Source organism: Cnephaeus nilssonii (genome assembly GCF_951640355.1).
Source record: "Cnephaeus nilssonii genome assembly, chromosome: 3".
NCBI lineage: Eukaryota > Metazoa > Chordata > Mammalia > Chiroptera > Vespertilionidae > Cnephaeus > Cnephaeus nilssonii.
Genome location: NC_137074.1, coordinates 102,393,229 through 102,465,317, shown reverse-complemented (window position 1 = coordinate 102,465,317; position 72,089 = coordinate 102,393,229). Strand labels below are relative to the sequence as shown.

The following is a 72,089-nucleotide window of genomic DNA, read 5'->3' as shown; positions in this document are numbered from 1 at the left end:
TTGGGGGTCAGAAAGAACCTGAGAACCATCATTTAAAGTACATGTCCTCAGATTGTTTGGTTGGGAATCTCTGCTCCTTGACTGTACAGTATTAGTTATTTATTGCTGTATAAAAAATTACCCCAGATTTAGCAGCTTAACACAACATATTTACTATTTCACGGTTTCCATGAGTCAGGAGTCTAGGCATGGTTTAGCTGGTCCTTTGCTCAGGGCCTCACAAGGCTTCAATCAAGGTGTTGGCCAGGTCTTGAATTCTTATCTAGGCTCAGGGTCTGCTGGCAAGCTCACATAGCTGTTGGCAGATTTCGTTTTATTTTGAGTACAGAACTTGTTTCTTCAAGATGAGCAGGAAAAAGGGGGTCTCTGATGCTTCAAGTCTGATCTTGGGGGAAGCCCAAGATCTCTTATAAAGAGCTCACTTGCTTAGGTCAGGCCCACCTGGGATAATCTCCCTTTTGATTAACTGAAAGTCAAACTGATTAGGGGTCTTAATTACATCTGCAAAATTCCTTCACTTTTCCATATAACATTTTCATGGGAGTGATGTCCCATCACCTTTGCCTTTTTCTGTTGGCTATATTCAAATGGTCTTTCTTGTGTGTTTTGGTCTTTCAAGGCATTGGTCAATTTCATTCAGATTATCAAATTGTGAGCATAGAGTTATTCATAGTATTTCTTCATTATCCTTTCATTTCTGATATTAGTCATTTGTATCCTCTTTCTGTTTTTTCTTAGTTAGGCTGGCTAGAGGCTTATTGATTTTCTTTATCTTTTCAAAGAACCATCTTTTGGTTTTATTTATTTTCTCTATTGATTTTCTCTTTTTAATTTTATTAATTTCTGCTCTAATTTTTATTACTTATTTCCTTCACCTTACTTGGGTTTAATTTACTCTTATTTTTGTTAGTTGCCTAAGGTGGAAACTTGGATTGTTACTTTTAGATCTTTCTTCTTTATAATATACTAGAGGCCCTGTGCACAAAATTTGTGCTCAGAGGGGGGGTGTCCCTCAGCCCATCCTGTACCCTCTCCAATCTGGGACCCCTCGAGGGATGTCCGACTGCCCGTTTAGGCCCGATTCCACCAGGATCGGGCCTAAACGGGCAGTCAGACATCCTTCTCACAATCCAGGACTGCTGGCTCCCAACGGCTCGCCTGCCTGCCTTCCTGATTGCCCCTAACCGCTTCTGCCTGCCAGCCTGATCACCCCCTAACCACTCCCCTGCCAGCCTGATTGATGCCTAACTGCTCCCCTGCCAGCCTGTTTGCCCCTAACTGCCCTCCCCTGCAGGCCTGGTCACCCCTAACTGCCCTCCCCTGAAGGCCTGGTCCCCTCCAACTGCTCTCCCCTGCAGGCCCAGTCACCCCCAACTTCCCTCCTCTGCCAGCCTGGTCACCCCTAACTCCCTCCCCTGCAGGTTTGATCGCCCCCAACTGCCCTCCCTTGCAGGCCTGGTCCCTCCCAACTGCTCTCCCCTGCTGGCCATCTTGTGGTGGCCATCTTGTGTCCACATGGGGGCAGGATATTTGACCACATGGGGGCAGCCATCTTGTGTGTTGGAGTGATGGTCAATCTGCATATTACTCTTTTATTAGATAGGATTTATTCAATGCTATGAATTTCCCTCTGAGCACTGCTTTTGTTACATTCCACTAATTTTGATAAGTCATGTTTCATTTTCATTTAGTTCAACGTATTTTTAAATTTATCTCAAGGTGTTTTTTTTGGATCCATGTTTTATTTAGAAGTATGTTGTTTAATCTCCACATATTTTGGAATTTCCCCATTATCTTTCTGTTTTTGATTTCTAGTTTAATTTCATTGTAGTCTAAAAGCAGAAGCTGTATGACTTCTATTTTTTTTTAAATTTAAGTTTTGTAACAACTCTAAGAGATCAACCATTTAACCAGATAGGTGTGTTTTATATCCAAAATTGTGGGCCCTAACAGAACATCTTATAGTATGTTAGGTGAGTTTTATGGCCCAGAATGTCTATCTTGGTGAACATCCCATGTGAGCGTGAGAAAAATGTGTATTCTGCTGTTGTTGGATGAAGCAGTCTATAGAGGTCAATTATATTCAGTTCGTTGATGATGTTGTTGAGTTCAACTATGAAGTCTCCAACTAGGATAGTGGATTCATCTATTTTTCCTTGAACTTCTATCAGTTTTTGCCTCCCTTTTTTTTTTTTTTTTTTTTTTTTTAGAGAGAGAGGAAGAAAAAGAGAGAGAGAGATGTGAGAGAGAAACATTGATTGGTTGCCTTCTGTATGTGCCCCTACCAGGGATCGAACCCACAGCTTGGTTATGTGCCATGACTGGGAATCAAACCCGCTACCTCTGGTGTACAGAATGACGTACCAATGAACTGAGCCACATGGCGAGGGCTGCCTCACAAACTTTGATGCTCTGTTGTTAGGTGCATACATATTAAGGATTGTTATGTCTTCTTGGAGAATTGACCCCTTTATCATTAAGGTGATGCCCTTCCTTATCCCATGTTCTGCTGATAAGAAGCAAGTCAAGTACAGGTCCCACCAACATGCTAGGTGAGAGTATTATACCGAAGTGTGATTTGTTGGGAGTCGGGGTCTCCCTAGGTGTGTCCACCACATCTACATAGTGGCAGTGATCTTGGGCCAAACATTTCACCTCTCTGTGCCTCAGTTTCTACTCTTGTCAAATGAGGATAATAATTTTAACTATCTTATTGGGTCACTATGAGGATTCATTAATTAATACCTCTGAAGCTTTTAGAACAATGGCACATAGCTGGTATTTATGACTTTTAGCTGTTTCTCTTCAAAACAGTGATAACAACTCCTGCCTGGTTGCACTTTTATAGTTATTACAAAACCCAGGGGGATGCAAGGTCTCTGTTAATTGAAAAGCACCACACAAATGGAGTGGTTACCATTTTAGAGCTTGTCTTCCTCATTCTTTTAAAAAATGTCACTTTTCAACTACTGTCCTATGATGGTGCAATGACACGTAGTTGTCTGTTTGCATTTGTGGAAGGAAGGAAGAAAGGAAGGAAGGAAGGAAGGAAGGAAGGAAGGAAGGAAGGAAGGAAGGAAGGAAGGAAGGAAGGAAGGGAAGGCTCTGCATCTATTCATCATGTTGCTGCTTTGAGATATTTTCTGCCTCAGTTTAGAGGCTGTTCAGGCAACAGAAAGGTCATGGAGCAGCGATCAATGAACTACAGATTCAGAATCTGCTGTATAATCTTATGGAAGTCATTTATCCTCTCTGAGCCTGCAGAGGTAAAACAAAAGCAGGGGGCGGGGGAGTTGATTGGATCACGTTAAATACACTTCAGATAACCCCTTCAGTGTCCACCTTCTCTGATTTTGGCCTCATTTGTCAACTCTACCTAACTCCACATGAAATCTCTGACTTGGGCCCATGAACCCTTGTCTACTTATGGGCTGTTTGTGGTATGTGTAATGCTTTGTGCTCTCTCCATAGACCTCAGATCATCAATTTTCTATGGACCCAAGGAAGCCCTTTAGAGACAGCAGAGTTCATCCTCAGGAACATAATTCTAGGAACCAGAAGCAAAATAATGCTAAGTCAAAAGCAGGCAAATTAACAAAAGCTCCCAGTAATGAACAAGGTTCAGAAAGGTTTGCCTAATGACCACCTCCGTAGAGTCTGAATAGGAATGCTTCCCTTCCCTTCCTGTTTTTGCATATTCTCCTCTTTGGCCTGTCTTCCTCACACCATCTGTTATTTATGGCACACAGTCAGTAACTGCTATATGTGACCCTTGTTGTTGGTGTCAGGGACAACACTGTTCATTGCAGCTTTCTTTGCTTTCTTCCATCTCCTGGCAGCTGTGGCTATAAGGTTGTGTCTATCCTAAGATGGTAGATCGGGATTTCTCAGGCTCTTGTAACTAAATATAAACAAATCACTCACCCTCCCTATTGGGAAGTAAGTTATAAATAAGAAGTTGGAGCAATCTTTCATCAGAGATGCTGTGGTTACTAGGCGACAGGCACTGCAGTTGAGCTCTCTGTTGTCATTGTGTATCCTCGTGGCATTGAGTATAAGCTGTGGTTTTCTGTCTTTGGCCTTTCAAATAGTTCTTGCGTTTCCTGTTTTTGCATATTCTCCTCTTTGGCCTGTGTCATCTACTTGCTGTGTAACTTTGGGTGAATTAATTCACCTCTCTGGTTTTCAGTTTAATTCTCAGTAAGAGAAATGAGAAGATTGGTCTAGATCAGGGATTGGCAAATTTTGGCCCACAGGCTAACAAATCTGGTGCCATCTGTTTATGTAGGGCCCGAAAGCTAAAAATGGTTTTTACGTTTTTAAATGGTCTAAAACAAATTAAAGAAAAATAATATTTTATGACACTAAATACCATACTATTTCATAGTATAACAATGTATAATTATAAGATATAATTGATACTAATATACTGTATATTATATTTCATGAAAACTCTATTAAATTCAATTTATATCCATAAATAAAGTTTTATTGGAACACACTCTTTTGTTTACATACTCTCTATGATTGCTTTTGTAGTCAACAGCAGAATTGAATAGTTGCAACAGAGACCATATGACCACATGAAACTAAAGTAATTATTATCTGGCCCCTTACAGAAAAAGTTTGCTGACAGCTGTCCTAGTTTGGGTCTGTAAAACACCATTTTACAAATTCACTAAATCTCATCATGCTCCTTCTCAACATGGGAAAGAAATTTCAGGCTTTAGGTGAACCAGGCCTGAGCTACTCTGAGGGGAAATCTGGTACTTTCAGTGAGTCCTGTTTGCTGTCCTGGCTAATAGATGGCCTTAAACAGACTGAAAATGTCTTGGCCCAAGACTGAATTGGGCTCTGAACATTAGCCCTGCCCTTGCTCTAGGTCCGTGGTCGGCAAACTGTGGCTCGCGAGCCACATGCGGCTCTTTGGCCCCTTGAGTGTGGCTCTTCCACAAAATACCATGGCCTGAGCGAGTCTATTTTGAAGAGTGGCGTTAGAAGAAGTTTAAGTTTAAAAAATTTGGCTCTCAAAAGAAATTTCCATCGTTGTCCTGTTGATATTTGGCTCCGTTGACTAATGAGTTTGCCGACCACTGCTCTAGGTGGCCCAGGCCTCTAATGAGCCATAGACTTGTCCTGAAAGCTGGGGCCTGCAGTGGTTCTGGGCTGAGGCACCTGCAGTCTAGTGGAGAGGCGAGGTGTTAGGATGTCACGACACTCCAAGCAACAGTGGTTTAAGCAAGCTAGCAGCTCATTGGTCTTTCTTGTAAAAGTCCAGGTAACCCATACATTAAAAGAGACATATTACATAATTGCAATCTATGGAATTTATTTGGATCCCGCAAAAATAAAACAAACAAACAAACAAACAAACAAAAAACCCCCAAAAGGATGAGAAAACTGAGGACATTTAAACACTGTATGTCTGATAATAATAAAAAACTATTGATTTTTAGGTGTGATAATGATGGGGAAAATGAGACATTTTGGGGGGGCTAGCAATCTGAACCTGTGCCAGTAACCTAATGCACATTCTTGTTAGCCTATAGTCTAGTCACTGCCCCTTCTTTAATTATCTGGTCTTGCAAGACCTGTTTACCTAAGTACTACTCCCATTTTAGAGAGGCCATAAACCATGAACAATACACAACCCCCAGACGAACTTATCAGTGCTAGTGCCAGGCCAGGCCTTTAGGTGTGGTCTCATGGCCCCCTCCCCAACACATGGGGCTTTTTGCAAAGCTTGCCAAAGGTCCGGACATCCCATCTCATATTTAGGGGACAAAGAAACTAAAGGGTATAAAGGGAAAGCTTCCTCCATATTGGGGGGCTCAGGATTTGGGAGAAACAGTCTCCCCTGAGTCACTGTACCGGTACATGTGAAACATATGAAAATAAATGGTTATTTCCTGTGTCTCCAAGTACTCCTGTGTGTTCTTCGGTCACCTGGTAAATTCTGTAACAATAATAATATTACAATAATGTTTTTAAGAGTCCTTACCTGAGATGTGTACAGAATATTTACAGATGAAATGATGTGAGGTCTGAGATATGCCTCAAAATAATTCACTTGGGGAGGAGTGGAAGTGGATAAGGCCATATAGGTAAAGCAAAATTGGTAAAGATGTAATATGTAGGTGTTCATTATATTATTTTCTCTCATCATGTGTATGTTTGAAAATTTTCATAATAAAAAGTTTAAAATATTTAATGTTCACAAGCAGTGATTAAAAATTTGTATTTAAAAAAATTAGGTCTATAAAAAAATCTCACGCAAGAGCCAAAAGTATATAATTACAGTCATTGTAGCTAGGTTTATAATAGAAATATCTGGAGAAAGATTCCCTATGAGAAAAAGAAAACTCCTTAAAGAGGAAAATTTGTGTTAAAATTCTAAGCATTTAGCAATTTCAGTAGATGACATATACTTTATTTTTTTACATATTTTAGTTTTTGGAAGAACTTACCCTGCAATTTTTTTTATTATACTGTTACTTTTTGGATAGCTTTACAACTGTATCCTTTTTGAAAATTGAATTTATTGGGGTGACATCCTATCTAATAAAGAGGGAATATGCTAATTGATTGCCACACCCTCAAAGATGGTGGCACCCACAGCCACAAGATGGCGGTGCCCAGTCCCCTCAGCCCCGCTGGGGCGGCAGGCGTGACACAGCCAGGCCCGCCCCCAGGCGGGTCCGGCGTTCAGCGCACTTGCCTCCGGAGTCCCCCAGTCCCCTTACCCCCAGCCGCCCAGGGCCTCCCGAGGTGTAGGCAAGCCTCAGATGTGGGCTGCCCAGCCGCCTAGGGCCGCCCTAGGAGCAGGTAACCAGGGCCAGCCGAGGCTTGTGCTGCTGGCAGTGGCAGCAGCAGAGGTGTGATGGGGGTGTCACCTTCCCCTGATCGCCGGGTCGCCTCCTGCCCCTGAGAGCTCCCCGACTGTGAGAGAGGGCAGGCTGGGCTGAGGGACCCCCTGTCCAGTGTATGAATTTTCATGCACTGGGCCTCTAGTAGGTTAATAAAATTATATAGGTTTCAGGTATACAATTCTATAATACATCATCTGTATATTGTATGTTCACCACTCCAAGTTAAGTTGTCTTCCATCTCCATTTATTCTGCCCTTCACCCTCTTATACCTCTCCCCACCCCCCTATCCCTCTGGTAATCACCATAGTGTTGTCTGTGTCTATGAATTTTTGTGTGTGTGTTTTTGCCTAATCCCTTCACCTTTTCCACCCAGCCCATCAATCCCCTCCCCTCTGATGGCTGTCAGTCTGTTCGTTGTATCTATGAGTATGTTCCTATTTTGTTTATTAGATTCCACATATAAGTGAAATAATATGGTACTTTTCTTTCTCTGTTTGGCTTATTTCACTAGGCATGATACTCTCCAGGTCCATCCTCGCTGTTGCAAAAGATAAGGTTTCCTTTTTTTTATGGTGCAGTAGCATTCCATGTGTAAATGTATCACAACTTTTTGATCCACTTATCTGCTGATGGGTACTTGGGCTGTTTCCAGATCTTGGCTATTGTAAATAATTCTGCTATGAATGTAGGGAGGCATATATTCTTTCTAATTAGTGTTTTGGGATTCTTTGGATATATTTCCAGAGGTAGAATCACTGGGTCATGGACAGTTCTATTTTTAATTTTTTGAGGTAATTCCATGCTATTTTCAACAGTGGTTGTGCCAGTCTGCATCCCCACCAACATTGCATGAGGGTTCCATTTCCTCCATATCCTCAACAACACTTATTGTTTGTTGATTTATTGATGGTAGCCATTCTGGCAGGTGTGAGATGATATCTCATTGTAGTGTTAATTTGCATTTCTCTGATGATTAGTGACATTGAGCATCTTTTCATATGTCTATTGGCCATCTGTATGTATTTTTTGGAGAAGTGTCTATTCAGGCCCTTTGCCCATTTTTTAATTGGATTGTTTGTTGTTGTTTTTTTGTGTAGAGTTGTATAAGTTCTTTATAAATTTTGGATATTAGCCCCTTATCACATTTATCATTGGCAAATATGTTCTTGCATTGAAAGGGTTGTCTTTTCATTTTGTTGATGGTTTCCTTTACTGTGCAAAAACTTTTTATTTTGATGTAGTCCCATTTGTTTATTTTTTCTTTTTCCCCTGGCCCGAGGAGACATATCAGTAAAATATTTCTACGAGAATGTCTGAGATTTTACTGCCTATGTTTTCTTCTAGGATTTTTATGGTTTTGAGTCTAACATCGAAGTCTTTAATCCATTTTGAGTTTATTCCTATGTATGGTGTAAAAAGGTGGTCTAGTTTTATTTGTTTTGCACTATCAATTGTCTCAACACCATTTATTGAATAAACTATCTTTACCCCATTGTATGTTCTTGTCTCCTTTGTCAAATATTAATTGACCACAAAGGTGTCAGTTTATTTCTGTGCTCTCTATTCTGTTCCATTGGTCTATATGTTTGTTTTTCTGCCAGTACCATGCTGTTTTTGTTACTATAGCCCTGTAATATATTTTGACATCAGGTAGCATGATTCCTTTAACTTCATTCTTCTTTCTCAAGATTGCTATGGTTATTCAAGGTCTCTTGTGGTTCCATATAAAATCTTTGAATATTAGTTCTAGTTCTGTGCAATATTTCATCTTGTTAGTGAAGCAGAATAGTAAGAAGCTATGAAAATTCCTTGGCTAGTGGAATGGTGAAACTGCAACAGATAATTAAACAAGGCCAAACAATTTGAACAACTTATAGCCAGCTAGTGAATCACAAGACTTTATCTTCCCTAACTGAGAACACTTAAGAGTAAATGGTTTGTACCTCACCTCCCTAACAAGAGAATAAATAGCTTAAATCATTCTGGTCAGGGAGATTGGTAACAAAGACCCATATAGTGCCATTTGTGCCAGCCAAACCCAAGGACAGATGAAGTCAGGGGAACTAATAACAAAAATTCTATTAGAGCCAGATAGACCAAAGATAAAAGTAAAGCAGTAAAGCTGACCAGAGAATTATCTCAAAGTCCCCTTTATGCTCCTTTTAATGCATCAACACATTAAAGAGCACACCTGGAAGCTGATGACTGTTCTGTTGAAACCCTTCCCTAAAATCTCCCTTAATATTCCTGCTGCAGAAGAGAGATAAAAACCCTCAAGACAAAGGATGCCAGCATGGACTCTCTCTGGAGCACATCCACACATTTCTTCCTTCTCAGATGTATATCTTTACTTTTATATTCTAACTTCTAAGGGTCTCCATGAGACTTGCAACCATGGAAGCAGCAGGCAACTGCAGCTTATCCAGAGCTGACCCCTTGAACCTGTCTCCAAGGCCCCTTTTCTCTGACTTTCCAATGAGCTATCAGCAGCCCCACCTTTGCTCACCCCTTTCCTATAACGTTTCTTGGGAACCAAAGCAGAACCCTGCCTAGGCTTTCTCCAGTTGCTTCTTCTGCCTTAAGCCCTGTCTTAGTTTCACTGTTCCCAGCTTTAATAAATGTACTCTCATAATCACCTGGACTGGTATTTGAAATCGTTCCTGCATGCAGTCAAGAACTCACACACTACCAGCCAGTGGAGGCAGCCCTGATCCTGGTCCCCTTCCGGTGACAATAGGAATTGTGATAAATTTATTGATTGTTTTGGGTAATATGGACATTTTTTTTTCCAATTGGTTTAATTTTATTTCAAAATTGTGCAAAAGACCATAAGTGATTATAAAAAAGCTTTGTCTTCAGACACATGTAAATTCATGAAAAACAACAACAGCAAAACAGATATTATTCACAGTGTAATGGGAAAGCTTTCTCTGAGGCAGAGTCTGAACATTTTAATGATGTTAATTCTTCCTATCCATGATCATGATATATGCTTCCACTTATTTGTATCTTATTCAATTTCTTTCTTCAGTGTCTTACAATTTTCTAATTGATCTATTCAGATTTTCTTATTTTTCCTGATTCCATTTTAGAAGATTGGATGTTTCTAGGGATTTAATTCTCCTGTTTCATTTCTGATTTTATTTATTTGGATCCTTGCTCTTTTTTTCTTGATGAGTCTGGTTCAAGGTTTGTCAATCTCGTTATTGTTTCAAAGAGCCAGCTCTTAGCTTCATTGATTGTGTGTATTGTTTTTTAGACTATATTTTGTTTATTTCTGCTCTGATTTTTAATATTGCCTTTCTTCTACTCACTTTGGACTTCGTTATTCTTTTTCTAGTTCCTTTAACTGTAAAGTTAGATTGTTTATTTGAGATTTTTCTTGTTTCTTGAAGTAGGCCTGCTTTCACTGTGTCCCATATATTTTGAGTTGTTGTGTTCTCATTTTCATTTGCTTCTAGGAGTCTTGATTTCTTCCTTGTTCTCATTGTGAACCCATTCATTTTTTAGTAACATGTTATTTAGCCACCATGTGTTTGTGTGTTTTTCAGTATTTTTCTTGGAATTTATTTCTAGTTTTATGCTGGAGAAGATGCTTGATATGACTTCAATCTTCTTAAATTCATTGAGACTTGTTTTATGTTCTAGCATGTAGCTTATCCTAGAAAATGTTCCATGTGAACTTGAAAGGAATGTATATTCTGTTGCTTTGGGGTAAAATGCTCTGAAGATACCAATCAACCCATCTGATCTAGTGGGTCATTTAAAGGTGCTGTTTCCTTGTTGATTTTTCTGTCTGAAAGGTCTATCTATTGATGTCAATGGGGTGTTAAAATCCCCTACAATGACTGTAGTACTGTTGATCTCTCCCTTTATGTCCATCATGATTTGCTTTATATATTTAGGTGTTCTTATGTTCCCATGTTGAATGCATACATGTTTACAAGGGATATATTCTCTTTTTAAAAATATTATTTATTTAAATTCTTTATTATTTAAAGTATTACATATGTCTCCTTTTTTCCACCATTGACCTCTCCCTAGCTGATCCCACCCCTCAGCACATGCCCTCACCCCCCTATGCATATGGTTATGCTCAAATGCATGCATACAAGTTCTTTGGTTGATCTCTTAACCACCCCCCCCCCCCCAACACACACCCCTCACCTGCCTCCCTCTGAGGTTGGAGTCTGTTTGATGCTTCTGTCTCTGGATCTATTTTTGTTCATCAGTTTATGTTGTTCATTATATTCCACAAATGAGTGAGATCATGTGATATTTTTATTTCTCCAGCTGGCTTATTTCGCTTAGCATAATGCTGACCAGGTCCATCCATGCTGTTACAAATGGTAGGAGTTCCTTCTTTTTTACAGCAGTGTACTATTCCATTGTGTAGATGTACCACAGTTTTCTAATCCACTCATCTGCTGATGGGCACTTAGGCTGTTTCCAAATCTTAGCTATTCTAAATTGTGCTGCTATGAACATAGGGGTGCACATATCCTTTCTGATTGGTGTTTCTGTTTTCCTGGGATATATTCCTAGAAGCAGTATTACTGGGTCAAATGGGAGTTCTATTTTTAATTTTTTGAGGAAACTCCATACTGTTTTCCACAGTGGCTGCACCAGGCTGCACCAGTCTGAATTTCCACCACCAGTGCACAAGGGTTCCTTTTTCTCCACATCTTCACCAGCACTTGCCATTTGTTGATTTGTTGATGATAGCCATTCTGACAGGTGTGAGATGGTACCTGATTGTCGCTTTGATTTGCATCTCTTGGATGATTAGTGACTTTGAGCATGTTTTCATATGTCTTTTGACCTTCTGTATGTCCTCTTTTGAAAATTGTCTATTTAGGTCCTTTGCCCTTTTTTTAATTGGATTTTTTATCTTCCTTTTGTTAAGTTGTATGAGTTCCCTGTAAATTTTGGAGATTAAACTGTTATTGGATATAACATTGGCAAATATGTTCTCCTATGCAGTGTGGGCTCTCTTGTTGTTTTATTGATGGTTTCCTTGGCTGTGTAGAAGCTTTTTATTTTGATGAAGTCCCATTTGTTTATTTTCTCCTTAGTTTCCATTGTCCTAGGAGTTGTATTGGTAAAGATATTGCTATGGCATATGTCTGATATTTTGCTGCCTATGTCTTCTAAGATTTTTCTGGTTTCCCATCTTACATTTAAGTCCTTTATCCATTTTGAGTTTATTTTTGTGTAAGTTGGTGATCTAGTTTCATTTTTTTTGCATGTATCTGTCCAATTTTCCCAACACCATTTATTGAAGAGACTGTCTCAACTCCATTGTATGCTCTTGCCTCCTTTGTCAAATATTAATTGAGCATAATGGCTTGGGCTGATTTCTGGGTTCTCTGTTCTGTTCCATTGGTCTATATGTCTGTTCTTGTGCCAGTACCAGGCAGTTTTGAGAATAGTGGCTTTGTAATATAGCTTAATATCTGGTATTGTGGTCTCTCCTTCTTTGTTTTCTTTCTCAGGATTGTTGTGGAATAAATTTAAAAATTAAAATAAAGAAAAAAATTCATTCTAATCAAGATGTTCTATACAGCCTTCAGGGTAGGTGTGGGGCAGCAAGCAGCTCACCTGACAAGCAGCTCACCTGACAAAGGTAGTGCCAGGAGTCTGGGAAGATGAATGTTTGCTGCTCTGCTTGGGTATGTTTTTTCCTACCTTTTCTAATTTGCTCATGCAGTCCTCAGCTTCTTCTAGTATACTGTTGAAACTTTCCATTGTGTACTTTATTACATCCATGTCATTATTCATTCACTCTTGATTCTTCTTCATTTCCTCTTGATTCTTACACATGTTTTGAATTTGTCTTCCATCCTTTTCAGGGTTCTTATAACCATTGCTATGAATTCTTTCTCTGACAAATTGCTTGCCTCCATTTCTTTTATTTCCTTTTCTAGTGATTCCTCCTTTTCTTTTGTATGGGGGTTGTTTCTTTGTCTCCCCATTTTTGCTGTTCCTTTGTGATTGTTTCTAGGTATTAGATCAAACTGCTTGCCACACAGGTTTTTTGAGCTTATCTTATATAGATGTTTCGTGGGACCCAGTTGTGCAATCTCTCAGGTCTTCTGGGCTCGGTATTCTAGGGATGCCCCTTACTTGGGATATTTGGGTTCTCTTGGTGTAGTTGGGTCTTGAGTGTTATTGTCCCATTCGTGGTTGGAGTCTCCTCTCAGGGTGTCTGGTTATGTGACTTGCTATCTATCGTGTTGACCAAACAGCACAAAATACAACTCAACAAGACACAACAAAAAGGGAACAAAACACAAATGTACTCACGACACCGATAACCCCAATAAAAGTGACCACCACAGATAAGAGAATTAGGAGAAAAGAGAGCAAAAATGATATTGAGAAAAGAAAAAAAAGATAAGAGAGAAAAGAAAAAGAAGAAAAAAAATAGATGGGGAGAAAACACCACACAACAATCAAATAAACCAAATAATGCAAACAACAAACATCCAGAAAAAGGGAGGGACAGAGTCTGTAGAGGCAGACCTTATATACAGAAAGTAAGGTTAAGGAATTTAAAAGAATAGGGGAAAGACCATGGTTCAGTATAGAGGATGTAGAAAGAGAATGAGTGGATAAAAAGAAAAGGAAATAAATAAATAAAACAAAAACAATTTTTAAAAAATATATCTATTTATTTATTCATTTATTTTTGGAAAAGAAAAATAGAGGAGAGAGCAGATAAGCTTGAGTTTAGTGAGTTAAATTAATTAAACAATTAGAAGAAGAGAGCAAAAGAGGAGAGGAAAAACAAAAGCACAAAAAATTGACTAGCAAAGAAAAAGAAAAAAGAAGGGTGAATAGACTTCAAGCAGGGGAGAGGAAATTAGATATATGAATAAGCCAACAGAGACTACAATAATAATAACACATCAATAAAGCAGATAAAGAAGATCCATTTTTAACAAGAGGTAAAAAGAAAGGAGAGAAAAAAGTAAAGCGGGGACAGGAGAAGAGAAGGCAGGATGAAAAAAGGAGAAGTGAGGAAGAAAAGGGTGGGAAAAAATAAGATAAAATAAAATAACAAATAAAAAAATAAAAATAGAATGAAGAAAAAATAATACAAAAATAATAGATAAAAAAACACATTTTTAAAAGATAAAAAAATAAAAATGTGGTGTTGTTCACTTCAGCTGAGTTTTAATGCCTCATGGGGGCTGTTTTAAGACCCCACTCTTCTGTTTTGTGTGCCACTTCTCAGTTTCCTGTTAGGTAGTCAGCTCCATGTTGAAGTTCCAAACAATCCACCGCTCCTCTGTGTCTGTCTCCACAGCCTTGGCTGCAAGCAGGTGGGACCAATCTGCCTGCTTTGCTTTTTTGCCTGCTGTCAATCTTAATTGCTCAAGCGTCTGTCTCTGACAGGGCTTTATGTGGGGGTGGTATTGCTTTTTTTGGGACTAAACAGGCCCTTCTTCAACCCAATCCCTGAGGACTCTTTGGGGCTATTCAGAGTCTGTTTCCTTTGTAAATCTCAAGGTGTAGGCTGGGTGTGGCTGTATTAGCTGCCTTGAGGCTGCTGGGTGTGGCTGGCTCTCAAAAGAAAAATGGTTGCTTAGGTTTGAAGGATCTCGAATGTCTCAGTGCCAGATTCCTGTTCACCTCTCTCTGTCCTGCTCTCCTCCACAGCCTCTCCCCAGGCTCCACAAATCTGCACCTCTACCTGCACCGAAGCCTCGGGTGAGTGTTTGTAATTAAAAGGTCCTATAAACTGGGTTTAGCAAATAAAAGCGAAGACAAAACAGAGGCAATACAACCATGCAACTGTGAGTTTCTCCCCCCCGCAGCACTGTGTAGCTCGGGCAGCTCTTCTTGGCCACCTTTCTGGGTGTAGCTTCTCACGGCTGTGGACCTAGATCTAGATTCCCCAGCTGCCAGCAGCCCTGTGGACTTCCTTCCCACAGTCGGATGTTTCACCTGTCCCCAAGGGATGCGGACTAGGTGTTGTGCAGTTTCCATCTGACCCTCTTGACCCAGTGGTCACACATCTCTCTCCAGCCCAGATCCCTGATCCTACCATTCTCCAGGCGTCCTATGCCCTTCCCAGCTGCGAATTATCTCACCAGCTGTGTCTAATTCACCTGGAATTCCAGGTGGATGTTATTCCATTTAGTTGCTCCTTCTATCTGCTCTGGGACAAGGCGCAGGACACGTCTGCCTATTCAGCTGCCATTTCCCACCCCCCCCCACCCCCCACCCCCAAGGGATATATTTTCTTGTTGGATGATCCCTTTATCATTATGTGTGTCCTTCTTTGTCCCTAATTATAGCATTTCCTTTAAAGTCTATTTTGGTTGATATAAGTATTGTTACTCCAGCTTTTTGTTGTTGTTGTTAATCCTTACCCAAGGATATTTTCCCATTGATTTTTGGAGAGAGCAGAAGGTAGGAGGAGAGACACAGAGAGAGAAATATCAATGTGAGAGACATACATCGATTGGCTGTCTCCTGCACAAGCCTCGGCCAGGGCCGGGAATTGAGCCTGCCACCGAGGTACATGCCCTTGACTGGAATCAAACCAGGTCCCTTCCATCTATGGGTTGATGCTCTATCCACTGAACTAAACCAGCTAGGGCTACCACAGCTTTTAAAAAATATCCATTTGCATGAAAAATTTTCACATCCCTTTACTCTTAGTCTGTGTGTCTTTCATTCTGAGGTGAGTCTCTTGTAGACAGCATAATATATATATATATATATGGCTCTTGTTTTCTTATCCATTCAGCTACCCTGTGCCTTTTTATTATAGCATTTAAACCATTTACATTTAAAGTGATTATTGATAGGTATGCATTCATTGCCATTTTATTCTTTTAACTATGTTCCTCTGTTTTTGTTGTTGTTGTTGTTGTTTGTTTGTTTTTGTTTTAATGAAGACCCTTTAACATTTCTTATAATACTGGTTTGGTTTAAAGATCTCATTTATTTTTTTTCTTTTCTGAAAAGTTCTTTATTTCTCCTTCAATTTTAAAAGATAGTTAGCTGAGTAAAATAGTCTTAGTTGTAGGTCCTTGCTTTTCATCACTTTGAATATTTCATGCCAATACCTTCTGGCCTGAAATGTTTCTGTTGAGAAATCATCTGACAGTCTTATGGGAGCTCCCTTATAGGTAATTATCTGTCTTCCTTTTGCTGCTTTTAAGATTATCTCTTTGTCTATAATATTTTCCATTTAAATTATAATATGTCTTGGTTTGGGCTTCTTTGGGTTCAACTTGTTTGGGGCTGTCTTGCTTCCTGGAATTTTGTGTCTTTTTCTTTCACCAGGTTAGGGCAGTTTTCAGTCATTATTTCTTCAAATAAGTATTCAACCATTTGCTCTCTCCTCATTGTTACCCTTATGAGGCAGATGCTCCTACACTTCATATTGTCCCAAATGTCCCTTCAACTGTCCTCATACTTTTAAACTCTTTTTTTTTCCCTAACTGGTTTGGCTCAGTGGATAGAGCATTGGCCTGCGGACTGAAGGGTCCCAGGTTCAATTCTGGTCAAGGGCATGTACCTTGGTTGCGGGCACATCCCCAGTGGGGGGTGTGCAGGAGGCAGCTGATCGATGTTTCTCTCTCATTGATGTTTCTAACTCTTTATCCCTCTCCCTTCCTCTCTGTAAAAAAATCAATAAAATATATTATTAATAAATAAATAAATAAATTCTTTTTTCTTTTTGTTGCTCTCATTGGGTGTTTCCTGCTATCTTGTGTTTCAAATGGCTGATTTGATCCTCCTCTTTATCCAACCTACTGTTTAATCCTTCTAGTGTATTCTTCATTTCAGATATTGTATTCTTCATTTCTGACTGGTTCTTTTTTATGGTTTCTATGTTCTTTTTCATGCTGTTGTATTTCTCAGTAACTTCTTTAAGAATCCTTATAACTATATTTTGAACTCTATATCTGGTAAATTGCTTGCCTCCATTTCATTTAGCTTTTTTTCTGAAGATTTCTCCTGTTCTTTCATTTGGGGCATGTTTCTTTGTTTTTCTATTTTGGCTGCCTCTTTGTGTTTGGTTTTATGTATTAGGTAGATCTGCTCTGTCTACCAGTCTTGGTTGGGTGGCCTTATATAGTAGGTGTTTTGTGGGACCCAGTGGCACAGTCTCATTGATCGTCTGAGCTGGGTGCTCCAGGTATGTCCTTGTGAGGGTTATGTGAGTCCTCCTGTTGTAAATGAGCCTTGATTGCTATTGGCCTGTTCATGCACAGGGTTGACCCTAAGGCTGGCTGACTGTGATGATCAACCGTGACCACCGTGTACAGGCTGCTGTGCAGATGCTGACCACATGAAGCAGAATTTGACTCAGCAGGATCTGGTGCCTGCTGAGATCTCCCTTTGGATATGCCTTTTGTGAAGCTATTTGGATGCTTCTCTGATATTGTCTAAAGCTGGCCACTTAGCATGATGGAAGGGACTCCTGTGAGGGTTAATTTGAGATACTGTCTGTGATTAGCCCTGGACAACATTTTAGGAGCTACAAAGTGATCCACAGTTTCTGACTGCCTCTGCTGGACCCAGGTAAGCATGGGAAGGACCAAGGCTGGCTTTTACCAGCACCAGGCCTGGGAACAAGTCAACAAAAGTTTCAAGGCACCCCAAAATCTACCTCTGCCTGCCAGCTGCCTGAAAGACACTGAAAGATTTTCTCACAGTACTCTGGTTACATGAGATAGGTTCTCATTGAGTCATCAGGTAGGGGCAAGTAGTGTTTACCAGATTGATATAGGTTCAAATTCAGTTGCAGTGCTGTGTCTGAGGCTACTCAGCAAATTTCCTAGTGTATACCATGTCTAGCTGCTAGCTGCTGTATGCTTTTCACACTCTTATTGTGGGGTCGAGTCTCATGGAGTCATTAGGGTGAGGCCAGCAGAGTTTATCAGGCTTAAAGAGACCAAGATTTATCTATGTGAAGGGAGAGCTCTCACTGGTTGGCATACCAGGGATAAAGTACCCCTATCCTAGAGCCATACAACTCAGCCTTTCACAGATTCTGTCAGTAGAACAATCTCAGCAGGGTGGGGTCATGGGGAGTTGGGATGATGGGGCTAGTGGATCTTTCTTGAGGAGGAGGTACCAGTCAGACTTGGGAGAAGGTGGGAGAAGTGGTCCCCTCCCCAGAGCCACACAAATCAGCCTGTCCCATATTCTGCCTAGACCTTGGCAGGGTAAACCACCAGGAGTTGGGAGGGTGGGGCTGCTGGTAGCCTGGAGAGTGCAGCTAGGGAATCTCCCTCCTGTGAGGGGGAGGTACCAGTCAGGTTCACAGGAATTTAGATGTAGTGGCATCCACACAAAAGCCACACAACTCAGTTGTTGACACCCCCTGAGTCTGCACAGATCTCTTCATCCTAGCCCAGGCAGCTGACTCCTCAATAGGGTGTAAGCTCCATAGGGTGGAGCAAGAGGGAGTCCATGGGGTAGGGTTATTGCATTCCTCCAGGCTGATGTAGTAAGAAAGGGAGTGCCCCATCCAAGGAAGATAGCATCTGCAGTGTGGAAGAGGAGCTCAGTGCAGGGATCCTGGCAGCTGTCCCTTCAACTCTCTCCCCAGACACAATCCTCAGTCTCTCCTCACATGAATCTAGTCCACTCTGCCCTCCCTCCACTCAAGCCCAGGGTGAGTGGCTGCAAACAAGATTTTGTGCTTTGGCCCTTTAAGAAGGCACCTGTGTCTCTAGAAGACTCCCTGGCAGACAGAGTCCTCGCTGATTTTCACAGCCAAATGTTATATGGGTGCCTTTTTGTGGCTCTGGTGCTCAGGGCTGGGGAGCCTGGCTTGGGGTTGAGACCGCACTCTCCTCAGAGGGAACCTTTGCAGCTGCGATAACCCTCCAGAATCTCTGCCTCTACCATGGGAACAAGGCTAACCCTTTTCATGTCTCTGCCCTTCCTAACTGTTTCTATGTGGCTTCTGTAAATCCTTGGTTATAATAGTCTTCAGTAGGTTATTTAGGTTGATTGCTCTATATTTTAGTTTTAATTACAGTTTTGTCTTAGGAGTAATTGAGTGTAACTTCCACCTACTCCACCACTATCGTCTATCCCTGATAACATATACTTTAGTAATAATTTTACTATTGGTATATAATCATTTAAAATTTTAAAGTAAATAAATAACTAAGACATATAAATTAATACTAACTCCCTAGCCAAATACACCAATTTTTTTTTTGGTATTTTTTAGCCTGTACATTAATTATGGAAACATTTAGCATTTACCAGTGCCTACTAGAATACTGTGCACGATGCATCACATTTTATTATTTCTTCAATATGACTTATAAGATTATTTCTTGGACTTGAAATAAGTCTGTGTTGGCAGTGATTGATTGGTAGCCTCTCAATTATCAGTAACTGATGCTTCTTCCATTTTGTGGCTCTGCCATTCTCATACTTGGTTTGCTTCTCATGGTCCAATATGGCTGGTTCACCTCCTGCCATTAGCTCTGCATTCCAGAGTGTTGGAAGGGGAAAAGGGTAAAGGACATGCCATTTAAGAGTGTGACATGGATTTTGCACATGTCACTTCTAATTACATTCAATAGGCCAGAATCATGTGGCCACTAGTGGAAAGGGTGGTTGGAAATGGAGCCCTTAGCTGGGCAGCCATTCATTTTTTTCAGAATGTTTTTACTATATTGTAAGGGGAGAATAGCTACTGGGGGGCAATGAATAGCTTCTATCAGGGATGCCATATAGATATGTTTATGTGTAGATTTCAGGAGTCTCCCTCTTGATCATAATAAAACATTTTTTATAATAAAATGATTTTATTAGTCTATTTCTTGCTTTTCTCTCTCTCCATCTATATTCTGGTCCCTCTTCCCCCTTTCTCTGTTTTCTTATAAATAGCTCAGCTGAGGAACATAAATGGACATATTTTCTTCAGTTCTACTGGTTCTGATCCAAACACCCACTAACCTATTTTCTATAAATCCCTACTCATCATCTCTCACACCTACACTCACATATTTGATTTTGTAGCTCAGGAGACATGGATTTAAGTCCCATTTTCTGTACCTAGTCTATCTGTGATCTTGGGTAAGTCAACTAAGCTTTGTAAGCCTCATCTTCCTCACCTAAAAGAAGGCATCATTGCATCATAGGAAGTTCCTACCTCGCTTACTTTATGTGATAACGGAGGATGGGAAGAGTTATGAGAAAGTGGTTGGGCTTTATAAAGGGTAAAGCCACTGGCTGGGCAGTCATGTATGAAGGGAACCCAGGTGTACTGCACTTCCCTCAAACCCTACACATTGTCCCTCTCACAGAGGGCACATATGTCTACAACATGACCCCACCCCAGTCACACCTGGTTGATTCAGGCATAGAATCTTGTCCCAAACAGGCTTGATTGTTTATTTTGGGAATGCGTATTTGGACTTGAGGGTCATATGATGATAACAGAATCCTTTATTGGTTGATGTCAGTAGGTACCATCTTCACACTGAGGTCCTAGAGTCTTTTCTGAGTCCAGGAGGTCAATCAGCCCTTGTATTCTGTGAGATACATTAGTCCTTCAATAAATTCCATTTCTTTTCTCCAATCTGTTAGCTTCTCATCCTTACAAGAATCTCAATTAAGTAATTCTATTATTGGCAAATTTGGCAAAGTTTAACATTTGGTGCCTTTGTGTTATAAATATGTGCCTTTTCATCCTATCAAAGTGAAAAGTAAATTGTGGTTTCTTCCTGTTTTGTTTTGTTTTTCAATCAAATTTAGCCATTAGAAAAGGCTCCAAATGGCAATCATTGACACTGTAAAAAATGTGAATTTATAGGTGTATACCTCTCTCAAGGTAACCATGTAAGCCTTACTTCTTAATTACATAATAAAACATTTTTCATAATAAAATGATTTTATGTAGCAGGAAAGGAATGGGGAGGTTTCTGGACAAAGGGAAGAACTTTTAACTCTCTCCAGTTCTACTTAACACTCTACTGTGAAGGTGGCTACCTAGCTTTCATGTGTGGATTTCCACATTTGCACACCACACTGTGCAATCACAGGTGAGCTTAGCAGTTCTGGATTTGGAGACAGAAGACCTGACTTCTCATATTTACCTGTCCCTTTCTCCTTGCTCCTTGAGATACCTCCTAAGCATTTAGACCTTCTGCCCTGTGTCTTGCCTCTGAGGCTCTAGTCCAGGCGTCCTCAAACTACGGCCCGCGGGCCACATGCGGGTGTTTTTGCCGTTTTGTTTTTTTACTTCAAAATAAGATATGTGTAGTGTGCATTGGAATTTGTTCATAGTTTTTTTTTAAACTATAGTCCGGCCCTCCAACGGTCTGAAGGACAGTGAACTGGCCCCCTGTTTAAAAAGTTTGAGGACCCCTGCCTACATTCTTTCTTCTCACTTCACAGCATGTCGGTGGCTTGTCTGTAGTGTGAGAGAAAAAATTCATACCAGACACTTGTTAAAAATGGCAAGAAAGATTTTATTGAAACAATTTCAGTAGGGGAGAGACATCAGTATGGAACTGAACTTAACGCTGAATACAGCAAAGATAGCCATTCCTCACTTTTACACATTTGATCAATGACCAAATCCTGACTACTTTCCCTCACGAACATTTCTGCATCCCTCCATTGCCTGAGTCAGACTCATCATCTCGTGGGTGAGTTTCTGTAAAATGTGCATGTTGGTGGACTGGTCTTTGTTCCTATTCCTCCTCAACAGGTCCCAGCCTGGTGCTCTTCTGTTGTGTGAATCTAGCTTTGCCATTTCTCCTCTATGATCTGCTGGAGAAATGCCCAATACACAGGCCCCTCCCCAGGATCTGTGCTTGCTTCCTCCATGCAGCCTCCAGAGTTGGCCTCCCCAGGACACTGTGCACCTCTCCCTGGCCAGCCTCCCAGGTAAATCTAAACCAGCCTTGCATTTGCCTCTCTCTGGTTCTGTCAGCTTGCTAAGCCAACAGTGCCCTCCCTACCTTTAACAGTTGCAGGATGATACCTCAGCTGCAGGCAGTGATTAATTGGACTTGGTCTCTGGAGCATTTGTAACTCACAAGGTGCTGGAGATGGAGCTTTGAACTTTCTGAGCATGGAGCATATTTGGAAAGCCCCAAAGGTTTCCTACACAGAAACGTTCAATTCCAAAGTGAGCCATTAAAAAAATATGAAAGCAGTACTAATATAAGGGAAAATGCAAAAAATGGGAAAAAGAAACCTCAAATATTAGATGAGTATGGAATACCAAGGACCTAAAATACTGACTGTCTACCTTCTTGTCTCCTTGGTCTGCATGGCAGGCCCTGCATGGAACAGACTCTCAAACATGCATGGTATGGGGCCGCCAGGTTAGGGCAGGCCCAGGTAGCCTCTGCTCACCCTGTGTGGCCAGAGTCCATACCCGCAATGGCGTTCTGCACTGCCTGGTAGATCTGTGCTCTGGAGGAAGCACTGGATTCCTTTGCTCATAGGCTGTTTCAGCCACAACGGATTGTAGAGATCTTTTGGGTGGATAATTTTTCATGTAGTGGATAATCCAGCTGTGGATTAGATCCCAACTCTACAAAACATGGGCTGGGACCTTTCTAGATGCATTGATAAGATAATGACAAGCAGAGATGTGTGAGGCTTCTCCTTTTGGGTTGGAGAAGGAAATTTTATAGCTGGGTACTTGTAGGGAGCAGTTATAGGGTTAATCCTCGGACTGACCTGTTGGCAAAGCCACAAGCAAGTCCCAGCTTAGAGGGCACAGCCCTCTTAGAATAATTAAGCTTGATCTTGTGACTGCTCCCTAGATCTTTCCTGGGTAGTTAATGGGCTGTGAGAGGTGCAGCAAGTGCTGCCAAAACACGTAAAACCTACAAGAACATTGTAAATTACCTTGTTTACCTCTGACTATAAAATAAAGGCTCAGCTTGCAGTCTGGATCTTTTCTGTGGTCTCAGCCAGGCACAGAAGATCCACCTAGACCAAGCTTATTCTCTATGTCTGTCTTTTCTTCATCCTTTGCCGGCCCCCATCAGGCTTGCCGAACCCTTGGCTGTGCTGACACGGCACAGGTACCTGGAGAAGAGAGGAGGGACTTGTGACAGAAGAGAATGCAAGCACATGACATTTGTGTCATGCTCAGCCTGTGGGTCTATTGTGGAGTTTTCTTGGAAGATGTGACAAGCCAGACACAAACAAGGGTAGTTGAAGGCACAGATGACTGAGTATGCAACAGAGTTGGGAAGGGGCTCTTCTCCATCCCGCCCCACTCTATCATAGACCTCAATGCATTCTGGAACTAGTCTTAGGGTTGCAAGACATCCCTCAGGGAGCAACTCTTTTGCCTTGGGAAAGCAGTCCCATTACAGAAGCCTCTGAGCCAGGTAAGCTGTGAGTTGCCTTGGTGTGGACAAACTTGTTCCTGAGGAAACAGGACTTAGGAACTCCTAAAATGAAGGGGGTGGTAGTTGGGGAGAGGTCAGGAATGGAAGCAATGTCTTTTCTTCTTCTTCTTTTTTAAATTTAAATTCTTTATTGTTTACTAGTAAAGTATTACATAAGTCTCCCTTTTTCCCTCATTGATCACTCCCCGGCAGCCTCCACCAAAGGTCGTCCCCACCTCCCCCACCCCATTTGTGTCCATTGGTTATGCCCATTTGCATGCATACAAGTCCTTTGGTTGATCTCATACCCCTTCACCCCCTGCCTTTCCTTATTTCCTTATAGGTTGGACAGTCTATTCGATGCTTCTATGACTCTGGTTCTATTTTGTTCATCAGCTTATGCTGTTCATTATATTCCACAAATGAGTGAGATCATGTGATATTTATCTTTCTCTGACTGGCTTATTTTGCTTATCATAATGCTCTCCAGTTCCATCCATGCTGTTGCAAATGATAAGAATTCCTTCTTTTTTACCGCAGCATAGTATTCCATTGTGTAGATGTACCACATTTTTCTAATCTACTCATCTGCTGATGGGCACGTAAGCTGTTTCCAAATTTTAGCTATTGTAAATTGTGCTGCTATGAACATAGGGATGCACATATCCTTTCTGATTGGTGTTTCTGTTTTCTTGTGCTATATTCCTAGAAGTGGGATTACTGGGTTAAATGGAAGTTCCATTTTTAATATTTTGAGGAAATGCCATACATTTTCCACAGTGGCTGCACCAGTCTGCATTCCTACTAGTAGTGCATGAGGGTTCCTTTTTCTCCACATCCTCACCAGCACTTGTCATTTGTTGATTTGTTGATGATAGCCATTCTGACAGGTGTGAGATGGTACCTCATTGTTGTTTTGATTTGCATCTCTCAGATGATTAGTGACTTTGAGCATGTTTTCATATGTCTCTCGGACTTCTGTATGTCTTTTTCAAAAAAGTATCTATTGCCCTTTTTAAAAAATTATTATTGGATGGTTTATCTTCCTTTTGTTAAGTTGTATGAGTTCCCTATAAATTTTGGAGATTAAACTGTGATTGGAGATAACATTGGCAAATATGTTCTCCTATGCAGTGGGCTTTCTTGTTTTGTTGATGGTTTCTTTCGCTGTGTAGAAACTTTTTATTTTGATGAAGTCCCATTTGTTTATTTTCTCCTTAGTTTCCATTGCCCTAGGAGCTGTATCGGTAAAGATATTGCTACGACATATGTCTGCTATTTTGTTGGTTATGGCTTCTTCTAAGATTTTTATGGTTTCCCATCTTACATTGAAGTCCTTTATCCGTTTTGAGTTTATTTTTGTATATGGTGTAAGTTGGTGATCTAGTTTCATTTTTTTTCATGTATCTGACCAATTTTCCCAGCACCATTTATTGAAGAGACTGTCTTTTTTTTTTTTTTTAAATGCATTTTATTGATTCTTTACAGAGAGGAAGGGAGAGGGAGAGAGAGTTAGAAACATCGATGAGAGAGAAACATCCACCAGCTGCCTCCTGCACGCCCCCCACTGGGGATGTGCCCACAACCCAGGTACATGCCCTTGACCGGAATCGAACCCGGGACCCTTCAGTCCGCAGGCTGACGCTCTATCCACTGAGCCACACCGGTTTGGGCTGAAGAGACTGTCTTGACTCTATTATATGCTCTTGCCTCCTTTGTCAAATATTAATTGAATATAATGGCTTGGGCCGATTTCTGGGTTCTCTGTTCTGTTCCATTGGTCTATATATCTGTTCTTGTGCCAGTACCAGGCAGTTTTGAGAACAGTGGCTTTGTAGTATAGCTTGATATCTGGTATTGTGATCCCTCCAACTTTGTTCTTCTTTCTCAAGATTGCAGCAGTTATTCAGGGTCTTTTTTTTTATTCTAGATGAATTTTTGGAGAATGTGTTCCAGGTTTTTGAAGTATGCCGTTGGTATTTTAATGGGGATTGTGTTGAATCTATAGATTGCTTTGGGTAGTATGGACATTTTAATGATGTTGATTCTACCAATCCATGAACATGGGATGTTCTTCCATTTGTTTATGTCTTCCTCTATCTCTTTTTTCAGTGTCCTGTAATTTTCTGAATACAGGTCCTTTACCTCCTTGGTTAAATTTATTCCTAGGTATCTTAATTTTTTTTTTTATTGCAATGGTAAATGACATTGTTTTTTAAATTTCTCTTTCTGTGAGTTCATTATTGATGTAGAAAAAGCCATAGTCATTCAGCAAATATTTATTGCATGCTTAGCACATATCAGGCATTGTTCTAGGCACTGGGGATTCAACAATAGACAAAACAGAATTGATTTAAAGTGAAAGCACTTTGAGGATCAGGTTATATTTTATTTATACCTCTTATGCTCTTGTGAATGAAAAAAGGAGTTCTATGGAAAGTAACCTTGCAGGGTGATCTGATCATAAATTCCTAACTGGACACATCATGGTGGATAGTCACATCCCAGGCCTATAACTTTTTTAGTGAAAAGATTTCTTTGTTTTTAATTTATCTTTATTATTGAAAGTATTACAGATGTCCCCCCTTTTTTCCCCCATTGACCCCTCCACTCCATAGTTTTAAGCAAGCCCTGTCTGTCCACTCTTCTTGTGCATCTAGGTTAACACACTTTTGGAATTAACCCTCAAGAGAGCACATAATCTTGTTAACTATCCAGTAGTCCAATACCTTGCCTTGCTTTCTCCATTCTTCCTTACGTCCCCTCCTTGACTTTAAATACATTAAAAAAAAAAAACTAAAAATCTATTATTCTCTGGATCTTTTGAGATCTTGCTCCCTGGCATATGTCATCAGTTTGGCTCAAATAAAGTCTTATAAAAATTCTCTGTAGGTTTGGACATTACTTACATTGACACCTTTAGAGTCCTAGTGTGATGGGAAGACTTAGATTTATAAAATTTATATCCCACTTTGTTCTAACAAATGTAAAGCAACTATAAAGTAGTATACAATTCACTTAAATATTATAAAATAGAAGTAGAAGAGATAGGTAAATAAGTTTTAAAAAAATTGGAAAGCATTGGAACCCAAAACCAAGTCAGGAATAAAGTTATTTACTAGGATTCAACATGCACTTTGAAAATCCTAGACATCTCAACAAGTGAGCAATAGATGTGGCTTTAGGCTTTTAGTGACTAAAGTACAGTGGGTGACGGTACAATCCATTGAATCAAACAAAAAACAACAGATCTTTGGAAGAAGAACAACACATTCTAATACTCAGACCAGAAAAATATTTCTCTAAGAAGCCTCCAAAAATAAGACTTTGTGGATGTGCAATAGGACTACATCACAAGCCAAACAGCCCTCAGATGGGTCTGGGGTAGCTGTCACCTTGAATCCCATGGCTGAGACTTTGTGAGTTAATATTCCATCTACAGGCAGTAGGTAGGGGCAAGGATGTTCATGGTAAGTCAGTCCCTGGAGCTGAATTCAGCAAAGACACGAAACACGATAAAGACTGATCTTGTGTGTGTCTCCTGAGATAAAGAACTTAATGTGCCTGATAGCAGCAAATGAAAGGGAATACACCAGCTTCTCCCGGCCTGGGATGTGGGACAGACACTCTTCTTCCCTAAGTTAAGACACACTCTTCGTTATACTTGGCTAAATGGAAGGATGGAAATTTAAGTGAAAATCTGTGAGCTGTGGCTTCCTGGAATTCATACCTCCAAGTTAGCTATGACACACTTTTTTTGCCGATGTTAAGGCCATGGCAAATAGGAAGTTGAGGAAACTGCCAGGACAGGGCGAGCGGCTTGTGTGTACGGAGATGGCATGCTTCTGGTAGGGCATGGGCTTAAATCACTTGAGGGCCCAGGCCACCCGCTCCAGGTGCCCCTTACCAACCAGCCTGGAGGAGAGAGGAAGGAAGGCTTTCAGGAGCACCTGAGTCTCTCATCTTCCTCCTGAATTAGCCGTGGTCCAAAGGGACAGGGGTGAGGGACACAACTGCCTCGCTGCTCCTTCTGTTCCTGTTGGGTGGGTCAACATCCTTCAGACCAAGATTCTAGCAAAGAAGCAATCTTTCAGACACTTGCCTTTAATTATTGGGTGGCTTGTCTGTCACCCTCCCCCATTCTCTACCTCTCTGCCCCACCCCCCAGGTCTGATACTTTAGGCCCCCACAGGGGACATTCTATGGAGATGGGAGATTTTGGACTTAAATCATCCAGTCAGCCTCGGGCTCCTTTGGATTTTCCAAATAGCCCAGTGAGCGGCGGGTTGTGACAGCCCAGGTATATCTGTGGATGGGGGCAGTGGGAGTCACAAAGTCTCTAAATCAAAGTACAAGTTTATCAAGTTTACATTAGCATTTTGATAAGCAAGAGGGCTTTCCCCAAGGAGGAATTTCATCCCAGAATCCAGGGCCCCAGGCCTGCCTGGCCTTCTCTCTGCCTGCTAGCTTCAAGGAGCAGGTCCCTTTTCTCTAAACCAATCAGCATGGCTCTGTCCCTTGTCTCTTGGAGGAGGGGGCTTATCTGCCCTGAGCCACTGTGAAGGTGGTTGAGAAAGGAAGACTGACCGGATCAAACCTGAGCACCCAAGTAGCACAGGATCCAAATAGAATATCTAAACAGAAGTGATTAGGGCCAGCCTGGCAGCTAGAAAACCAGGGCGAGTGGCCTGAGCCTGGGCTTGAAGCAGCATTTCTATAACAATGACACGTTTTTTTTACCTATACTGGATCTTACTGGAAGGGGAGGGGTTGAGGAAGATTGAGAGAGAGGGTAAATCTCCCTGTGGTCCGCAGCTCCTTCCCAGCCTCCCCCTTGGTTCTTGTTTGGGTTTGATGGGTAAATGGTTGGGACCAATATCCATTCTAATCACAAGCTAGAAGCTGGGGCACACTAATGCGGACAGTGGGAACCCCTCCTCCCTCTACCTGCTGCCCTAGGGTTGTGTAATGTGTGAGCCACCAGCGAACTCATCCACACTGAAAGCTTGTGAACTGACTGAGAGGGGCTGCTCTGGAGGGGCATAGGGGACCGCCAGAGCACAGGAGTTTCGCAACCTGCAAAGCGCCCTCCTCCTCCTCCGCACTGTGGCCTGCCCTGTCCCACAGGTTAGCTCAGGAGCCCCCTCCCATTCTGGTGAATGTGTCTTGCCAAGTTCACTGCACGGTCTTCACAGGAGAGCTTCAGATGACTTTCACAGCTTCTTGCCATTCTTTCTCACCGCATAATAAGCGCTAATATTCTCGGTGCTGAGGGTGTCTGCTGATACCTGGAACTGAGCACCCAACCTTGGCCTTGTGTTTGTGGCCCCAGAGCCAGCAGGGGGCCTTGTGTCCTCGTGAGAATGTGCGAATGCTGGCTGCCACATGGGTGGGAGGTCGGACAGGCCTTTGATCCCCACAGAGAGAGCCACAAAAAGACATCCTGGCCAGAGCCCTCTTCTGAGGGCTACTCTTAGAACACTGGTGACCACACATTTCATCCGAGAGAAGAGAGAGACAACTTAATAGCACTCTGAGGATCAGGTTGCATTTATTTTTGTGAGAGACACAATTTGCAGGGACCACGGCCCAGCCTCTACTTCCCACTGAGGGGATAGTGTTAGTTTGCCTGGTAGGTTCTCATTGGATTTTTAGCTGCTGCTCCAAGTTTTTTCTTTTTACAGAACGGAGAACAACCAGGGACTTGTTTTTTTGAAGAAGAAAAGCTTGGTGTTAGAAGTTTTTTCAAACCTCTAAGGAGGGAAGCAGGGAGGGAGGGAGGGAGATAGAGAAAGAGAGAGAGAAAGAGATTGGTCCAATGAGAGCATGGGGAACCTGGCCTTCGGGGATCTCAGGCCACTAACCCACAGGGTGATTGCCTCTGCACTTCCTGCCTGCTCCTGGCTACAATGCCTGTGTGTCTAACCCACTGGGCTGAAGACTCCCATAAGTGGGCTCTAGCTCATTACCAAACCACATGTTCCCTCTAGCACTAGACTGAGTTGTGATCTAGAAATTCTCTAGGTGCGTTTCCTGAATGGAGGAAGAGGGACCACATCTGGAAGGTGTGGTCTAATGTCAGCCTGTGGCTGTAAACTACCAGCAGAGCAAGTTAATTCTCAGGAATACAGTCATTTGCTTCTTGTAGGCTTTTCCAAAAGGGAATAAAGCATTTTTGTAAAAAATAAGCACTTTCAAAACCCTTGAATGGGAGCTAAGTACCGAGCAGTCCTGGCGGGTGGCCTGGTGACGGGTCCTCTGTCATTCTCTGCCTCTTCCTGTGTGAGCTCTTGAGGACAGCAGGTGGAGGAGAGAGGGGTTAGCTCCAGGCTCAGCTGTGGCCTCTGGTCATCTGCACATCAATTTCATGGGTCATTCAGTGGGGGAAGTTGACCGGGGTCATGCTTTGTGACAGCCAGACCAAAAGCCACAATGACACTGCGTTACCATCATAATCCCAGAATGTGGCATAATTTCATAATTGGAAATTAGCGTTTAAGACACTGAGGTGAGAAACAACAGCCCCAATGAGTCATTTTGTATGAAGTTTACCAGGAAAATAATTTTTCATGATTCTTCAGAGGCCCTGGCAGTTGTCTCCCTTGTAAATACTGTGTGAATGTAGTGGGGTCCTAAGCATGAGAGAAATACCCTTAGCTCTGGTTTTTCTTCTTGGTTATTTTTTTAAGTTTGCAAATTTAAATCAACAGGCGTGACAGTAAGACTGTACTTTAAATGAACTTTTTACAAAGCTCACTTAATGCATTATCATTGTAAGAAGTTATTCCTGCTCTGTTTTCTGGTGTCTGTGGCAACAAATGTATGGTTACGTCCGAAATAGTATGTTTCTATTAATATAGACCCCCCATGCCTTCTGATGCCCCATGATGGAGCAGGCATTTTGCACGTCGCTGTGTAGGAGGTTTGTCCATTCCAGTTGACGGCCTTGGCAGCCTGGTGAAGCGATGTCCCCCAGGCAGCACACCTTCCGAAGCTTGCCTTCTGCTCCCCTCCTTCCGGCCGGTGCCTCTGGTGCGCCGTTTGTAAACATCATCAAGGTTGGGTGGTCTGACTGAGGCATCTGGAAGGATGCACAAAATTAACCATATCCAAGCTCACTGCCTTGGAAAACCACAGACATGTTTGCCGCTCAGTACATTAGATCCACAGCTACATTCGTCGTCTCTGTGTCTTTAGATTTTGCAAAGGGAAACTGAAATCCAGCAAGTCGTATTAGGAGCCCATTCAAAAAATGAACAAAAAAGCAAATGAAAACGACCCAGAATGAGGTGGTGTATTTTTCACTTTGCGTTTTGTAGGCATAAATCCCTTCTTTATAATTTGCAATTTTTTCTGAGAGGTGGTGAATTTTCACTTCAGAGGCAAACAAAATCATGACAAGACAACCGCAGGACCCTGCAACAGAAGCAACAAACACCATGTTGGAACAAATATTTCCTGATGGAGAGGGACAGGGAAGAGGGTGGAGGTGCAAACTAAAGAAAGCCTTTTACAGGTATCCTCATTTGCATTTTTCTGTAAAAAATGTATTATTTCAAATTAGTAATCATGAGCCTGATTCCCCACACAGTGGGTGCTAGTGCCTGGGTGATGGCTTTGAGTGAGAGGACTTGTGGAAGTCGGGTCAAGCTGTGTGGTGAAAAGGCTTGGCTGTTGGGCACCTTAAAAGCACAGTGATGAAATCAGGCACAGAGCAGCCACTGCTATGATGTGGCTTCAAGAGAACAAAATTCTCTCAACAAATTTCTCAAAATACTTCACAGGCCATGCAAGAGAAATGCCATTCAGACAGCTCTGTGGAAAAGCTGGGCTTCCTTCAGAGGGTTATGTGCCTCCTCCTCCTCCAGCTCCCACCTTGCTGCAGCTGCCCAGAGGAGTCCCTGAGCAAAGGGAGCCATGGATGAGGTGTTGAGGCAGAGAGTACCTGTTCTCCTTGTTAACAACTCAGGATTTTCACCTGGGTTTATTATATGCCACGCATGTGGCTGCCTTGAATAAAGACTACATTGATTGGCTGAGAGTGGCTGAGATGTAGGGGCAGCAAAGTCTCCTTGAATTATGCATGTATTAGGGTCTTCCACTATCATTATTTTTCTCCGATTTATACTCATTGGTAGCCTAATCTCATCTTAACTGGTGCAGCCGCCATCCGGAAGAGACCTCTGCAGGACAGGGGCATCCACACTGACCGGTGCCTAAAAACTCTGACAGGACCTCCCCTCTTGGAGATGGGGAACCCCGGGTGGGTGGATAGCACAGGCGCAGAACAGGTGGCAGGAGGGCAGGGTGAGGAGCACAGTGGGTGGCTGGGACTCCCAGGGCTTCCACAGCCTGTGTTGGATTCCAGGCCACCACAAAGGGGTGCCAGTTAATAGGAGACTTGCTGAGATGGTTTTCTGACTTAAGTCAAACCAATTTGGGTTCCCAACCTGTGAAATTAAGCAGTTTTAATCACCAAATCTCAATTTCCTTATCTATAAAATGTGGATAATAGAGATGACACATGATTAGCATTTGGCATTAGAACTGATACGTATAAATGCTTATTAGTTGGTAGCTATTCTTATGGTTCTCACGTATTACTTTCTTCTCAAAAGTTTTCACCTTAATTCTTTCCCCCACCACGCATCAGGTAGGTAACCCAAAAGAATGTATTACAGTGCCTTGCTCCTCCAAATACTCGCCCGTTAGGCTTGTGACTCCTTTAGGAGGGGTGATGCTTTTGGTTCTTCCATTACAGTTCATCAAGTACTCTGGGAGCAGCAACAAGTGGCCTAAGTTCCCATCCATTAATTCACTCCTTCATTTATTCAACTAGATTTATTATATGCCACGCATGGGGATAGTGGTGGAGATTTAAACATTAAAACAAGCACATGTTTTCTGCTCTAACAGAGTGTGTCATCAGGCAGGGAACGTAGATACAACAATGATGAAATCAAGCACAGTGATGTAATAGTAAGGGAGGTACAGGTGGCCATCACTGAGAGGGTGGGCAACAGCATGGAAGGTTCCTTAGAAGTAGCTATAGGAGAAGTTAGCCCAGCAAAGGGACGCTGGCCTGTGTGGGGAGAGCATCCCAGATGTGGGGAGCTGCAAGGCAAGCGACGGCCCCCATTACTTCTAGAGGCCAGGTTTGGGTTGGGGTGGAGGTACAGACTGGACCATGAGGGGTGAGGAATGGGGGGAGCAGGAGAAGGGAAATCACATCTCTTTATTAGAATTTAGCTTAGGACTGGCCCTATCAGCTTGACAATCACTACAATACACCCCCACATGATCAAATGATATAATTTTCTTGAAACTTCGCTTCCCACTAGCCTCAGAGCAGTAGTTGAAAATATCCCCATGTCAAATTTTGTCAGCCTAGTTTTCCCCTGGCAAAACGGTATTACTCCTTCATTGTTCGATCCAACAAGAAGGCTGCAATGCTGTTTTCTCTTTATTTGCAAATGGAGGAGAAAATGCCATTTCTTTTACAAGCGTCTTCTTTGTCTGAGAAGATGGTGAATTTCAGACAGAAGAGAAACACTGTATTACCTTAGTGCTTGAAGGGAAAATTCAAGCACGGTTTCCTTTTCAAGTTGCTAAATATTTTAAAGGTATTACTTTGTTAAGGAGACAGCATCCTAGTGAGACTGCATTTCAAATTCCTAAAGTAAAAGTTGCTTGAGGTGTCTTAAACTCACAGCTTTCCCCCACCCCCTTTATTTTATTTTATTTATTTATTTTTCCATCCCCATTTATTCCCTGCCCCCATACTCTCTTCCACCTTCACCTACCCCAGCAATCACCAGACTGTTATCGGTGTCCACGAGTTCTTTCTTTTTAAAAATTTTTTTTGCTCAATCCCTCCATCCCAGCCAACACCCCCACCCCCACCAGAGCTGTCAGCCTGCTCTCTATCTATGAGTCTGTCTCTATTTTACTTGGTAGTTCAGTTTGTTCATTAAATTCCACATATGAATGAAATCATATGGTCCTTGTCTTTCTCTGACTGGCTTATTTCACTTAGCATAATGCTCTCCAGGTCCATCCATGATGTCGCAAAGGGTGAAATTTTCTTCCTTTTTACGGCTGTAAACTCAGCCTTTTGCCATAGCTAATACTTTAAGCGCACAAGCTCACGAATCAGAACATGTTGTCCAGTAGTTGAGAGGATGGACAGCCTGAGGTTCTGCTCTGGATTCTGGGCTTGGCCATCTGGTCAACTTTGCCATTTCAGAGTCAGAGCATAGAACCCAGCCCGAGCCTCAGCCAGCACTGCTAAGAGATGTGAAAGGAAACAACTCAGTGTGGACTGAGAATATTTTTGCTTTTCTCTGTCGAGGGCTCTAAACGATACACGAGAGCAAGTGTAACTGTTTATGACTTAAGGACCAAAAGGTATATGGAACGGTTCTGTTGGTGGTCTGACTGCCAGGGACACGGAGGAGGCGTGTAAGGGATGTGAATGATGGTGAGAACAGGGCTTAGCACCTTTCCAGTGTGACTCTCAGGCTCCAGCAAGGGGGTCCCACACCCAGAGGTCCTGCTGCCTCTCTCTCTGGAGAGCCCTCCTCCGTGGGGCAAGGGATCTTTGAGGTCAATGGGCCAAGCCCAGCTGGAGTCCCTGACTCGCCTTCTAGATACAGTGCTGGGACCTGGGAATTCCTTCCCCAAACACCTGACGCTTTCCAGGGCTACGTGGGTATCTCCCCTGGGCCATCCTCCCAAGGGCAGACTCTGCGTCTGGTACACAGCCCTGAAGCCGGGAGGTGTCCAAGGCACAGCTGCTTTGGGCGTGGTCAGAGCCCCTGGAGGTCCTTTACAGTGTGGATGGAACCAGGCACAGAAGGACAGAGGACAGACAACAGCCAGCTCTCTTCCCATCGCCACATTCAAGTGTAGAATTGCCAGGGCTCAAGGAATCTGGCCTCCCAGGTCCTACGGAGAGATGTTTGTTCAGGCAGGAGCCGAGAACACGCCTCAGTGAATAGTTTATTAATGTTTAACTTTTAAATGTCTAGACACGGGGTATGTGAGCTGTCATTCATACTCTTGCCCAAGGACTTACAAATGTTAGGATCAGGTCTGCTTGCTTCTCTCCTCCTTTTCCCAGTTTTCCATGTACACCAAGAGCCCAAATTCAGCAGGGCCATTGGGCCAGATTCCCCACATCTGTCCATCTGACCAGCACTGCTCCAGCTCATAGGAAAGGTTAGAGCACACTAGACTTCAGAAACCTGCCACACCTTGCTCAAGCTAGAATTTGAAGTATAACCAGGCATAGGGCCCAGGTTTTACTGCCCAGGGTCTTACTCAAAGACCAGCCATTTTTCCTTCATGTGTTTGATTACCCCACCATCTGGCTGATTCTTTAGTGTTTTTTTTTTTTTCCTTTAATGACTTTGATTACTGAGTTAATTTCTGACTGAATAGGATTGCTGAGTTACAAGGCTGTCACACCACGAATTATCAGTCAATTATCAAGCGATTGTAATGTTCTAGACACTGCACACTCAGGACTCTCTCTGGCAGCTGTTGAGAATTGGGCACCTCTCTCCTCCTGGCCTTACAATAAGGGGACAAAGGTCACAGCAAGGAGAAAACTGCTTCTTCATTGCTGGCTGACCCCTGAGAGGGAACATCCTGCCAGGATCTAGGTGAGTCCAGGGCAGCAGGAGTTTTGGTAGAGAAGTGTCCTCCAAGGTGAAAATCTATGAAACTTTCTCTCATTATCACCGGGATTGTATTTTGGGAAATAATAAATTAGAATTTCAGTTCCATCTAAAGTAATGGCCGAAATTTCCAGAAAGCTAACACATCATCTTTAAACCCTCTTATAGATGACAAATGTCAGAGGCACTCCATTTTCCCTACAGAATGATAAATCAATAATTTCCTTCTTTAAGGAGTCTTGAGAAATGATAAGTGGGGGTAGGAGAGCCACAGCTTTGCAGGTGCAGGTGCTAATTTTCTGTGAAGTTGTGCCATCTCACCAGGAAGCAGGTATTGGAGGTGAGCTTCCCAGCAGCCATTTCTTCTCCGAAGGAAGTGGTTCTGGCTTCCATGGCTTTTAGAGACCAATGGCTACCATCTAGACAATGGGCAGAGGGTCAAGTAAAGCAAACTAATATCTAAGGGTAGATTCTGAGGGCATAATGAAGAGCAAGTTGGTCATGTGATTCCCAAGAGCAGCTGTGGATGAAGGATTAACAGCAAAGAGTTGAAGAGGCCATGTCTAACTGGAGCTTCACAAACGTCATGCTAGTGAGAAGGGTGATTTGTGCCAAGATAAAACGGTCTAAAAGCACAGTCTTTTTCCAATTTGAGTTGATTTTCAGAAAGGGGAGAATGTCATTTTTTTACCAGGAAATATGCAGGACTGCTCCTATTTTACTCATTTACTCAACAAGTATTTATTGGGTGCTTATGCACTGTCTGGGCACCAGGGACACAGCAGCGAACAAAGCAGACAGAATTCCCTATCTTCATGCAGCTCTTGGTGGTGGAGACAGTGCAGAGAGAGGAAATAACAAGATAGATTTAGTTTATTGGAGTGTGATACGCACCAAGGAGAATAAAATAAAGCAGGGAAGGGGGATCCCTTGGGAGGGCCTCAGAGAGAAGATTACATTTTAGTGTCTCTTAAAGGATGTCAGGGAGTAAAAAAGTGGATTTTTGAGGAGAAGAGTATTTCATACGCAGGGGAAGGAGGGGAGCCAGGATGACAGTGAGTGAAAAGGAACCAGGTGGTGAAAGCCGAGAAAGGAAGGCAGAGGTGAAGGAGGTGAGCCGTGTGTGTGTGTGTGTGTGTGTGTGTGTGTGTGTGTGTGTGTGTGTGTGTCGGGTGCTTTGGAGGTCATAGCAAGGACCTGGGCTGTGATCCCAAGTGAAGCAGCTGGGAAGACATACATGCACATTCTGAGTAGGAAGGAGTCTCCTTGCAATTGTGATAGAACAAGATAGAGCATCTCCTTCACAGGTCATTGCTGGGCCCTTTGCAGAGTGAGTTAGATCGTCCTTGTCCTGCATCCTTGACAGGAGTGACCCAGAGTGCAATCCTCTCACAAAAGTTTTGCCCCTTCAGCTGCTGCCTGCATATCAAAGCAGTTCTATGCTCGTTGCCACCATGAGCTGGCGAACTTCTCTTTTTCCTTCTGCAGCCTCCTTTCTAAAGGCGATGCTGAGAAACTGATAGAATATTTCTATTGCTGACTTTTCTCCCCAGTCCTTAACCTTCCTCAGGACCCGTGGCTTTGGTGCTGGGATCTCCTGTTTCTCTTTCTCGGACTCTGAACAGCAGCTCCTCCAGAAGGACCGGAGTGAAACGAGGTGCAGGTAGTTGCAGAATAATGAGTCCTATACATAGTAAAGAGGCCAGGACGTTATTGACACTAAAACTGATACGCAATGAAAGCATTCTTCTATTTTTGTCCTGCTCTTTATTTTCTGGTCTTCATGTTTCACATATGACTTGTGCTTATTTATGTGCCCTGCCACTGTTGTGATTATCATAATTAATTAAACCCATATTAGTAGCATCCCCCTTTTAAAGAAAGGCAGTCATTTTATTTGGTTGCCTTGCTTGGTATAACTCATTACATGATGCTCTACATAAAAGAAGACATAATAAATGTAATTTGCAGTAAGCCCCACATTTCGGAGGCTTGCTTGAGCTAATACATATCGTATTATCCTCAGAGACTGTTCCCTGAACTATTTAGGACATTCCAAAGTTGATTCACAGCAAGTCTTCCACCCAGCCTGCTCTCTTTTACATGCAGTTGATTCTGCGATCAACTAGGAAACTTCTAGCATGGAACATATAAAAGCATACGCTTACATATCAATGCTCCAGTGTGAAACTGTGGGTCCATTTGCTTCTATATTCAGTTCTCTCTCTCTCTCTCTCTCTCTCTCTCTCTCTCTCTCTCTCTCTCCTCTCTCTCTCTCTCCCCCCCCCTCTCTCTCTCTCCCCATCTCCCTCTCCCTTTCCCTCTCTCTAATTTAATTGGAATCTCTGGAGGTTGAGCCTGAGCAGTGGTATTTTTTAAAGCTTTCGTAGGTAATTCTTTTGTGTGATGAGTGTTGATACAGGCACAATGATACAGGTGCACATGTTTCATTTACTCAACAAACCCTGAGTGAGGGCTCACTAAGTGCCAGCTGTTATAACGGGCACTGTGATACCACAATGAATCAGGTGCACAGTTCTGCCTTCATGGAGCCTACAATATAGTGCAAGAGTCACACAAAAGTGGACACAAATAATTAAAGATCACAACAATTATAATTGGGGTGTTATGATAGAAAATGGAGGCGGAGAGGAGATGGGGCTTCAATGTGGTGGTCAGCAAAGGCTATGCCCAATAGCTGAGTTCTAAAGACATAAAGGGGCTGAGGACCCTCAGACAACTTCTGGAGGAGAGGAGGAAGCACATGTGAGGATTCTAGGGGAAGAGGTCTCCTTGCTGAAGGAACTGAAAGTAGGCCCTGTGGTCAGGGGGCAGGCAGGGAGTGGGAAATGGAAAAGAAACCAGATTGGCGAGATCAGTTAATGCTAGTTAATGTCGGATATCCAAAGCCATGGAAAGTCTTTTGGGATTGATTCTAATTACAATAAGAAGTTTGTGCAAGACTTTAAGATATTGAATAGCTGATTTACTTTCTAAGAAATTTCTGGTGAAAGACTAGGCTGCTGCATTGGAGATGGAGAGAGATGAATGGATTCTAAAGACATTTCAAAAGTAGATCCAAAACATTTTGGAGGTAGCTTAAGTAGACAGTGGTGGCATTAACCAAGATAAATAAAATAGGAGAGGAAAAGGCTTAGAGTTTAGGGCAATAAAGAAGCAGGGAGAGGATCTCAGCACTAAAAATCAGGTGTTCTACTTGGGGCATGTCAAGTTTAAGATGCTGTGAGATGTGCAAGGGGAAATGTCAACTAGATAGTTGGATATGTGAGTCTAGAACTCAGAGAAGAGGTCTAGATGAACAATATAAATTTAGGAGTTGTCAGGATATAGATATTATTTAAAGCAATGACAATGGCGAAGATCATCTAGGGAGAGGATGTAGTAAGACAAGAGTTGCCCTGGGACCAGTCCCTGAGAATACCACCAGTTATTTTGGGTGGTGGAGGAGGAACCAGCAGAGGACACTGACTAGGTGTGTTCCAAGTTGGAGGAAGGAGACCAGGAGACCTCCGTGTCCCAGAGGCTGTAGGAGGGAAGTTTCAAGAGTACTGGTCACCACTGAGCTTTGTGAAAGAGTCAAAAGGAGAGTAAATGGGAGGGGAGGGAAGGTGGCAGGGAGAGGCAGAATGATGGAAAAGGGTGGAAAACACTTCCATTGAGGTTTAGAATACAGAAGGGAAAGAGAGAGATGTACACAAATTAAGGAGGTGAAGAGAGGGAGCCAGAGAAAGAGAGAGAGAGGAAGAGAGAGAGACCTGGGGCCCTGGTGTTAGTGTTTTTGAAAGCTCTTCCGTGATTCTAATGTACAGTCCAGGAAGAGATTCACCGCCCACAATGAACTGTGGGGGACCATTAAGATATGGCTAACATCCTAACTAGGGGAACGATTTCTCAGACCTGGTTTTAATTGACAGGAGGAGAGAGAGCAAGCTGACTTGCATGGGTTTCATGGAACAATAAGAGTGGTCAGAAATGTTGCACAAAGAAGGCTGAGGAATATGATGAGCTGAACTGGAAGCCGTGAGGAGTGGAAGGAATGTCTGGTCCAGAAGGGCCACAGTGTGAGCCAGCTGTGGGGACTGAAACCAGTGGTGGCCTATCCAAACTGCTGTTCCCTTTCTCTTCTGCATCCAGGGCCAGGCCTGTACCGCACGAGGAAACATACGGAGCGGCTTGTAGCACTGTTCCCTGGGCGGTGCGGAAGGTCCTGCCTAGACAGTAGGAGGACTCCCTTCCCCTCCCTTCTCCCGTCTTCATGCTTCGGGACCAGGCAGCTAAAGAAATAACTCTGCAATGACATCAGCACAAGGAAAGGGAGAACCTGGGGGAAAGTAGGAGAAGAAGGGAAGATTGAGAAGTTTTCTCTGCTGACTGTGAGGGAGGCCACCTGGGCAGAAGGTGGAAGAGAGATGCTCCCTGGAGGGTCTCTGATGAAATGTGACTCACACTGGAACTAAAGGATCTCCCAGTCCAGGCTCTGGCCTCGGAGCGTGTCATTTATTGGCTTGCAAGGGTTTCATGGAGCAATTCAGCATTTGAGATAAGGGCTGTGAAACTCCCATCCTCCACATTCAGAGTTTATACTGGGGTCTCCACGAATATTACAGCTTCAGATAAATCTTCCCACACTCCCGGGTCCTCTGGGGACTGTCTGTAGATGGACAGGGAGTCTGTGATTTACAACTAACTCTTTTATCACCAAAGATCAGCTGGGAGTCCATCTGACCCTCACACATGTTTTCAAAACTTATTGGAAATTTTGGTATTTAAAAATAAGGATTTGGGGCTTAAAAGAACATAGATGATCTGGACACACTAAGCCTTTCTCCTCTGCAAGACACAGATCTGGAACTGGCTCCTTCTTTCCTTTCTCCCACTGTTTCCCTCCCCTCACCCACAAACCTTTATTGAGCACCTTGCTTTTGCCACAAGTTCAAAGCTAAGGTATAGTGGAAGCACATGGCCCGTGTGCTCCCACGTATATTCTGTGCTCACGTTTTCTTTGCATTAGACTTGGCCAAAGGCCACGATAAGATCTGGGACTTGGATTAAATTCTGCATTCTCTGAGTCATGTTTTTCAAATACTGTTAGTTTGGTTGCCCATTAGTACTGTCCAATAATTTGTCTTCCAAATGGGCTGTCCTGGATTTTATTCAGAAGCTATTGTGAGATGGCTATGCCAGTTAATAAACTGCCGTGTCTCGGCTTCAAACCAGCTCTTTTTTCTCTGCTTTGTGATGCTGGGTCAAGACTCTAGTTCTGCCTGTCGGCTGCTTCCCACACGGAGAGCACGGCAGGGCGGGGAGGGCGGGGAGCAGAGGGGTCTGCTCCTTCTGCAGCTGGGAGTCCCCAGAGGTTGCACACGCCCGCAGCTGCGCTTGGTGTCCCGTGGCAGTGCCGTCTCTGCAGGTGCAGTGCCTTCTTCCCAGCGGTCTGAGACCTGCACCCGGGCCTTTCCTTAAGTCTCTGGGTTCTCCCCTTGGTTCTCAGAGCCCTAGGGATGGTAGCTGCTTTCTGCAGCTACGGTTTCTGAGTTACGTCGGGTCTCCTTTGTGTTTTTCCAGTTCTTCCAACTCCTGTTTAATTAATTCCCTGTTACCCTGGTTCCCAAGCTTGAGCTTGCTTCAGAACCCCCTGAAAGAAGGGCTTGTTGAAGCTCAGCATGTCGGGCCCCACCCCCGGAGTTTCTGATTCAGCAGGTCTGGGGTGGGGCCTAGAATCTGCTTTTCGGTCAACTTCCCAGTGAGGCAGATGCTGCTGAGCAGTCACTCCCTCTGTTAGAATAGCACGTATTCTGTTTTCTCGCTGACCCGACTGATTCGGTGGCCTTCGCTGAGACAGCACGCCACCCGTTTGGTTTGGTATGCTGGGTGGGGGAGGTAGTGGCAACACCCACTTCTGACCTAGGCCTTCCCGTGAGATCCAATCTCTATATAGGTCTGTCCATCCACACTCTGTACCCGTGCTCTTGCTCCTCTGCCCTGATTGCAAACCCCTTGGCTTTCCTTTATCATCTTCCATTCCATCTCTCCCGGGCTCATGTCCCATCTTCTCTATGGGCCTGCTCTGCTAATTCCAAACCACGTGAATTCTGATTTCCCCACTCTGTACTGCACTAAGTGACCAAGTTAACATGTTCTTTGGGGCTTGCTTTTTCAAGTCCGCAATGCACTGAATTGTTTACTGTGTGCGGAGCCTCACACTGGATGCTCTTGCTAGAGATAAAAGATGAGACTTAGACTCAGCCCTCACGGGGGAATCAACGCTGCACAATTGAAAAGTGGTATTATTTGCTTGTGAAAGATCTGGAAAAAATATCAGTAGAACCCCCACTAGAGAGAGAACTACTTTGGTAGCTTGTATCATTTGATTATCAAGGTGAGGGTGGGATAAGACCAGAAGATGTGAACTCAAGCAATAATGGCTAGAGGCTTGAATGCCTGCTGACAAGCAGGCTTCGTTTCACTGAGTGGGGACTATGGCAAGTGTGTGGCTGGAGTGGAATTATGTGGAGGGAAGGGAGTGATGACAAGAGAAAGAAGAAGCCTGGGGCCTGATGACAGTCACAGGACAAATCAGAGAATGAAATGGGAGAGAATGGGGATTTTCAATACTCTACTTGCTGATGTGTTGTAATCTTGCACATCTCTCCATGAAACCATTAGAAAAGCTACTTGCTTACTGGGACTACGACAAAGTATTGAGTCTTTTTGCAACTTTGGTGTGGGACGAAATCAGAGACATCCTATAAGAAAATGGCTACATAGGAGTTATATATTTTATTTTCTTGTTGTTTTTTTTCTTTCTTGTAAATATACGCTAAGCACCCTGTGGCCCTGAGTGGATTTCGTATTCTTTTCCATCAGTCCTGGTTACGAGTAGCACATGTTTAGTGATGAATTAATTTCCAGGTTTAGAATTTATCCTTGCCCAGACACACCTACCATTAGGCCACAGAAAGTGCCCACAGGCCTGAATACAACAACTCATATGTGGGTGAAACACTCGTCCTTTGCTTTTTTGATGATTTTTATTTATTTTTCTGATTATATGTAAATAAATGCACATTATTGAACATTTGTAAATAATAAAAAGTGTGAGAGAAAATGAAAATCACCTATATTTCAATGTTCAAAAGTAACTACTACCAACAGAATGGTCTCTCTATATATCTTTATCTATATATGTATTTATGTAATGGAGGCTATATTTAGAGAGTATATATGCAATATATGTATATATATTCTCTCTATATATATAAAACAAATTAGTTCCATATTTATAAAATTTTATATACTGTTTTTTAAACTTAACTTTCTATTATAAGCATTTATCCTTTTGATTATGTTTTATTCAAAAATATAACTTAATGTCAGCATCATAGTTATTCACATAGACTACCATAATATATTTATTGAAATCCCAATGTTGGATAATTATATTTTTCTCCACTTTTTGCTATCATATGTAATGCTACTGTGAACATTTATGTATATATACAGCGACACTGTATTTGAGTAGACCTATCTTTTGAGATTGAAAAGCACATTTGTCTTCAGGGGTAGAATTTTGTTCTTACCTGAAATGAAGCTCAGAAGATACAAACCTAGAGGGCCGTGCAGAGTTTCAAAGGGCTTGCCAAAAGCGTTGTACATGAAGAAGGCTGTCCCCACCATGGTTAAGACAATCAGGATCATGGAGAAGAGAATGACATTGACGTGGATGCTCACTGGGATTGCTTTGAGCAAATCTGGGAAAACTGAAGGTAAAACAAAGATTAGAAGGAATTTAATTAGCAGTTTTCTGCAAGTTTAATTTAAAAAATTAAATCCCGATATTTTTAACTTCAAAAATTACTAAAATCCTTCAGATGAATACATTCTCACTAATTTACAATGGACTTATAAAAATATTTAAACATGGGATTATTTTATAGAACTCACCAGTAAAAACTAGCAAAAGAGAGGTTTGAGGGAATTTATTTTCTGCTTTGGTCATATGTTATTACTTCAGTAAACAAGTGCTGGCTTTTTTTTTAATTGATTAAGGTATTACATATGTGTCCTTATCCTCCCATTGACCCCCTCCCCGGCTCATACCCTCACCCCTCTGGTGTCTGTGTCCATTGGTTATGCTTATATGCAACAAGTGCTGGCTTTATAACCAAAAACTGTACATAAGTTTGATGCACAAAGTTTTTTTAAATTGATTTTTAGAGAGAAGAAGGAAGAGAGAGAGAGAGATCGATCAGTTGCCTCCCACACATGCCCCCACTAAGGATCAAACTCACAAACTTTTGATGTACAGTATGACGCTCCAACCAACTGAGCCACATTGGCCAGGGTGATGACCAAAACTTTTAATGACATTTCTCAGTCATCATCTATATTTTTAAAATCTATCTTAATTTATAATGACATTTTCAATTTGGGAATCTCTGGGAGAGTTCAAATAGCAGGAGGTTTTTATATTTCCTTTACCAACTTTAAAGAATAGGATATTTGTAGTCAACTTCAATATTTTGATGTAGCACAAGCTGTGGGAAAATAATTTTTGGTGGTACAAGAAATATTTTCCATTTGAAAAACAGGCCAAGTCTATTTCTAGATTTTGTGTTCAGGGTAAGTTTTTCTTGTTTTCAAAAGAAATGAAATGCTTTATAAATGTACAAGAAATATTTCTCTTATCTGGTGAGACATCAGCATGCTTTAACATCAGCAAACCTGACAAAACCAATCTGGGGAAGTCTATTTCAGTCTATGTTAGTTTCCTGAACATTTATCAAGTGTTTAATTTATTTACTGAGCTACTACTATGTGCCAGGCATTCTTCTAGGTGCTGGAAATATAACCATCAAACAAGACAGACAAAGTGACTGTTGTGGAACTTATGGCCTAACTAGAGGCCTGATGCATGAAATTCGTGCAAGAGTAGGCCTTCCTTTTCCCAGCTGCTGGCACCGGCTTCCCTCTGGCACCCAGGACCCGGGCTTCCCTCACAGCCCCAGCTTCCTCTGGAAGGACGTTCAGTCTAATTAGCATATTACGCTTTTATTGTTATAGATGGCAGTGGATAGACAATTAACAAGTAAACAAATATGATACCTTATTGCCAAAGATGGCCACCATCAATTCCCTTCCTTCTTTTACACACACGTAACTTCCCCTTCAAGAGGTAGAATTTATTCCTCAATTCCCTTGAACCTGGGCTGGCCTGTGACTGAGCACCTGAATATGACAGCAGGGCACCTCTGACAGTTGCCCACCTAGCCTATGAGAGGACCAGCAGTTCCCACTGCTTGCCTTTTGGAGGCTTGCGCTGCCCACCATGCGGGAGGTCCAGGCTACTTTGCTGGAGAGAGAGGCCACTGGAGGAGCAGCAGGCATAGGAGGAAAGAGTGTTGGACATCCACCCCAGCAAAGTCTCCAGATGACGTCAACCCCAGCTGCTATTTAACTGCAACAGTAGGAGAGACTCAATCAAGAACTGTCCAACTGAACTAACAAACTTGTTTTAAGCCCCTGATCTTAAATGATAGGATGATATACATTTTTTCCAAATAGTGCTAGGGGATTATTTTGCAGTGATAACAATAAGACACTTTCCATTGGTGATAATGTTATGGGGGAAAATAACAGGGTAATGGGATTGGCAGTGATTGAGTGAGTGATGAGGGTGGTCAGGAAAGTAACACCTGAGCTGACACCGGAGTGTTGAAAGGAAGTGGCTATGCAGAGATCTGGGAAAGAGCATTCCAGAGAAAAGGAACACAGGGGTGACATTATAAGAAACTGCCTCCCTGGCCGGTTAGTTTGGCTCAGTGGATAGAGTGTCAGCCTGCAGACCAAAGGGTCCCAGGTTTGATTCCTGTCAAGGGCGCGTACCTAAGTTGCAGGCTCCTCCCCTGGCAGCCCATCAATGCGTTTCTCTCACATTGATATTTCTCTCTGTCTTTCCCTCTCTCTAAAAATCAATGGAAAAATATCCTTGGGTGAGAATTAAAAAAAAAAACAACACCTATCCAGTAAAGTCACCCTTCGGAAAAAAAAAATAACTGCCTAGTGTTTTCTAAAGTGGCTGAACCACTTCACCTTCCCACCAACAATGGAAGAGTCCCCGGTTGTTCCTCATTCTTAATGGCACTTTTTCAAAAATTGTAGCCATTTAATAGATGTGTAGTCTGTCACATTGTAGTTTATTTGCATTTGCCTAATGGCTAATGTTGAGCATCTTTTTTTGTGAGTTTCTTTGCCTTCTATATACCTTTCTTTGGTGAAGTGTCTGTTCATGTCTTTTGTGCATTTTTATTGGACTGTATTACTATTATTATTGAGTTTTGAGCATTCTTTATGCATTCTGGGCCCTTTATCAGATAAGGAACTCACAATATTTTCTCCAAGTCTTGGCTGGTCTGTTCATTCTCTTATCAGTGTCTTTTGAAGAACAGTTCTTATTTTTATGAATTCCAATTTATCAATTTTTTTCTTTTATGTGTCATGTTTTTCATGTCAAATATCAGTAGTCTTTGCCTAATGCAAGGCCACAAATATTTTCTCCTCTGTATTTTTCTAGAAGTTTTTTAGTTTTAGGTTTACATTTAAGTCTATGATCCATTTGAGTAAGTTTTTAAAATTGTTTTAGTACTTAGCTGAATATAGACTTAACATAAGACCCACAATGCCATTTCTAGGTATTTCCTAAAGGAATTAAGAACACATACCTACACAAAACTTTGTATGCAGATGATTAAAGTGGCTTTATTCATACTCACCAAAACCTGGAAACAACCTGAGCTGTGACCCATCCATATAGTAAAATACCACTCAGTAATAAAAAGGACCAGACTGTTGGTGACAGAACAACATGGAGGGCTCGGAACTGCGTTTTGTGGGGTGAAAGAAACTCAAAAGGCTGCATATTGTATGATGCTATATATGTGACATTCTGGAAGAAGCAAATGGTAAGGACAGAAGGTGAGGAAAAGAAATGACCACGAGGCCAAGAGCCAAACACCCAGTGTTCTAGTCTACTGTGGGACCTTCAGTAGGTTGATGGGTCTATTTTCCGCCCTGTAAAGTGAGAGGGTCCAGGGGATGAACTGGGAAAGTACCAAGTATTTGAAATCTGAGGAGTTTCATATTATGTTTCTCTTCTTACTCCATGAATTCCCTAAACCTTGATTTGAAACCTTATCTGAAAAAAAGACTAATTCTACCTTTCTCTCAGATTTGTGAGGATTCAGTGACATTAACGTAGGAAGTTCCTAGCACATAGTAAGTGCCCAGCCGAGGTTCAGTATGGCCCATTCCACTACTGCTGATGATCTCACCTCCTCCAAGACACTGCTGAGGAATGCCCTCCTCTCCTCAGCATCGTCAGTTTTCCCCTCCCTACTGGATCCATCCCATCAGCACGTTATTTTCTCATCTTAAAAATACATCTCACTTAAGTCCTCCTCCAGCTTTTGAACCCACCACACTGATCTGACATTTCCCAGGCAATAGTGAGCTTCCAGCTGCCCGGCCCAAAGGTCCGTTCTTCACCCTCATCTCGCCTGGTCTACGTTTGACACAGCAGCTCACTCCTTCCTCCTGGAACCGCTTTCTTCCCCTGGTTCCAGACACTGCACTCGCCCGGTTTTGCTGCCACCTCATCAGCTGCTGTCTCGATCTACTTGTTGGTTCGTCTTCATCTGAGTCATTTAGGGGCTGACGCAGTTGTCATATGCTTTCTCTTCTGCCTCTTCACTCGCTCACTTGGTGCTTTATCCAGTATGATAGCTTTTCCTAGAAGCACTCTCAAATGGATTATTTCCAGACCAGACTTTCCCCTGAATCCCACATCTGCGTGTTGTCCAATTCCTTATGGAACATCTTGACTGGCATATTGACTAGGCATCTCAGTGTGTCCCACATTGAACCCATGTTCTTCCTCTGGCTTTCTCTACCTCAGTTGCTGACAGTTCCATTCTTCCTGGCATCATCCTTGATTCTTCTCTTCCTCTCACATTTCATGTGCAGCCCATCCGGGAAGCCTGTTGGCGCTGCATTCAGAGTTTGGTCACCTCTCACCATCCCACTGTTCCACCCTGGTCTGAGCCACCATCATGTCTCACTTGGGTGACTGCAAGAGGTCCTAACTGATCTCCCTGATTCTACCCCTCCTACCTACAACTTGCGGTCAACCCAGCAGCGAGAGGGATTTTTAAAAAATGTATTGGTTTCGTTGTGGCCAGTGTTCTCAGTGGTTAGCACATGCACTGAGAGGTCACAGGTTTGATTCTCAGTCAAGGCCATGTACTTGGTTTGCAGGTTTAATCCCTGGCCCTGGTCGAGGCCCATGCGGGAGGCAACCAGACAATGTCTCACATTTGTATTTCTCTCCCTCCTCCCTTCCATTCTCTCTAAAAAGCAATGGAGTGTTCATGCTGTTTCATCTGTGAGCACTTGTTGTGTTGCCCGGCACTTGTAGTCAGAGTCCACGACCAACACGGTTTTCAGCTGCCCCTACCCAAATCAGAGACACTTCAGGGTCTAAAGACCTGATATTGGACTCAGACCTACGAGTGAGTCCCAGTGGAGGAAACGTAGAGAAAACAAAAGCAAAGCCCAGTCAGCATAGCTCAGTGGTTGAGCATCAACCTATGAACCAGGAGGTCACGGATCGATTCTCGGTCAGGGTTGCAGCTGGAACCCCAGTAGGGGGCATGCAGGAGGCAGCCAATCAATCATTCTCTATCATCATTGATGTTTCTATCTCTCCCACTCCCTTCCTCTCTGAAATAAATAAAAATGTTTAAAAATAATAATAAAATAAATAAAAAGCAATGGAGCCCTAGACAGTTTGGCTCAGTCAAAGGGTCCCGGGTTTGATTCCAGGTCAAGGGCATGTACCTCATTCAGTTGCAGGCTCCTCTCCTGCCTGGGCCCTGGTGCAGGAGGCAACCAATCTATGTGTTTCTTTCACATCGATATTTCTCTGTGACTTTCTCTCTCTCTCTTCTACTCTCCCTAAAAATCAATGGAAAAATAACCTCAGGTGAGGATTAAAAAATAATAAAAAGCAATGAAAAAATATCCTTGGGTGAGGATTAACAACAACAAAAGACTTGGTTTATATCAATCCCCTGCAATGGACTCTAATCTCACCCAGAGGATAAGTGAAATGATTACAATGGCTGAGAAAGGATACATGATTGGAATCCTTGCAGACCCTAACTTCCTCTGCTACTCGCTTCCTTGCTCAGTGTGCTCCAACCACTGTTGTCCTGACTGTACTTAAGACATGCCAGGAATACCCCCGCCTTAGGGCCTCTGCACTTCCTGTGCCTGGATATTGCCCTAGATATCCTCCTGGCTTGCTGTCACCTCCATGTCTTTATTTAAATGTCACTTCCTCAGGGAAACCTTCTTTAACCACCTTATGTAAAGTTGTAACCCCCCTCCCCACCACGTCCAGTTACCTCCCCACTCCCAAACCCCTTTCCTCACTTTTATTTTTCTACACAACAACTATTACCACTAACAAATTCTATATTTTTATTTATTTGTTTATTTTTGTTCCCCCTGGTATGAGGCAATTGTGTTGGCTGTTTTATTCACTGTTGTATTCCTAGTACCTAGGGATGCTGGCACAGTGAGATCCATATTTCTCAACATTGTTTTTATTGTTGCTCCCCACCCTGGGAGTCTTTTAGACACTTCTCCTAATTACTCTCCCCCATGACATTTTTAACACCACAGATATATTGCGTATTCGTTTCTGTATTGTATTTATATCTGTTTTAAATACATATACAATTTTTAAAGGGTCAGGTGTGTGTTTTCCTACAAGAACCAATTTTCACCCCTGTAGGGGATACTTGCTGCTGTTAAGAATGCATGACAACCCTGGCTGGTGTGGCTCAATGATTAGAGCATTGGCCGGTGCATCAAAGGATCAGGGGTTCAAATCCCAATCAAGGGCACGTACCTGGGTTGCATGTTAGATCCCAGCCTGGTTGGGGTGTGTGTGGGAGGCAACTGATCTATATGTCTCTCTCACATTAATGTTTCTGTCCCTCTCTCTCCCCTCCTTTCCTCCCTTTTATTCTCTCTAAAAAATAAAATAAAATAAAAAATCGATGAAAAAAAAATCCTTGGGTGAGGATTTTTTTTAAAAAGCATGGAGTAGCTGTTGGACACTCATATGTGGGATGGGTCATTTTGCTTGGAGTTGGATGCAGGAATGGAGTCTGAGGTGGTTAGCAGGTCTCGGTTTCTTGATGGGAGCCACTGGTTCAGACTGAAGGAAGTTAGTGTCACACTGGAGAGGAGGGAAGGAAGAAGAGGAGCCAATAGTCTAGTTAGCGACGTGGGCCAGAGGAGAGGTAGAGGGGATTGGCAGTGTTAAGTGTGATGGGAAGTTCTGGTTAAGAAACAGAATTTGTCCACTGAGTCAGGCAGTCACTGATGGCCCTCATGTAAGCTGTTTCTGGGGGCTGGTGGTAACAGCTGGATTGCACAAGTTTTCAGAAAGGATCTGGGGCAATGGAGGTAAAATAAAGTAGTTGCCAGAGGAGGTGATAGAACCCAGAAGGATTTTTTGTTTGTTTGTTTTCTTTTGTTTTTAGCAGTTGAAAGACAACTGGAATGGAATTTCAAATCTCTTTATTTAAATAAAAACTTTAATCCAACATACTTGGGTGATTGTTAACATGTTCTATGGAAACGGACTGCTGTTTAATAGCAGGTTTAAAGTTTGGGATTTGGGGAAATAATTCATCTCAAATCTGAACATGACCAGGCTCTTTTGTTAGCAGGGCCGGAAGGGATTTGCTCCTCACCTTGTTTCCATTAGTTTGTCCAAAGCTCAAACTGTTTACAGAGAAACTTTCCTTTTTAATGCACAACAGTATAACAATGAAATGGATATTAAGACAGAAATTTCACCCACAATCCTACCAACATAAAAGTAAGATTTTCCTTTATTTTTGTTCCTTTCATATCTTTGTCCACCTTAATATTTATATCCTATTTACTATAATCAAAATGCAGTTTTGGGGTCACATTCTGTTATTTTTACTAAGAATATAAGCATTCGCCACATTATAAATATTGTCTTCAAAACTGTCATTAAGTAACTCTATGAACCTTCCATCAAACTGGTATTAGACAAACTGTTGTCCTCTACAGTTTCAGAATTATAGCTAATGCTTCCATGACACCTTCAAGCACATACCTTTTTATTTTTTATTGTAGGGGTGGATGATGAATGGGGATAAAAATTTCCAGGAAAGGAATTACTTGGGTCAGAGTGCTTTCTAAAATTATATGTATACTAGAAGCCTGGTGCATGAAATTCATGCACGGCGGGGGGTTGTCCCTCAGCCCAGCCTGTACCCTCTCCAATCTGGGACTCCTGGAGGGATGTCCGACTGCCCGTTTAGGCCCGATCCTGGTGGGATCGGGCCTAAACGGGCAGTCGGACATCCCTCTCACAATCCAGGACTGCTGGCTCCCAACTGCTTGCCTGCCTGCCTTCCTGATTGCCCCTAACCGCTTCTGCCTGCCAGCCTGATTACCCCCTAACCACTCCGCTGCCAGCCTGGTTGATGCTTAACTGTTCCCCTGCCAGCCTGTTTGCCCCCAACTTCCCTCCTCTGCCAGCCTGGTCACCCCTAACTGCCCTCTCCTGCAGGGTTGATCACCTCCAACTGCCCTCCCTTGCAAACCTGGTCCCTCTTAACTGCCCTCCCTTGCAGGCCGGGTGCCTCCCAACTGCCCTCTCCTGCTGGCCATCTTGTAGTGGCCATCTTGTGTCCACATGGGGGCAGGATCTTTGACCACATGGGGGCAGCTATATTGTGTGTTGCAGTGATGATCAATCTGTATATTACTCTTTTATTAGATAGGATAGAGGCCTGGTACAGGGGTGGGGGCCAGCTGGTTTGCCCTGAAGGATGTCCCGGATCAGGGTTGGGTTCCCTTGGGGTGTGGGGCGGCCTGAGCGAGGGGCCTGTGGTGGTTTGCAGGCCAGCCACGCACCCTGGCGACCCAAGAGGAGGCCCTGGTATCTGGAATTTATTTTCCTTCTACAATTGAAACTTTGTAGCCTGGAGTGGAGCCAAGCCTGCTGCTCCCTCTGGGGCGGCAGCCATTTCTGTGACAGTTAATTCACCTTCTACAATTGAAAATTTGTAGCCTTAAGCGGGTGAGCCGGGCCAGGGTGTGCGGAAAGCTTTGCTTCCCCTGTTGCCGCCAGCAACCCTGGCCTGCTCTCTCAAGCTCTATTCTGCCGCCATTTGTTTGAATTTGTTTACCTTCTATAATTGAAACTTTGTAGCTTGAGTGGAGGCTTAGGCCTGCAACAGCTATGGGAAAGCTTGGCTTCCTCTGTTACCTGGGAAACCTTGCTCTCTGTGGCTGTAGCCATCTTGGATTGGGGTTAATTTGCATACTCGCCCTGATTGGCTGGTGGGCGTGGCTTGGCTGGTGGGCGTGGCCTGTGTAGCGGAGTGGTGGTTAATTTGCATATTACCATTTTATTAGAGAGGATATTAACTTAAAGAACATTAACTATATTTTGTAACATACATATTAAACTCCATTGTTTCAACCTTGGTTCATAGCTCAGTTCGTCCTCTGTGAAATCTGGAAAGCAGAGATTTCTGATAAGCTATCTCGTCAGAAATAGAGAGCTAGAAGAAACTAATCATTAGCTTCCCTCTCCTAATAGCCAGGGTGCCCGAGTCACAGGTGGGAGAGGGAGAAGGAAATTCACATTGTATAGGTCGCTCAGCATGCAAAGAAAGGCTGTCATGCTCTCATCACTCTAGTGTGCTATTATGAAACTGAACTAAGCCATAAGTTAATGACGTGGAGTGAAAACCCGGTTCCCAGGATGCTCCCTATAGTTTACCCTTCACAGTCCTTTACTGGGGGCTGTATTCTTTGGGCTGGGTCCCCTGCCTCTGCACCTCTCCTGGTCAGAGGGTGACTCCTCAAGCCTCTGACCTATGGTCCCCCAATTCTGAAAAGCCTTTTCCAGTCTTCATTTTCTGTCCCTTGTCAAATATTCCAAACTTCCCCCACTCTTAAGTACATATCCCATCCCCATCTCCATTTCCCTTAGTCTTATATGTTTGGCTTACGCAAAGCTTAAAAATCTCTAGTGAACTGAACTCTCCCATTTCATAGAACAAACACAGGCTATCAGGGGAATTCCCTCAGCTTTTCAGTCCCCACTGCCATCCACTCACACCTTCTCTTTGGTCCATGTCCAACCTTTCCTCTACTCTTAGTGAATTGTTTTTTCTTCCTGTCCAAGGTGTGGCCTTCTACCTGTACTCTCAGACCCACCCTTTTCCACCTTCACAGGGTGCTTTCTAGACTTATTACCTACCTCTCCTATCTATCTTCAGCCTTTTCCTCTAGCACTCTATCCCCTCAGCATAGAATCATGCTCAAGGCTCAAGTCCCCCCCCCCCCCACTGTAAACACACACACACACACACACACACACACACACACACACACTCACACACACATACATCAAGCCTGGCCTTAGGGTTCACCTAGCTGCCACCTGACCTCTGTGGGTGATTGCAAAGTGCAGCCAGGGATGTGGACCACCGATCTAACGATTAGGTCCCATGAACCCTTTTCACCATCTGGCCAGATGTAAAATGCAAGTAGAGCCATCTCAGAATGAAGGCAATCTCTGATAAGGATGTCAGCAATGGAGCAGCAGCTTATTCCTAGATTAAAGCCATAATGTAGCTTCTGAGGCCATTTTCCTTCTCAACTTGCCCTTCTTCACATAAAAGGCGTGTAAAAATGAAGTCGCATTTGGCCCCTTAGTGCTCTGCTATTCATTTTCTTGAAAGGGGATAAGAAGGAAGATTTCTTTCTTCTTACAGAAATGTTCTTGATGTGACTTTCCCCTCAGTCCATCTGCAGCCAGTCATTACGAAAATCCAGTGAAAGCCATTCTTTGCCACCCACTCAATGCATTCATCTCCTTTACTATCACCTTAATCTCACACCCAGGTACAGAGCCAGGCTTCTGATGGCTGAATGGTCAGGGAGAATGAAACCCATGACCCCAGCACTTAAAAGGGGGAGACCTGGTGGCATTTAAAATACAATTTTCTCAGTACCTCCCCTGAATTCCTCTCAGCTGAAAGGCATGTACCTGACTCAAGCCTCTTTGGAGGCAGCCCCATCAGTGAGTCTTAATCACCAATGGTGGCTTAGGGACGGCAGCTGCTTTGGCACATAGGTACCTCTGATAACAGAACCCATTTAACTGCTCCTCATCCACAGGGTATGATTATGTCGGGGAAATAACTCCCAAGAATGGCTTTGCCATAGTTATAACTGCTGGGCTGGAGCGAAATCTGAATCCTGCATGAATTAGTCTGCAGACACAGTTCACTGTTAGGTCTATCACACCAGCAATAAAGGTGTGTCATACCCAGTCACAGAGCTATAGTAGGAGCAGACCTGGGACTGAAACTCAGATGCATAGGATAGACTGTGCTAGTCTTCTGTCACCTTGGCCTCCTTACAATGTGCAAAAGGGACACAGAGATGAAGAAAATGTAAGAAAAGCCTTCGATTTCACCATCCATTTAAAAGAGGATGCTGCGACTTCACAAGCACTAGTTCTCATATAGCCATGGGATGGCCCTTGGCCTTCAGACCCGGGTTCAGTCATCGCCTCTTCTGTTCATATTTCCGTGGCCCTCATGTCTAAGCTCCATCTTTGAACTTTCTCTAGGAGGTAAAATAGCCAAGCCAAGCCTGTTTAATAACCTAGGTTGAACAAGTCACACAAATATTGCTAACCTTTGGGTTTTGTAAGCATATTACCATGGTGTTGAATGTTAATGTTGATGGCAGAGGTATCTGACTGCCTATGTGGTGAGCTGACTTAGAATCACTGTCAACCCAAATTTTCATGGTACGATCTTCAAACTAGTTCTTTGACTACAGCAATTATTTCATCATAGCAATCCCAAATGGTATAGTCTTTCCTGGGGTGATAGAAGCAGTTTCAAAACACAGGCAGGGACAAAAAGAAAAGCAGACACATAGCATTGTATTCACTTTCAAAATTTCCAAAAACATTCATTAAGAGCTAGTGGAGAATCCTACATAATAAAATGGTAATATGTAAATTACCATCACTCCGCTACGCCCACGATTGGGCCAGCAGGAGGCGCAGGGGGCGGGACTCAGGGTGGCCCGGGTAGCTGATTGGGCCAGCAGGACGCTGAGCTCGCCGGAGGCTTTCAGAAGGCCTGGGGCACCAGGGGACAGCCGGACAGGTCCCCCGCGATCAAAGGCCAAAGCGGGGGACCTGGCCGCCTGTCTGCGGAGGCTTTCGGAAGGCCTGGGTCGCCGGCGGACAGCCAGCCGGACAGGTCCCCCGCGATCAAAGGCCAAAGCGGGGGACCTGGCCGCCTGTCTGCTCTGGTGCAAGGCCTTTCGAAAGCCTCCGCAGCGCCGGAGGCTTTCGGAAGGCCTGGGGCACCGGCGGACAGCCAGCCAGACAGGACCCCGCGATCAAAGGCCAAAGCGGGGGACCTGGCCGGCTCTCTGCTCCGGCGCAAGGCCTTTCGAAAGCCTCCGCAGCGCCGGAGGCTTTCGGAAGGCCTGGGGCACCGGCGGACAGCCAGCCAGACAGGACCCCGCGATCAAAGGCCAAAGCGGGGGACCTGGCCGGCTCTCTGCTCCGGCGCAAGGCCTTTCGAAAGCCTCCGCAGCGCCGGAGGCTTTCGGAAGGCCTGGGGCACCGGCGGACAGCCCGCTGGTGCACCAGGTGCATGATTAAATCATGCACTGGGCCTCTAGTTAGAGCATAAATTAAAATCTCATTTAAAAAACACACACCAAAAACTCATTATTACTCTCACATATATCAGGAATTTATAAAGTTGAAGGAACATATTTAAAAACAAAACTAATTTATATTAAAAAATGACAAACTTGCCTTTCATCTAGTCATGCAGCTGTGATCTCTCTGAGTTTCCAGTGTCTGCATTTGTTTAAGAGGAGTAGTGTCACAATACCTCCACGGAAGGGCTAGAGATGATATATGCAAGATGCTTGGCACCTGTGAGATACCCAATAAATGGGCAGCTGAAATAAGTTTTTTTGGGGGGGAGGGTTGTCTGAAAGTCCTTGGGAAAGAGGAGTCACCCTCAGAGATTAGAGGAGAAAGCAGAGCAGCAAATTGTGAGAAGAATTTTGGAATCATCCTCCAACAGGTAAGTTCACACCCAGGGCCACGTCCCAGAGGTCCCACTTAGGACCTGCCATGCAGTTCCAGAGGCAGCTCCCTCAGCCTCTACTTCGTCTCTCAGGTGAGCACAGGCCCGCAACTTTACTGGCTATCAGGGTGAAGGGTAATTGAACCATCCAGCCACTCTGTGCCCTTTGATTGGTGACTTCAACCATTTACATTTAGAGTGATTATTGATACACAAGGACATACTACTGCCATCTTTTTCTCTGCCTTCTGATGTTTTGAAGTGGAGGATAATTTAAAAGGAAGGAAGGTGTGTGCACATATATGCACACATATAATTCTCAAGGCTAATTCTGTTGAATTTTTTTCTGGTAAGGATATTGGAGGTAGTTATTAGGGAAGAGGGAGAAACAAATGTTCTCTTCTGGGACTATACAAGGAGGACCAGAAGTTTCTTTCCTCAAAAGCACTTTCTCCATATTCCTCACCAATTCAAGGATAATTGCTGCTCTAATTCCTCACTTGGGGAAAGAATACTCTTGAAGTATTATAAACAACTAGAGGCCCGATGCACTAAATTTGTGCAAGAGTAGGCCTTCCTTCCCCTGGCTGCCAGCACCGGCTTCCCTCTGGCACCGGGACCCGGGCTTCCCTCCAGCACTGGCAGGCAACCAGGACCCAGACTTCCCTTGCAGCTCGGGTTTTGTCTGGAAGGATGTCTGGTCTAATTAACCTGTTATGCTTTTATTATTATAGATGGTCATTCCTAACTTCTTGCCATTATCAGCTTAACACGTCAGATTCAGGAAAGATGGATTTTTCAGTGAGGATGGAAGAGGAATTTCTAGAAAAAAATGGAGGAAGAAAAAAATGGAAGTAGTAGAGATCAGCTTCTTACTGCCTTTTGACCTTCCTTTTTTGCTTTCTCAATAGCACCATCTAAATTGAGTGTTTGTGGCTGCTACTGCTCTCTGGAACCAACTAGCGTATCTCCCTAGTTTTCCAAAGCATCTCATCCCTTTTCTCCTTTTTTAATCTGCAGTTTTCTACACAAACAGTAAAAGGTTATGATGGGGGGAGAGGAGGATAGAAACATTCACTGGCAATGAAATCCATTTAGGTCCTGACAAGTGGTAGGTATTTCAGAATACTTTAAGAACTATGAGCTTTGAGGACCAAAGAGCAAAGGTGCACAAAACCGCCGCTTCCAATGATGGGCTAGAGTCTGCCAACAAAGGCTTTATGAGGCGGAGACTAGAAGGGTCATAAAGTTTTAAAGCTGGAAGGACCTTTCCTAGGGCGCCAGTCCCACATTATACAGATCATTGAGAGTTTGCACTGGAAGAGATGCTAGAAATCACCTCGTTTTACTTCCCATTTTTCAGATGCAAGAACTGAAAACCAATGAAGTGACATTGAGTTGCTCAAGGTCTAATCCTCAAACCCAGGTTGCTAATTGTATTAGTTCCAGTTTACAAAATAACTGTCAAACCTCAGTTCTCAAACATCTCCCATCTCGAACAAGTCAGTTCTTGACCAAACTGTTCATGGAAAAAATATATCAGGTAACTTTGGTTCTCAACCTGACAACCCTTTCATGCTGACAAAAAGTGTCTCTCAGGCCACAAACAAAGGAGAGATTGTGTCAGTATGAGTCAGTTTACAGCTAAACGTTGCCTGGTTAACATCTCAGAAAATTGTGCTATGAATATTTTTGTGGTTTTCTTTCTTTCTTTCTCTCTTTCTTTCTTTCTTTCTTTCTTTCTTTCTTTCTTTCTTTCTTTCTTTCTTTCTTTCTTTCTTTCTTCTTTCTTTCTTTTGCTTTTGTTGTTGGCAAAATGGATGGTTAGCACAATTTTAAAAGATAAAAAGCCCAGCAAGACCATCTGCTGTGGTTCAGTGATTGAGCAGCAGCCCAGGAACCAAGAGGTCCCTTGTTCAATTCCTGATTAGAGCACATGCCCAGGATGTGGGCTTGATCCCCAGTAGGGGTCATTCAGGAGGCAGCCAATTGATGTTTCTTTCTCACTGATGTTTCCATCTCTCTATCCCTCTCTTTTCCTCTCTGTCTAAAAATCAACAAAAATGACCCAAGATGTTGACAGGCAAGAAAGTAGGAAGGGAGAGTGTGTGAGAGAGTGAGGAAGCGATAGAGGAGTGTGTGGACGTGTGTGGTGTGTGTGAGTGAGAGCTAGGGACAGTTAGATCCTGCAGGTTCCAAGGGGCTGCCAATCCGGACAGTCTTAGACAGTGAAACCCCGCTGCCACTGCAAACACTCCGGGGAGGACACCGCCGGCAGAGACTGCACCACCTTGAAGAACTGAACTGCTTGAGACGAGGATCCTAGCCTTACTACTACCCAATCTGGTCTCAGTCGCAAACCGGGACCCTACAGTCACTCGGGTAATAGACCTGTGACCACAGCTGCAGACCCACGGACACCAAGACCCCAGGCGCCCCGGCCACAGATTTCTGTGAGTCACAGAGCCAATCCCCTCCCTGCCAACCCCGCAGCAGTGGCATAGGAACTGCCAGACCCTCTCCGCTCAAACAGGCCTCCTGCCCACACACAGCAGCGGCGGCTCTACCTGAATTTGAGCCTGGGTGTGTGGACACGGGAAGTTTGTTTCCCTTAGCCAGACCCCGCACCCACGCAGGGAGGCTGCACTAAATTTGAGCCTGGGTACACGGACACGGGGAGTTTGTTTCCCACAGTGCACACCTGCAGGACCAGACCCCACGCCCACACAGGACGGCAGAGCCACCTGACCTTGATTCAGGGCAAGCGCACACAGAAGACCGTTTTCTGCAGGGCAGGAGTGGACCTCCTGCTGACACAGTGTGACTGTGCAACCCGGTACCCCAAGCAGACCGGGGACCCTGATTCCCTGCGCGAAAGGCAGCACTGTGCACCAGTGACTTGACTCTGTTTCTCATCGCATGTGCCTGGGATCCCTGATTCCCAGTGCATTCACACTAAGAGCCAGTGACTCCGATTCTTGGCACATGCGCACACAGGGACCCTGATTCTCGGCGCAAGGCCGCCCCAAGCAACAGAGACTCTGATACTTGATTCTCGGCATGGGCACAGGGGGTCTCTGACTCCTGACACACGCTAGGGGACTCTGATTTTCAGCACATGCCAGCGGGGTCTCTGTTTCAGTGTGGCGCAGGTGGGGTCCCTGATTCTAGGTGTGCACACGAGGCCACACTAAGCACCTGTGACTCTGATCCTGGGAGAGCGTGCCTCCCACCAACCCACAGCAGCCACACATCTTGGTGTCGGAGCTCTTCAGTGACACTTGGGAGGTGCGAAGCTCCCACTGCACACGGCCCAGGCCCCCGCAACTCAACATTTGGACCTTCTGGTGATAATCAGAATGGGGAGGCCACGAAACAATCCCCAGAGGAAAAAAATGAGGACTCGCCAAGCAAGGAAATAAATGAAAAGGAAGCATGCAACATGACAGAAAAATAATTCAGAGTAATGGTTGTACAGTTCATACACCGGATGGATGAGAAAATCAACAACCTATGCAAAAACCAGGAAGAAGTAAAAAGTGATATAGCTACAATCAAAAATACCAAGGAAGGTTTCAACAGTAGACTAGAAGAAGCAGAGGACCGAATTAGCCTAGGGGAAGCAGGTGCTTTCTGCTGTTGCTACCTCCATGTTTCCAGTTTTTTAATATCTAATGAATAAGTCCTCTTTATTGAACTAACTGATTTGCTTTCTATTTCTTAATTGAATTATATCCAATGCTTTTGTCCAGTAAATAAATGGCACTACTGGAAAGAAAAAAAAATCAATAAAAACATAGTTTTAAAAATGCATTAAAAATAGAGACTATCAAAAGTGCAAATGATATTAAGGGTGTGAAAGAAACAATGATCACAGGCAATTGAAAAACGTGTTGATTTGGAAAGACAAAAAGCAGTTAGCTGATGAGAGCATTTCAAAGGTAATGATATGTGAAAAAGCTAAGATGCTGTATACTGACCTCCTGAAAGATACCCCTGAACTGAGTGCTGAAAACAATTCATTTAAGGGTGGTTTGATAAATTTAAAGAAAAGAAGTGTTTGTTTATAGTACACTAGAGGCCCAGCACGCACGAAATCGTGCATGAGTAGCCCACGGCCGCGAGCCACCGTGCAAGCCGTAGGCCCTTCTGTGTTGCACGAGCCACAGGACCCAGAGCAGAGCCCGACCTGCTGGCTCCGCGGGACCCAGAGCCCTGGCCACCAGTGCCACCAGCGCCACTGCAGGACCCATCAATGCACCTCCTTGTGAGTCCGGTCATTGGGTGTTATGGCATTACGGCCACAGGCCTTTTGCATATATAGATTAGATACTAGTATGTACTGTATATAAGAAAGCTTAAAATGGAATCATTTGGGGGTCTGGAATGAATTAATTCAATTTACATGATTTATAATAGGAAATATGAATTAGTTTTTGAACAAATCACTTCTCAAACAGCCTTCTGGAATTAATTAAGTTCAAGAACCCAGGTTCCACTGTATTTACTAAGTACCTCTTTGTGACATGAACTGTGCTAGGTCCTGTTTGAGGGAGCACCAGCATGAATACTGCACAGCCTCTGCCTTCTTGGGGCTCAGGATCACCGTGCAGAGAAATACACATTCTCCAATACTTATAAAACAAAGTGATTTGAAATAGTAGAGTGAACATCAAGGTCTGGAAAGGACAGAGGAGGAAAAAGTTATTTGGCCAAGAGAAATTGTAGGGTTTTCCTTTGCACTAGTGCTTCTTAAACATTACTCTCTTCTATTCCACTAATCACTTTTTTTTTCCAATGGAAGGAAAACAAAATCTCCATTTGCTGGACTGTTGTTTTTTTTGTGTTTTTAAAAATATACTTGATTTCAGAGAGGAAGGGAGAGGGAAAGAGAGATAGAAACATCAATGATGAGAGAGAATCATTGATTAGCTGCCTCCTGCACACCCCACACTGGGGATTGAGCCTGCAACCTGGGCATGCGCTCCCCGCCCCGACGGGGAATTGAACTGTGACCTCCTGAGTCCTAGGTAGACTCTCAACCACTGAGCCATGCCAGCAGGCTGCTGGACTGTTTTGATGGGTGAATGAGAGTAAACATGAGTGCCTGAAGGTAAAAGGCAGGAGGGCCCATGCAGGCTAGGTGAAATGATGCAAGTCGCTTCCTTTCCCCATTCATCCCACCAGGTAGTCTTACCAGGTGAACTCCATAGGCTTCCGTTCCACCCCTAACAAGCCTGCTTCCACACAGGCCACGCACTAAAGAAGGGAGGAGAGACAGGTACATCAAAGACCTTTGCAGCTCTGCGTGGTTTGGCAAGGTAATGGGGAGCGTGCAGGTTGTGAAGATGGTGACCAGGAGATCACCTGGGGCAGGCAGGTGGGTTAGCAGGAGACAGCAGTTATACTGCGGAGACCATGGCGACAGAATGGCAGCGGTGACAGAGGTCCAGAATCCCAACTCTTCTGCCCCAGATATGTTTGAGAAGCCACCTGCTTGCTCATAGAAGTAGTCTCAACATTCCCTCTGCAGTCTGGAACATATGCTTATTTGGTAAAGAAACTCTGCTTAAAATATGAAAATCTAAGCCTCTGTTAAGCTTTCTACAAAATTTCAATCACTAAATTAAAATACTTCGTATGACTGAAGTAGCAAGCTGTGATACATGATTGGTTAAATTTTATTTTTCACATTTCAAAAAAAAAAAAAGATTCCATATGTTTTACCAGCTCATTGAACTTTCTTGGCAATGAACAGATTAGCGTATCTAGGAATGATTGATACCATGTGATTCTTGGGTATCATATTTTGATGATGCTCTGCCAAATGTTTCAAACCACCAAAGCAGAAACCTACCCACACACACTGAACACAAAACTGTCCGTTTTTGTCTTGATGGTATATTTAGAGTTTAAAATCATCATTAAAAGTTTACAGGTGACATATCAGGAAAAATTAAGCCCACCACTTGTGTTGCCTTGAAAGAAAAACAGTTCTTCATTATAATGAATGAAATTGCATGTTAGGCATGAGTGCTGGTGACCTCTAGAAAATGAACCACTGACCCTTAAATGGATGAGAACTGGCCAGAGTAAATGAGGCAGAAGTTTTCCCAGCACAGCTGTGCATGCTGGCAGGGAAGATTCTTGTTATAATTAAAAGAGATAGAGTTGTCAATAGGACCATTTAATAAGAACAAAAATGACAACATTGCCTAACTATTTTTCTGGCCTAGTCTTCATCCTCATGTTACACCATATATCTCGGTTTTAAAAGTTACACATACATTGCACATAAAAATAACACACATAACCTAGTAGAGAAATAAGCAAAAATTCATTTAGAATATGGACACCATCAATGCCCAATTTCTTGAGAGCAAATCTCCATCTAGATTTGTACTCTCCAGTGTGACAGCTATTAGCCACATTGAAATGACTAGTGAACACTTGAACTATGGCTGGTCTGAGTTGAGATGTGTTGTAAGTACAACATGCACACCACACTTCCAAGACTTACCACCAAACGAAAGTAAAAATAGCTCACTACTTTTTTGACAGTTAAATTGACAGGATTCTGGACATTTTGGGTTACAGAAAATATGTCATTAAAATTTATTTCACTTGTTTCCTTTTACTGCTTTTTCTAATACGGCTACTGGAACATTTGAAATTACACATGTGGCTTGTATTTATGGCTTGCAGTACATTTCTGTTGGCCAATGCTGATCTAAATGAAAAGTTTGGTAAACAAGGTAGCATTTAGCAATCCAAAAAAACTGAAATATGCATGCCTATTCACTGGTGATAACATGATCACGAAGAAACTTGGCCATAAAGTTACTGATACTTTGATGAGGTATCTTTTCCACTCCGTCTACACTGGAAAGTTTCTGCAAATCCAGATGTTTGCTTAATGACTTTCTAAAGGGAAAAGGAGAAAGAGGAAAATTCTGGGAAATGAGGTGTACTCTAATTTTAAGTTGAACTCGAAGAAACAAAAGAATCATCCACTCTTAACTTTTTGGGGGCCCTGGATTTTGCTCCAAGGAAGCTATTATTAAGAAGACAGGGTTGGGCTCTGATTCTTTTATGTGAACAGGGCTATATTTTCCTATCAGGAAGAACATCAGAGAGCTCTCTCCCTTCAAGGGAATGTTAATGGAACACCCTAGACAGGGTGCTGGCATTTTGAATGGGAAGCTGGGGACCAAGAAGCTCTATTGCACTGAGAGTGTAAACTGGGTGTGTCCTGAGGCACATTGACTAGGAAGTTTTTAACACTCAAAGGGGGTGTTTATTTAAATGAGCATTATGCCTTTTAGGGAGTCTATTGGATCTATTTATTCTACAGTTTTCCCAACTTCCTCTCATGTTCCATTGAAAAGGATACTTTTCTGCTTAGACAGAAAAAGTTATACTGTAAGTACACTTCACTGGGCCTCAGAAATGAATGGAGTGTTAACGTGTCTGGGATAGTATATGGAAAGGGTTGTCACCATAGAACAAACAAGCAAATATAAAATCTTCTTCACTAGGCTGGGGGAAAATAAGGGATTAATGCAACTCTGTGAGATAGGGGAGGGTATTGTTTAAGCCCACCAGCTCTGAGTCCTCACAGAAAGCAAAGGGAGGGATGCCTGATTGGACCAACTTCATCCGAGACAAGAACAGCACAGAACACAGCCATCACAGCCTGCCATTGAACCGCAGGGAAATGTGGCTGAGTGAGGGTTAAATGGGACAAAATTTGCATAGTGCTTAGTGTCTAGTAAGCATTCAGGAAACATTGTTTTTGAAACATTTCTCTGTAGAAAATGCGGACTCCAGGAACCTCACTGTATGTTCCCTGCTTTTGTCTAAAGTTGTCTGTGAGAAGCGTTACTCCTGCTTTAAGCTGCCAGTGACTCATGCTTAATCACCTCGCTCATTTTTTTCCCTTTTTTTATTTTGTAATATGTTGCAAATCATGTGGCATTCTGCTTTGTTCTCCGCCCTCCCCCCCCTGCCCCCATGAAAGCTAAGCAATTCTAACAGCCCCATTACCTTAATAAGCTGAAGCCATTCAGTAAAAAGAGTTGGTATCCACTTCATAAAATCTAGTGTATAATCATTTCTTGAAAAGCTGAAAATCCTTGGAGAATCGCTGGCACCCTAGGAAATTCTTATCACTTATGAACTCACTATGTGAGATGAAGGTTGGTAGCCAATGACTGCTAAAAAGATATAAGCAGTGTTGCAGAAATATAAATAGACCAGCTCTGAAATTTAATTAGATACTGCATATGTTAATAATAAATTCAATTAATTTAGCCTTCTAACTATGCTAGTGAAAAAAAGTACCCAGACAAAATAATAATTCACTTTCAATGCCTCATTGGCAACCTCCTTTCCTGAGGAGTGATTTATGCACTAATTTACTGGTTGTGTCTTCATAAGATTGTTCCAAACCAGCCCTTTTGAAATAATAATTTCTACATGCGTGTTGTGAAAGATATAACAAATGATTTCTTATTAATTTTCATTTAATGAGTTGCCTATTCACATGGCAATTTTTAAGAAGTTCTCTTCTTAAGATAAACAGGTTATAAATATTGAGGATAACACTTCCATTTCACAAAAATCGTGACAGAAAATCTGTCTCATATTCTCTACGTGATTTGAAAGTCAATCACGTGAAAATTTTCTATACTGTACTAAATAGGCAACTATTTCTCTCCCACTTAGTACAGCTGATTGCTTTAACTTTCTATAGCCAAGTGATTCCAAGTTGGTTTAAAAAAGTATTCATGAGCAGGAGAGGACCTTGCAAGGATAGAGGGAAGTGGACAGGAAACAAAGTCATGAGTGGGGTAGAAAGCAGCGAGGCTTGGTTAAGGAGCCCACAGCACTGGCTGACCCTTCTTTAAAGAACAAAATGAAAATCATTTCTAAGTCCCTCCCTTTTGAACAAGACCCCATAATTTCTTATGTACATATTAATATTCAATAAAAATTTTTCTTTTAAAAAAGTTTAACTCCATAGCCACTCATTAACTATATGTTGTCATAATAAAAATTGCAAGGATGAAATACTCAATAAAATTAACACAAAATAAAAACTAGGGAGAAGCGATTGCTCAGAAGAGTCTTAGGTATTTCAAGTGGTTCATACCTGTATAAAAAGTCCTGCAATAGACAGGACAAGGCTCTTAAAAATAATTTCCTGCAATCCTTGGAGGAGCGAGCCTAAGATGTTAAAAACACAAAATGCAGTTGCTACTTACATGAGAACCGAAAGGGCCGAGCTCCTAGTCCGCACTGCCTCACGCCTTCTCCATGAAAGAGCCCGTACTGCATCTCCCCCATGAACTTGTCCAGCTCCTGCCCCGAGGCGTTAACCAGCAGAGCCCCCGTTTTGCAGAGGAAGGTGGCTTTGATCCACAACGGTGTCCCCAGGGCTGTCACAACTCCAAGGGCACACACGAAGCTTAATACTCCCGCCATGCAAAAAATGACTTTCTTCTGTTGGCTTGGCATAATGAGAAGTGGATTTTGTGAGGGTGAAGTTCAAAAATAAGACCTTTTGAGCGATGAGAAGCTACTCGACTGTCCCTTTGACTGCATTGATTATAGAAGCTGAACAGACGGAACGCAGCTGAAGAGGAGCTTTGTCGCCGGGGGCTGCGGCCAGGTGAAGTGTCTGCAGAATGCCATGGAAGGCTTCTTCCGCACACGCACTTGTCTTTTCTCCCTTTTTGCTTCTAATTCTCTCTAATTTGAAATCTTTGGACTAAGAATCTGTAAAATAAAACTCGTTCAAACTGCCTTGAGTATCTCCTCCTGTGTCCCTTGGTAACAAAGGTCTAAGATAACAGATGGGAGTCCTCCGAGTAACTTGATAAATGCTTCCCTTTCTTCAGCCTTTTGTCTGATTGGGCGAGTTGAAACTTTCAGAAACAGGCTTAGTTCCTATGGTACATTTTCAGCAACATGAGAAGTTCGTGTATGGATGTGTTTTTACTTTTGTGAGTTTGGTTGTGTGTGTGTGTGTGTGTGTGTGTGTGTGTGTGTGTGTGTGTGTTTTGTGTTTTGTTTTGTGGGACAGAAGAGAATTTTTGCAGAGGTGGAAAGGACGTGTGTCTATTTATTGGTTGGTGTTAACTGATTGTGAAAAAAGATCATTGCAACAGGACAAAATATAGGCTTGAATTGGGTCCTGCATGGATTTGAAGTGCTCAACCACCAGGGCTTGTCCTCCTAGCTTTTTTTTCCCTCCCAGATCTATGATTTAGAACCAACGTGTTAATGGAGAATCTGATTCAAGTTTTTCCTGGCAAGCGAAAATATGGAGATGTAGTTACAAATATCTAGGTTTCTAAATGCTTTTCTTTCAAATATTTGGCAGCTTCAGGACAATAGTAAGGGGGTATTATTATGAGTCTGAGAAGTACCAGAATCTGTAAAGAAGATAAGGGCATGGTCATGAGAAGAGACTCTGGTCAGATAGGAGGTTCTAAGAATTTGCCACAGAAAAACAAGGGTCCTAGGAGAGGTAATTCGTTAGGGAGTAAAAAGACAAAGTCATGAGCGAGATTAAGCAGCAAGTGAGTTTGATTAAATTGTCAAGATCTGAAGACTAAAATTCAGAATTCGGTGATAGCTTTTAAATCCTGCATTTCCAATAAGATTCCTGTTCTTGTGCACAGATATGGGGGTGGGGAGGGGTGTTTACTGAGTATCTGTTTCCTCTCTGTTGTGCTAGGCTCTGACCTACAAAGAATTCTTAACTTTTAGGACAAAAGTTCTTAACTTTTGGTAAAACTTCATATGTCTGGCACCTTGCTAACTATTTTACCCAAATTATCTAATTTAATGTTCATAGTTACCATATAAGCGGTAATGAAGATGATGATGGTGGTGGTAGTCAAGATGATGATATCTCATTTTAAAGATAAGGAAACTGAGGCTCAGAGAGATAAAGCAACTTGCCCAATAGAGTAGAGGAGCTAAATTCAAATTCAGGTCTAATTCTGAAGTGTATGTGCTATTCTAAGCAGCCAATGACCTTGAGGAGATGCAAGCTCTTCAGTTGGGGTTGGGTTGAACTGGGAGTTAACAAGGACAGAGTAGCCCTACACTGTTAGTTATACATCTTGGGTGCTTGAAGATCAGAAATGTTTGCAAATAAAATTTCCCCAATTGGTCAAAAGCACATGTTTATGCTAGCTTCTGTTCTCTTGATCCATTGTGAAGCATTGCAGCTTAGAAGAAGTCAATACATGAAGATTTATTTCACACATTGGCAGCATAGATGGGTCTCTAGCTTGTGTGTGCTTGGAGGGGAACTTTAAGATATATTCTTGGACTTTGGGTGACAACAATCCTCTCTTGCTACAAGCTGTCTTGTTAAAGATATACAACTAAGTGTAGAACTGATTCAAGAATGCCAAGGTCCCTTCAGTGGAGCAGGGGACAACACAAACATGGCCTCAAAAGAATGGAGCATACACAAGATTCAAAAGGGCAACTCAGAATTAGGGTTAGGATATAAGTAAGTCTTTATTGCATGTAACTTGACACAGAATAAACAACTCATCACAGGTTATTTGGCCTCCCAATTAATTATCCACTGGATTTAGACTAATTATCATCATTGTACACTGAAAACAAGGGAGCCCCAGCAGTTATCTGGAGGTGTGTGCCACATTCAATCCAAAAATCTTAGTTTAAAATATCCAAGGAGAGTTCTAATTAAATCAACACATTCTGTAATGGGAAGAGACAACATTTCCAAGCCTGGAAGCAGAAATTACCTACGACTGAATCAATAATATTAACACCTTTACAAAAATGAGAGTGGTGGGGGGGGGGGGGTAGTGAGCACAGGACAGTGGTTTAATGAGTCAAAACCTTGCCAACTGTCTCCAGGCTGGGCAGGAAGAGAAGCCCTGCCTGGGACTGCAGAGAGCAATTAGGTCACACCCGTTAAGTCTGCATCAGTACAGAGGGAGGAAAAGAAACAGCATAGTGAGTTACTCTTTTATCGTGAGATCGTGTCCTCCCTAATATTTTCTGTTAAGATTTTTTTCTTTCATAAAATAATGGTAATTTAATTTTTTTTATTTATTTATATTTTATTGATTTTTTTTACAGAGAGGAAGGGAGAGGGACAGAGAGCTAGAAACATCGATGAGAAAGAAACATCGACCAGCTGCCTCCTGCACACCCCACACCGGGTATGTGCCCGCAACCAATGTACATGCCCTTGACCGGAATCGAACCTGGGACCCTTCAGTCCATAGACCGACGCTCTATCCACTGAGCCAAACTGGTTTCAGCTGGTAACTTAATTTTTAATTAAATTACTTGCCTTGCTTGGCAAGTTAAAAAAATGGCAAACCTATATCTGTTCCCAACTTAAAAATACAAAACAAAACCACGTTGGCCTATAACATACAAGAGCATGGATCCCTGTGTGAAAAGGATGAGGCCTGAAGACCTCTCAGCTCTAACCTGGCTGTTCATTGGAATCACTTGAGATTTTAAACTATTGTTGTCTGGGTCCTAGTCCCTGAGACTTAGATTTGTTTGATTTCAGAGTATGGCCTCAGGTGATTGCAGTGTGCAGCCAGGGCTGAGAACCGGAGTACTTCCCCTCCTCACAGGCTGCCTTGTGACTCTTAACTGGGCTTGGCAGCAATCTCTGTGCTGGGATGCAAGGAGACATGAATGTCTAATCACTAGAGGAGAATATTCTCATTGCAAATTAATAAATTTACACTATCCTTTGTAGCTCAAACTTTCCTGAATTTTGTTCAGCACCAACAGCATGATTTTGTTGAAATGTCCTGAGAGGGGTAGGTTCCAGCATATTCAAAATTCAAGACCAGGCCCTGGATCAGAGATTTACCCTCAGTCATCATATGAGTGTCACCGGTAGTGTCTCCTGATTGTGAGGCAGCCCCCTTGGGTCCTACGCCCACCTCATCTCCCCTCTGTGCAGCTTCTTTTCAAAATTCCATACCACCCACCCACAAGCTGCAGAGTAGTGTGTGTGATCCACCCCCTGGGAGTGATATAATAGAGCCTGGCAGTCATTGTGCCTGACAGCCTTCCCGTGAAACTTCATCTTAAATGTATTGAATGACAGTGATGACACCATTTTCCTTGCAGTTGCTCTGAGAATTTGAGTCATTAATGTCAGCAAGTTTTCACCAAGCATGCTACAGAAATCTTCTCACAATCTTAATAGCAATACATTTGGTGACATAAGAAAATGAAACTAGGCCTTTCCATCCTCCCCCATGACCTTTTCAGGTTCTGGATGATGACATAATCCTTTAGTGTGCCTAGGAAGAATACAGAAAAAGAATATAATTGAGGACTGTGTTTTTATGCCTCTTCTCACACTAAGTTAGCTTCATTGGATACCTTCCCAAAAAAGGCTCAACTACAAAGGCATGGGAATTCTCACCTGAGTTGCTCCCTCTGTGTAAGAGACAGCACGGTGTGGTGTGGAGAGAGCACTGGGAGAAAGATGTGATCCAGGGTCTGGGTCCAAGACCATCACTAAATTAAGAATTCCTTCATTTTTCGGGCATTTATTTTTCTCATTTAAGAAAAGAGTGGTTCAAGCCGAAACCGGTTTGGCTCAGTGGATAGAGCGTCGGTCTGCGGACTGAAAGGTCCCAGGTTCGATTCCGGTCAAGGGCATGTACATTGGTTGCGGGCACATCCCCGGTGGGGGGTGTGCAGGAGGCAGCTAGTCAATGTTTCTCTCTCATCGATGTTTCTAGCTCTCTATCCCTCTCCCTTCCTTTCTGTAAAAAAATCAATAAAATATATTTTTTTAAAAAGAAAAGAAAAGAGTGGTTCTGGCTGCATAGGTGATTTTCAAATTATTTTTAACCAGAGAAACCATTTTCTCCACTGAACTCTTGGGTGGATTAAGAGATAAAAATTGAGCTTCTATGCTGGAAGGAAGGGGATCAAGGAGCTCTGCCACCGAGCCCCTCACTTCCAACCCTGAAGTCAACTCTGAGAAGCACTGTGATGAGCATAGGCCAGATGATCCTTTAGTTCTCCTCTAACTAAAAATTTCTTTGCAAGTTATAAAATTAAAATTTGTCCTTTTGCTGGATTATTTCTCTTCCTTTCTTCTTTGCTATACTAACCTGTTAGCTATGATAGGATACTAGAGGCCCAGCGTGTGAAATTGCATGGCCCCGCCCACCCACATGTGTCCTGCCCACCCACCCGCCACCCTGCTGAGCTCACGCCCCACCCACCCGCCCACGCGTGCCTCGCCATGCTCACCTTGCTGCACCTGCCTTGCTGCACCCGCCTCACTGTGCCCCGCCCGTGCATGCCCTGCCCACCTGCCCACCACCTCTCCTGCCTGCCGGCCGCCAGCCTTGCTGCAATCGGAGCCTGTGGGCCACAGGGAAGGGACCGAGAGGTGCTCCATGCACCTTCTGGTGACCGGTTGTTTGGTCGTTCTGGCGTTACAGCCACTGGCCTTTTATAATATAGACTAGTGGCCTGGGGCACAAAATTCATGCACGGAGGGGGGTTCCCTCAGCCCAGCCTGCACCCTCTCCAATTGGGGACCCCTTGGGCGACATCCCTCTCACAATCTGGGACCGCTGGCTCCTAACCGCTCACCTGCCTGCCTGTCTGATCGCCCCTAACTGCCTCTGCCTGATTGTCCCTAACCCCTCTACCTGCCTGCCTGATCGCCCCTAACTGCCCTCCCCTGCCATCCTGATCTCGATTTCAACTGCCTCTGCCTGCCTGATCTTGCCCCCTACTGCCCTCCCCTGCTGGCCTGATCTCACCCCCAACGGCCCTCCCCTGCCAGCCAATTTGGTTCTGATTGGTCGGTTTTTATGCCAGTCAATGTCAAAAGCTCCGCCTCCTAGGCAGCCATTGGCTCCTCACAGTTTACCTAGATTTGGTTCTTTGTTTTTTTTTTGGAGGGGGGCGATGGGCTGTTTATTAAGTGGTTATTACAGGGGTCAGACCACATAAGTGGTGTCAGCCCCGGGAATGTGACCTGTCAATGTTGATCACAAAGCCCCCAAGGCTGGTCCTGGTGAGCCCCAAGGTCAGAAATGAAACTGAAAGGCCTCGGTCACATGCTGCTTTCAGGCGTCCAGGCTGGGCAGCAGGGAGGAGATGCCCATGATGTGCCAGGTCTCCCCATTGGACACCACTGAGGTCTGGTAGGACAGCAGCTGCACACCTGCCTCTACCAGGAGCCCAATCATGGTAAGCAGCATGACAAGGTTGGAGGGCTGAGCCCAGAACAGGAGCAGGGGCAGACCCCTGCGGAGAGGCACTTCTGGTCTGAAGGCAGCTCCATTAAGTGCCTGCAGCACAGGTGTGGTGCCCTGGACAAAGCCCACAGCCTGGTAGGGAGCACCTGCCAGGGCCATGCTCAGGAGGCCTTCCCCACATCCTTGCTCTCCTGGCACAGTGGGGTTATGGGAGGTGGTTACATTGAGGCCAGCCTCCTTCACCAGCAGCTTGGCGTTCACCAAGTTCACATCCGCATGATTAGAAGCGTCTTTGAGGAGGCCAACAATGACTTCGGGGCTCAGGCAGTTCCCAGCATTCTTCAGGGATAAGCCCTGTGTTACCACCTAGATGGTCCCTTTGGGGGGACCCTGTCCAGGCTCGCATCAGAGCTTCTGCCAGACCTGTCCCCAGAGCTTCTGCCAGACCTATCCAAGGTTTGGTGTGCGGAGAGAAGGCGCTAGTAAGGGCCTGGGCATTCACGACCCCCGTGAGGGCTCTCCCCTTCACCATGTCCACGAACTGGACAGCGATCTCCTCCGCGCAGTGGCTCTGGGCCTCCTTGGTGCTGGCGCCAGATGGGGGCAGCTGATGACGTTCTCATGGTCCACCAAGGCTCCTCCATGAACACGTCCAGCACTGCGCCCATGCATTGCCCTAACTGCAGGGCCCAGAGCTGGGCGCCCTCATCCACGATCCCTCCACTGGTGCAGTTCACCACGCACTAGCCCTTCTTGCACAGGGCAAATGTGCTGTCGTTCAGCATGCCTGTCGTGGAGGGCAGGAGAGGGGTGTGCACAGTGATGAAGTCACAGAGGGGCCAGATCTCCTCCAGGGGCAACTGCTGAATGCTGAAGGAGGCCGAGATCTCTGGTGAGATTATGGGCCGTACCCTACAGTCTTCATCCCGAAGGACTGCATCCAGATGGACACCTTCTCCCAATCCTCCCCAGGCCAAGAATTCCCAGGGTCTTTCCATTCAACTCAGTTCCCATGAACTTCTTTTGGTCCCATTTGCCATCCTTCATCAAAGCCATCACCTGGGGAATCTGCCTGGCCAGACACATGATCATCCCACAGGTGAGCTCTACAGCACTAAGACTGTTCCCATTGGGAGTGTTCATGACCAGGATGCCCTTCCTCGTGGCAGCCTCCAGATCCCTGTTGTCCATGCCAGTGCCGGCCCTGCCCACTACCTGGAGCTTCTCTGCTGCGTTGATGACATCGCGGTCACCTTGGTGGCCGAGCAGAGGATAAGGCCTTCGCAGTCCTGCAGCTCGGCTATCAGCTCCTCTTTGCTCAGGTTCTGCTTCTCCACCACCTGCAGCCCTCCATCTTGCAGGATCTTCTGGCAGCAGGGGTCCAGGCTGTCACTGATGAACACTTTCTGTAGATTTGCGAAGGCCATTGCTGGAACCAGCCTGGGATCGACTGCTGTCCCTGGACAGAAACACCTCTAAGCCCCCAGATTTGGTTCTGATTGGTCAGTTTCTATGCCAGTCAGCATCTCTGGGCCTATCAACAGGGCCTGATCAGAAAGGTGGGGCTGATCAGCAGCCCTGGTGGAGTCCTGGAGAGAAATGGAGGCGCAGCTGCTGGCCAGATTGGGAGAGAAAGAGAGAAGC

General features: G+C 43.6%; 1 protein-coding gene and 1 pseudogene across 4 annotated transcripts; both read right to left on the bottom strand.

The window, feature by feature from the left end:
- Positions 1–30,375: 30,375 nt before the first annotated feature.
- Positions 30,376–64,704, bottom strand: CLRN1 (clarin 1; the record flags this gene model as incomplete). 3 transcript variants are annotated; one of them, XM_079766212.1, is made up of 3 exons in its annotated part: positions 30,376–30,641; positions 42,508–42,731; positions 64,448–64,704. In XM_079766212.1, 3 exons carry the CDS (start codon positions 64,702–64,704, stop codon positions 30,376–30,378), a joined length of 747 nt encoding a protein of 248 aa, XP_079622338.1. The 3 variants fall into 3 exon arrangements, with proteins under 3 accessions (XP_079622338.1, XP_079622339.1, XP_079622340.1); XM_079766213.1 differs by having other exon boundaries at positions 42,508–42,687; positions 64,452–64,704; XM_079766214.1 differs by lacking the exon at positions 42,508–42,731 and having other exon boundaries at positions 64,452–64,704.
- Positions 64,705–70,161: 5,457 nt separating this feature from the next.
- LOC307094751 (D-3-phosphoglycerate dehydrogenase-like) lies at positions 70,162–71,872 on the bottom strand (annotated as a pseudogene). Its single transcript has one exon. The product of its transcript is annotated as a D-3-phosphoglycerate dehydrogenase-like (transcript).
- Positions 71,873–72,089: the final 217 nt, after the last annotated feature.